This window comes from Magallana gigas, chromosome 1 (genome assembly GCF_963853765.1).
Source record: "Magallana gigas chromosome 1, xbMagGiga1.1, whole genome shotgun sequence".
In the NCBI taxonomy this organism is placed as follows: Eukaryota; Metazoa; Mollusca; class Bivalvia; order Ostreida; family Ostreidae; genus Magallana; species Magallana gigas.
In genome coordinates, this window is record NC_088853.1 from 17,675,523 (window position 1) to 17,747,611 (window position 72,089).

The following is a 72,089-nucleotide window of genomic DNA, read 5'->3' on the forward strand; positions in this document are numbered from 1 at the left end:
GCTTTAATGGATGTAAATATAACGTATACAATAAAACAATTGTATTACATTGCACGCAAAAAAAAATATATTTCTTTGAGGTATTGAGCTCTAAGCTGCAGTTCTGTTTTGATGTTAATTCAAAGTCACAATACAAAATTTTATAAAATTTTAGTCAAATACTAGTTTGACATCAATTCTTTCAGTGTGAAATTAAAACACTACAGTGCATTTTCATATTTACTTACTTTCACCTTTTTTTTTACAGATGATTGGTATGCTTGTTTCCAACCTAAACAGCGTGGCTACTGTAATGGCCATTATACAAGATATTACTACGACTACTATACAAAAACATGCAAAACATTTTCCTATTCTGGATGCGGTGGAAACAACAACAATTTCCTATATTGGTATCTTTGCTGGGTAAAATGCATCGCATAGTAAGTACTGTACTATAGACTATGCCATTTTTGTTGAGTTACATTCTTTGAAATGATAAAAATGACAATAACAAACTGTCAACCATCTCAAAAAATCGATAAAACGAAATACAAATTCAAAGCAGAGCAACACGGACCTCAAAAAAGATAGAGGTAGGATCAGGTACCTTGGAGGAGTGAGCATCATCTGCTGACTGGTCACTCTTTGTCGTAATTGGAAAAAAAACCGGAATTGTCCATAGACAATTAGGTGATTTATTATGGTCTAACAATAAGTATGAAAAACGTCAGTCAGCATGCGGTTTGTATTAATCAAAAGCTTGTATTAATTTAAAGTTTATAAAGTATTCAAGTTTTAAAGCAAAGTATTTTCATTTTCTCTTTATTACTTAACAACGTGATGATTAAAAATGGCACGAGAATTCATATATAAAATTTTAAGGTAGATCTGATTGGCGCAGCCTCCTTAAGGTCCCTCACTAGACCTACACGTATACTTTTTAAGACACTACAGTTTCTCGATAACATTTTTGTTCTGTTCTCATAAGCTTACAAATTATTTTACATACCTGTTGAGAAGTCATTGTCTGGTCAGCTCAGTTTTGCCAATATCACAATACTTAATTTACATGCACAAGAAAGCGTATATCTTTTTCCGTTTTTATACGTTTATTCGAAGTTGCTGAATAGCATGTTTCAGAAAAAAAAGGTAACAAGTAGAGGACCTTCTTCCTGTAGTCGATTAGATAAGGTACTGACAATTGACATGTCTCAGTGGTTAACTCCAACCCCCACCCCCGTACTCAAAGACGGTAAATGGAATTCACTAGTGTTAACAAATAATCATACCATCAACAAATTAGAAATTCAATTTCCAGAATTTGTGATTTATAAATATTTTATAAGTTGCATTAACTTAAGTTTTGTAATAATAAAAGATGTAGATGTAAATTTCTAACGTACGTTAAAAAAGATTAAATGCATGAACTTGGACCCAAATCTAACGCACTTTGATTTTTTTTTTGAAGATGTGTTGATTTGGTTCCAGATTTAATGCATTTAGTTTTTTTTTTCAAAGTGCCTATTTTTTTTCAAATTGAGTTTCCACTGTGACAGTGCATAAAAATCCAACTAATACTGTGCATACATATTAAAAGATAATAATGCAATGAATGAAAGAACCGATTTAAGCAAGCTTGGTAGTAAAAAAAGAAAAAGGTTAAGCTCTTGAGTAAATAAAGTAAAACAGTCTAAATAGACATGTTTTAAGTTTGATAGTCTTATTTTAATGTCTATAAAATTGCTATATATTTTAAGTATTATTTTTTAAGCATTAGTTTTAGAGTAAAATATTGGAATTTATAAAACTTTCCTTGATGTAGATCGAAGCTGTCTTAAATAGTAAATGCTAATTTGTTTTGACAAAACTTAATTCATGTTTTTTTTCTATTTCAGATTTCATAACAGTTTAAGACCGGCATCACGTTATAAAAAAAAATTCAAACGCAATTAAATCAAATGCAAAAATATCATTCTGTGTTGTTTTTACTTTCTGGGTTTTGTTTTCTCTAAAGTTTTTGAAGTTGTTAATAATAGCCTACGTTAGTTATTTAAATTCAATTTTACGCTCAAAGTCAAAAGAAACTTAAGGGAGAAATAGGGGCTCAACAAAAGTTTTATACATTTAATTTTAATGGTTCTATCATTTATATGTATGATAACATCGATACAAGTACTTCGATATTGAAGTGGCATATAATAAACTTCTTCAATGATATAGTGTGTCCATCATTTAAAGCAATATGAGCTGCAATTTTCATGCTAATTTTTTTTTTTACGAAAAATATTATTTTCTACTAAAATGACAAAAATATCATGGTTTTTAAAGTTCTGTTAGCCATATTTTTATTGGAAAAGCCGTAAAGAAGCCTTAAATGAAGCAACATTGAATTATTGTCATCCTGTACAAAAATTGATCTGCTATATATTCCTTACAGGAGAAATCTTTCTTCTGACAAAAATGAATGATTCTTTCAAAACATTTTTATCATAAGAGTTTAATTTACATGCAGACTTATCATACTAGCAGGTTTTTGCAGCAAAATAAGATTGTAGAAAATACAGCTCATATTGCTTTAAGCTACGTGTACATTCAAAAAGCAATCTTAGAGTACTCTCATGTAATTCAAATACCAAAACTATTACTTAAGGACGTTGGATCCTGCGATGAAAAGTCTTTAAGTTTCTTTTCTAAAGTATTTTTCAAAAATCTACACACATAGCTTTACCCAAATTCAAAACAAAATTTTGGGGTCTATATGCTTCATTTAGCGCATTGGTTTATTTATTACTACCTATCTGCACTGAAAGTGCAGATTGCACATTAATCGCTTTTCCCTCTATATTTTATTATCGGAATTAATTATGACATTAAATACAAATCTATACTATTTGATTTGATTTGAACATATTTTATTGTATACATATATAAAAGATACATATACAAATGGTTTGGACACAAGTTCTGACAACTTACTAGGTCTTTACCATTAAATAGAAAAATTATACCAAACTTACAACTGTTATTGCATGATATAGAATTATTATTTCGATAAATGAAAATAAGTGATGTATACGAAAATAAGAAACATGCATATAAACTATATTAAACAAATCTACCAGTTTCGCTGATGTACAATTGAACTAATGAGAATAACTGCTTGTTAATATCAATGGATAATGACTCATCGCCCCATAATAAAAGATGAGTATTAATTATATGAAAATGATCTAGTTGTAGCAGATTAAGAAAAAAATCATTTCTAGCGATTGTATAATTTTTGCATTTGAAGAAAAAAATGGTAAGCATCTTCTGGTGATCCACAACGACAATTACAGCTGTCTATAATATCTATTTTGTGTAAATCATAATTGAGTATGCAATTGTGTCTTAGCTTGGTATATATTATGTTTAGCTTGCGCTAACCATGTGTAAAAAAGAGGGAGCTTTAGCTATGTTTTTAGATTTATATAATGAATTCTTAAATCTTTGTATGGAAGTTTCATTTTTTACTCCTATACTTAAAGGGTACCTGTAGAGCCGGTCAATTTTTGATATAATGGCGATCTATGTGTAAAAACATCATCCTGAAAATTTTACAGCGATCGCATCAGTAGTTATCGAGATATTTGGGGAAAACCCGATTTCACACCTGAACGAGTTTTGAATCAAGCCGATTTGGCGCGAGATGAACTGTGGCGTCACGGGGTCAACGCCGCTGCATGAGAAACAGGAATATCGTATGAAAACTGTTCGTTTTCTTGCATTGTTTTATCGATATATGAACATTTTTTTCTGTTGTTTTATTTCTCTATCAACCCTGGATGACTAATTATACTGTTGTTTGAGTTTAACCCGTATTTTATCGAACAAAAATGCCGAATTCGGACAATTGTTTGCTTCATGAATTTCGTCAAATGTGTAACACATTTTACATTTAAATGCACACCATATGTAGCAAAATGACAATTAATCAAAGCATTATTGTTATAAGAAACATATTGTGTTAATATTGTCATTCTTTCGATTGATTTCTCAGTGACATTATTATCTGATTGATAATATTGATAATACACAATGATATTTCGTAAAAGGTAACTCGGGGTCTATTTCTCGTATAAGGCATAAAATTACTAATGATGTCGCCCAATTATTCTATAATATTGACATCGGATCAATAACAATCAAAATAGTATGCATTCTTTAACAAACAAACACGGGATTATAAACGGATCAAGGCGAAAGTCCAAGATGTCTGCATGATTAAGTCTGTCTCGTATTCTTTAAAAATACGATGATGGAATTTAATTTTACATTTATTTACATACTTTGTCAAAATGTTCCAGTTTATTTAGATTTCATAATGATTCGTTGTCAGTATTACAATTTAAGCTATACGGAGTTATAAAGCGTTTAATTGCTGACCATAGCGCTCGAAAGAAAGTTGCACTTTATTAAATAAGAAATTATAAATCCGAAATAATTACTTATTCACATAAAAAGGTTTCAATTGCTGAATTGTAAATTTGGTCATGATTTAAGTGATTAGATAAGTAAAAATAAAGGCATTTACTTCGAACATTAGTTTTACTATTTAATAGTTTCATGCATGATTCTTTAATCACTGATTGACGGACTATACACATGTTTTAGCTGACGAATGCTTGATTTTACACAGTCTAATTTATTTTTCTGTTTTATCTTTAAACAATTGAGTAGCTAATTATACACAAATCAATTTACCAGTCTAGAGGTGTGAAACACTCTCTTTGTTCACCAGACTCGTGTACCTTGTGTATACATACCCCAGATACACGTGTGTCTGGAGCAGTGGCTTCGCTAGTTTACCTGTTTACCTGTGTCATTATCTCGGATCACTCGTGTGTGAAAGGATATTATGTAATCAAAGAATGAATAATGAACATAAATTTGCCCATGTTAGCGTTTTAAGATATCGTATTCATCGGTAAAAAGGCGACGAGAATAACAAATTTTAAAATCCTTTAAAAAGAAATCTGATTGTAATAAAATAATAACGGATACAAATTTCTAGATCTACAATACTTAAAATAACAAGATACGTCAAAACATCAGACCTATATCAGTCATTTTGGCTGAAAAAACGAATTTAATTTGTATAGCTTTGTAAGGAAATTTCCCTCGCGTTGACCTCGTGACGTCACTTCCGCTGAAGCCTCGTTATCGCCTAATTCTGTTTTCTCTTGATTAGATTTCCCAAAGTAGGTAAAATTGCCACTTTGAAGAGGCGTAACTCCGTTATTTTTGCACCGATTTCGATGCGGTTTTTTGCATTAAATTTTGGTAAATAAACTCTTTAACATATGTTTCACATCGACTGGGCTGCAGGTACCCTTTAATGTATTCCACAATTGAATAGTGTCCGGTACAAATGATTTCTTAAATAATTCTGTTCTACACCTAGGTAAACTATAATTTTCAATGTTCCTAGTTCTATATGCAGAGTCGTTACTCCTGGTATTAGGGATGATCTGAGATAGATATTCAGGGACACACTTGTTGTGGATCTTGTACATAGTGGTAAGTTTAGACGTCATTCTTCTAGCAGAAAGAGATTCCCATCCCGTTTCAAAATATAAGGATGTTTTTGATGCAATAATTGGTAACCCTGTAACAATGCGGGCAGCATATAATTGAACTTTTTCTAACTTGTCAATGTCATATTGACTACAGCCATCCCAAACAACTGAGGCATATTAGAGAGTTGGCCTTACAAAGGTGATATACATTTTGGAAAGGCTGCTTTTTCCAAGACTAAATTTAATTTTTTTCAAGATACCTAATTTTTTTTAGTGCTTTGTTTACTATAATATTAATGTGCTCCGACCATTTAAGATCGCTTGATAGATGTAAACCTAAGTGTTTTTGTGTTGTGATATATTGTAACTTACAATGCTGAAAAAATATGTCGGGTAGTTCATAGCTAGATTTTGTAGTAAAAAAGACAGCCTTAGTTTTGTTTGGATTGAATTTAAGTAACCATCGACAAGACCACTGTTCCAAAATGTATAAATCATGATTGCTATTGTGTTCAATGCTAGATAAATCATGCGATGCATATTGGATACAATTGTCATCTGCGAAAAGTCGACAAAATGATAACATATTTTGTGAGACATCATTAACATATATCAAAAAAGCAAGGGTCCTAACACTGATCCTTGCGGTACACCCGATTTTATACAAGTATTAGATGATAAAACATCTTTGTACATTACTTTTTGACTTCTATTAAATAAATAACTTGTAAACCATTGTAAAACGTTGCCAGATATTCCGTAGGTTTCTAATTCAAAAAGTAGACCTTTGTGCCATACTCTATCAAACGCTTTTGATAAGTCACAAAAAACAATACAACATGATTTCCCGTCATCAATACTTTTTACAATATTGTGATATGTTTCAATAAACTGGCACACAGTTGAGTGGCCGGGCAGAAAACCAGCTTGATAATTATAAAACAAGTTGTTGCAGTGAAAAAAATTATACACATGTTTAAAAATTAAACGTTCCATTAATTTACTAACACATCTCAATAATGACACAGGTCTGTAATTAGAGGCTACAGAAGGATCATCCTTCTTAAACAATGGGATAACATGAGCCAGTTTCCAATTGTTTGGAAACTTATTTTCAGACAATGACCTATTAAATAAAAGACACAAGGGCTTGGAAATAGTAATTTTTGTGAGTTTAAGCATTTTGTGACTAATATTGTCAGGCCCAATAGCTTTGTTGGCTGGCAAAATTGAAATGATATCTATAATTTCTTCTTCATTAATAACAATATTTGACAATTTATTATTACAGAGTGAATACATTGACGGCAATACATGGCCTGTGTCATACACATTACAAACAGATGAGAAAAAATTGTTAAGAAGCTCCACTTTATCTAAATCTGAAAAAGCTACAAAGTGTTCTCCTTTGTCGGAGACATGTTGGAATATCTGAACTTGATTTGGTTTTAAATGTGTCTTTCATGAGTTTCCAATAGAGCTTTTTATTGTCTTTGAATGCCTCATCTAAATGGAATTCAATGTTGTCATAATATTTAGAAAGTGCATGTTTTTTTCATATTGTTAACCTGATTTCTAGTATTTCTGAATTTGATCCAGTCTGTTTTCCGATTATATTTTAGAGCCAAATTACGTAGACGATCACGCTTTCTAATTGTTCTCCTTAACAGCGAATCGAACCATGGCTTATCTTTCGGCCTAATTGTAACCGTCTTCTCTGGAATGCATTCGCGGATACGTGTCAATAATTTTGATGAAAAATTTAAAGTTGCAGAATCAATGTCTTCAGCGTCGCATATTACACTACTCCAATCAGTATTCATAATGAGCAAGTTTAATTTTTCGGTATCTGCATGTTTATATTGCCATATTTTTCGGGTATACGAGCGATTTAAATTATATTTCAGAGAAATAGAAATAAAAGTAGTCCTGTGGTCACTGACGGAAGTATCGACATCGAGAGTGCTCGCTTCAATAACTTCGATGTTGTTTGTTGTAAGAATTGGGTCAATCAGTGTTCGGGCAGTATTCGTGATTTAAAAAAGATAAAATTAAAATTATCATAAGGCAAATTGATATTTTTGCACTGATAAAACGCTGTTTTTATCCATTACCAATTCAACATGTAATGAAATTATTTAAAATCTCAAATTTTTCTCAAATTATGATAGACTTGTCAGAAATATCTTAAAATTTCAGAAAATAAAACAAAAAGTATGGGTCTATTATGTAAAATTTGAGATATGGCATAAAATAAAGCTGATTTTGGGCAAAACTTGGGATTTATTTTTAATTGACTTTTATGAAATATAAGTTAAATATGCCAATATGTGTCGATAGAAATACTTAAAAATTGTAAATTATTATGTTTTTCGTAACAAAATGAAGATATCCTAATGCACAAAATATCTGGAAGTTTTGTTTGAACTGAAAATAAGGAAGCAAAAGTGACGGTACTCTAAATCAACTGAGTTATGAAAAATGGTCATTTTCTTCTTAAAAACCGTCCGCCACAAAATATAGTCCCATACTAAACACTGTAAATTTGTAATTCTTCCTTTATATTTAAGATATTTTAATTGGCATTACAACATTTGAATTTATGAGTAGAATCAATACATAATGCATAATTTCCAGAATAGAGGTGACTCAAAATGGCTGCCCAAAAACAGAGGAAAGAACCTCTTTAATATTGCACATAATACTTGACAATGTGAACGTGAAAATGAGAAATAAACTTTAGAAATTTTTGTCATTTTTAAATATTTATTTCCTACTGACAAATAACTAAGATATAAAAATTACAATCATCGTCAAAAGTTTATATTTTGTTGGCATATATTTTGAATTTGCTACAAGTAAATTAAGTCAGAAAGTCGTAATCAACGAAAGACCCTGTATAATTTGTAGTCCTAAGTTTTACAGCTTGTTTCTATGTTGTAGACTAAACAGCAAAAATAAAAACTCACGTTCAGATACTCCTTAAATCAAAAATAGGGACTTTTTTAAAAACCAAACACAAATAGTTCTAATAATGAGGTACATAGAAACATCATGATATCTCAATTTTCAAGTATAATAATTACTTTATAGCCAAACTATGGTAAAAGCAACATCCTGGCTATATGTGTCAGCAAATTGTTACTATAAATAGCAGAACTGCAAAAGTAAACAAAATCCGAACAGACTCAATGTAAAAGGTTTCTTCTATACATAACAAAGTGTCTTACAGAGAAATTTGTAAAAGGATGATATCTCAAAACATATGAAAATAGAGAAACTTTTGGGGAGGTTAATTTTAGTCATCTCTCTTATGCAGTTAGTCTGGCAAAACGAAAGTGAAACAGTGTTTGGACTTTAGCACAAATAATCACCGCTGACAAGACAAAGAACTTGAAAATAATTGCTAAATGCGAAGTAATCTATTCAGAAGCATTAACTGCTTATTAAGGAAACTTATTTATAAATACCTTGAATGTAGCCAGATTTTAAATGGTGCGAACAATTAAGTTATATTTTTTATAGTCCTATTATTTTATACGCCAGAGTTCAATCTTCAAAGGTAGCGATCAAGGGGAGATTATTCAATCTATAGATAGAGCTAGTACTAGCGTTCATTTAATCTTTTATATATGTTCCCCTTTTCGGAGATTTCATGTCAAATACAATACAAATTACATAAAATTAATAAACGTATGAATAATTAAAGAATATAGGATATATAGGCTAGACTTTATTATTATTTGTTTGTTAAGAAATTGCTTGGATACAACTTTCCAGAAATAGTTTGATATAAACTGATACATAATGTATCGTATGGAGTTTGATGGTTTGTAATCTACCTTTAAATATCACACAACGTGCATGGTTTATATATAGGATTTTCCATCAACAGCTCGGAATTATTGTCGGAAAAGCCCGAGAAAACATGTAAAAAAAAAATTGCGAGTAATTATTTCAATACAGCTAAGATACTGCTTGTCGTGCGAAATTACATGTATATCGTTGATTTTTAAATAAATACACGTAATAATCAATAAAATGAACTCCCCTCAGTACATCAGTACATCAGTACTTTGGTTATTCAATGAATTTTCAAGCGTGATATATTTTTTTATCATTATTTTTCCTTAAAGTTTCTATGAAGTTGTGGCTTTCTGCTAAAATACTACCCATCTTTCACGAATTAACGTATCTTGTATTTGATTTGTATTTCTGATTGTAAATTGTAATGCTAAATCCCTTAAAAATCCATATAGTGAATTCAAAGGAAAGCTCAATGTATTAAACTCAAGTATTCGCTGAATAAAAATCGGGAAAAAAACCAAAAGTTCAAGAAGTACTAAAGTGCGGTTATCCAACACAGTTAGTCCGATATCACACACATTCTACTAACGTACGGGGCTCCAGCATAGCTATAGCCCAACATACATGTAACACACTAGATATGCTAATTTGCGGGGTTCCTGTACAATTAGCCTAACCGTACTCTTCGTGGTCTACAAATATTATCCTTTTGTATTGTTTTGTTTTTGTATTACTATTTTAGTTTTTTTTTTTTTTTTTTTTTTTTTTTTTTTTTTTTTAACAGGCATTGCTTTTTTTATTTATTACAAAGGAAGGATAATAATGATATGCCAGGAAAAAACTCCAAAAAACATTCACACTTAATTATATTAGTTAAGAGAAATTGACACTTCCAGCAATTATTCAATTTGCCAGGAGATTAAGTAAAAATATCAAGGACTAGTGTCATCGAGTTAAGCATTTTTGTCAAATGAAATCATCTCGATTTGTTTGTTTGTTTTTTCTTACAAACTTTATTGTTTAATTAATCTGAGAGAAAAACTTAACAAAGTGCGTTGCCACATAGTTCAGGTGTGAGGCTTGTGTATAGTAGATCATTAGTTCGCCTGGGGCTTTTGTTCACATTTACTGAATTAAATTTTTGAAAATATATTTTTTATCCAAAATTTCACATTTTTTGCCTATTTGAATTATAGCGAGCGCAGCGAGGCGGCGCGAAGCGCCGCTCGCGTAGCGAGCTCCATAGACAACGTGTACGAACGGAGGAAATTCGAGTTGAAATCTGCACATTGTTCAAAGAAAATTTTGTGGACCCGCGTGAAAACGTTCTACCATCCCAGTGATCCTTTGCGGAGCATAGCAACATGGTGGAACAGGAAGCGTTTCTAAGGAAAATTCTTACCTCTAAATCGCATACATCTTTTTTATTTAACAATACAAAATCCTTTAAAAACACGAAAGTAAACAACACATATGCTTTCGTTAAAAAAGGCTGTACCTATCTGAACTTTTGTTGACCAATGACGTCATTTCCTTTCCCGAATTTATCCGAACATTTACGAAAAGTACATGTAGGAAGTAGGCCTTCTCAGTATCAGTGACTGTGTTAATGGCGACTCTTTTTGCTGATTAGTTTTGTTTTGATTTTTGTTTTTGGTTATGAATACACATGCAAGTTCCACGCTCAATTTACTGTATATATGCATACGTAAGGTAACGTTAGGTGACAAAAATTTATCTAAAGAGAAAATTGTAATTATTATCAGATTACGTGCAGCCACGTCATTTTGTAATAAATGAATAAAACAAAAAGGAGAAAAAATAAATTGTTAGAATATCTAGAGGGTTTTTTGATAATTGCAAATGTCTACAACGCGGTATATATAGCATACAAAAAATAAAAAAAAATTAAAAACAAAATTTATGTTACAGAGGAAAATAATTAAAACACAAATAACAACAAGGAACAAAATGAGAAATAACACAAACGCGCAATTTATTGTATACTGATTTAATGATCATTAATAAAAAGCAAAGGAATGCTAAATTAAACATTATTGTATTTACATAAAAAAAACCTTAAACGGCTTTGTATTTTACACCAAAATATTTTAATAAGTCTGTTTAACATTTTATTAATGCTCAGTGATACATGTAGTTTGTGTGAGTGTATTAGATTAGGTGGGAATAAATGTTTGATAACTTCGGGTTTCTAGCTTGCGGTGGTAAAAGTTTTCGAGACAAAGCCAAAGTTTTTGGTTGGGCAAGTCCACACGTTGCATTGAACAATGATGAGAGATGTGTATATAGTCCCTTCTGCGCTCGCCCCAACGGTCACACCGTAAAACATATTAGAAGTATTATAGCGAGCGCAGCTCGCCGGCGCGCAGCGCCGGCTAGCGAAGCGAGCTCTAAGAACCAGTGTGCGCGGGAAAAAGAACGAGCTAAACTTGCAGTTCATCAAACAAAATTTTTTGTCTACGTCCCATAATGCTCTCTATAATGTTTTCACCCGTGGTGCTATGCCAAAAATGGCCAACTTTTAACTCGTAATTTACGGTGACTTAAAGTTTGAAGACACGTTTTGAGTACCGCATATGCTTTGGCGAGACTCAAAAGATTTGTTACATGCTTCCATACCTTCGTATTGAGTCGAGAAACGTAAACAAAGATGAACAAAGACATGGATGACGTCACAGTGCACTCGCGCTATATTTTCCGCGATAAATGTAGAGCTGGATCAAACATCTGTAATGAGTGTACTGGCTATTTCAGTATAGTCTGCGATACCTGCCTCATTGACATATGATTTGTTTTTAATATATATATATATATATATATATATATATATATATATATATATATATATATATATATATATATATATATATATATATATATATATATATATATATATATATATATACACACTAGCAAGAGCCATACTTTACTGTCATATCTATCCATTTTTTAAACTAATTGTGCATGCATGTACAGTAGGCAGGTAAGTATATGAGTAGGGAGGAAATAAACAATAGGACATTTTGAACTAAATAAAAAGGAATAAAATGAAAAAATAAACTGGTAAAAAAATTATTTAGATATTGCATATAGTCAGACCATTAAATTTAAAAATGGGGAATTACACACCTACAAACAGGTACCGGGCTCTCTCTCTCTCCTCTCTCTCTCTCTCTCTCTCTGGGTAGGGGGTTGCGCTGTATGCATGCGCGGATCCAGAAAATTTTTCCAGGGGGGTCCGAAGGATAATTGTGTTTGCCAGGGGGGGGTCCGAGGCATATTTTCGCGATAATTTTACTATGTAAATTTAATAAATTTTCATTTTCCAGGGGGGGTCGGGACCCCCCCCCCCGAACCCCCCTCTAGATCCGCGCATGGCTGTATGTATCATAACCATTAAAATTAGTACCTTTGGCATACTTATTGTAGAGCAATACTCTCTCAAACATTCTTTGACGTTCTTTGATACCTAAATAAAACTATATTAAGTTGACAATGATGCAAGGTACAGTATGTGTAATTCTTGCTGCGCTCGCCAGAACGGTAGCACCGTAAAACATATTATTAAGGTCTTCCGTTTCCAACGGAAGACCTTTCTATTATTGTGCGGGAAAAAAATTAAGATTATTCTTATTTTTCTTTTTAGGGTTTTCCGTTTTTCAACGGAAAACCCTTCTGTTATTCTACTGTTTCTTATTATTATTTTTTTTTTTTCCCGCAAATTTTGTGCACGAGATTTCTCGAACATTTTTTGTATGATTGCTATGAAACTTTCAGGGTATGTAGATGATATTAATATCTCTAGACGTTTTTTTCAAATTTTTAAAATTCACTTCCGGTTATGAGTTATTGCCCTTTAATTGAAAATTGGGGGGTCTTTTGTCCAGAGTTGATCTCGGGAACTACAGATGATAGATGCATGAAATTTGGCGAAATTGTCGGTAACATTTTATAGTTTTGCTGGCATGAAAATTTTGGTAATTTCTTTGTTAGTTTTTGAGCTATTTGTCGCCAAAGTTTAAGATTTTTTCGGGGCTGAAATTTTGTTGCTTTTTGTATTATAACCTTTAAACTAAAAATATTTTGTTAATACATATAGAACAAAAGTTGTTTAGAATAACGAGAGCTTTCATTTAAAATTAAGAAAAAAGGGCTGGCCCCTATAATTAGGGGTCAGCAGCTCATACACGTATTTTTCTGATAGCAAAAATCGTTATCATTTTATAAAAAAAAATTAATTCAGTTATTGTTAATATATTAAATAATGTCATTTGGTATCAAATTTAAAAAGTTCTGTGCCCTATTTTTTTCAAATTTCATAAAACAAATATGTGTGAATCGTAACGTTACATGAACGAGTTAATTTGTCTACATAGACACACAAGCGAACAAATGCCACTTTAAAGCCCAGGCATATACTGCATTACGTTGTGTTGCGTCTTAGATAAATAGTTGTGATTCAATTTCATTTTTTTCATCTATATCATTTATGAATTCAATGAACACACATTATTTTAACGTTCTATGTGCAACTATTTGTCGGGGCGCCCCTGTTTGTAACCCCCGCGATGTAAACAGTAACGAACGGCATTGTAGAAAAGAGAGAGCCGTAATGCAGAAGAGAAGTTGTGTATTCTTTCGACGTACAAATGCATTTTCAATTTACTGTGAAACATATGAACATGCACAGGGAACAATACTACATATTTGTTTAAGGAGGATATTTTTCTCGTGTGAATCGTTTACGAGGAAATTCTGACAGCCACACTTCTGTCGACGATCAGCCGTTGATAAGCTACGAGTAATAAAGGAGAAAAGATGGACATTAAAGTGTGTGATTTATGTGGATGTTACTGAAGAAGGTGAGGCTTTTACTCCTTTTAAAGTTTCTTGTTAAGTGGTTAAAATTTAGTATATAGTATAGATGTACATGTAAGTATGTGCACACTGTTAGATGTTTTTGTTATGATGTGGGTGTTTGTTTACTAACGTGTAATTTTTACATGTTTCATGGATGTTTAGACTCGCTCGAGGTTCATGGGGGACTGGAAAGGGTAACTGAATTTATCTATTTAAAAAAATAACAGATTGTGAATTTTCAACTCAAAATTCAAAGCAGGGTCTAATTAGAAACATATCATATATTCTTGTGCAGAAGACTCCAAATGTAGTCATGAATATCCTGTAGACATAACTTCAAGTAAATAAAATTGTATACTTCAGACTTCAGAGTTAAAACATGACTTTAATATCTTTATGATGCCAATCATTGTATCATTAGAAAGGTTTAGCAGACCAACGGGTACCCGGTACATGTACTTGTACATGTAGGTTACAAGTTAGAACTATGCGTACTATTCTACCAGTTCACATAATTTTTCTTGTTTAGCAGTTATGATGTGTACTTAAATTGTCCTTGTTAATGTTTTAAATGTAATTTTTTATTCTCTTTTTTTAATCTGACTACTGGCAGTACTGGCCTGCGAGCATTTCTCGTCGAGGACCATTTCTCGCTGGTGCACTGTAACATCATATTTTCGTATATAATTTTATGTGTTGATAAAATGACGTAACAATGCACTGGTGAGAAATGGTACTCGGCGAGAACTGATCGCACACCAATATTGATTAATTACAGACAAAAACTGAAGGTTGCGCGTGTTATTTTTTATTGAACAACATTGTTTAAAATAATTCTTTATATATGTGATGATCAGACTGGTTTGAATACCAGTGCAAGATAGCTCAGTTGGTAGAGCACCTGACTAGAGATTCAGGGGGCCCAGGTTCAAATCCCGGTTTGGTCCTTCATTATTTCTCCCATCCTGTTACAATATTGGTGTTGTGACCAACCCCTGGAACTAACAGGTTAACTCCTGCCAGGGGTGATCTTCGAGGGTGAAGATCATTTAAGGGGGAAGGAATGTGACGGTCAGACTGGTTTGAATACCGGTGCCAGATACATGTAGCTCAGTTGGTAGAGCACTTGACTAGAGATTCAGAGGGCCAGGTTCGAATCCCAGTTTGTTCCGTCGTTATTTCTCCCATCTTTTACATATACATGTATATCAGATATATGACAGATGATTAAGGGTCATCACATGTTTTGCAAGATGCAATAAGTGTTAAAAACCTTTACTTTACAACACAATACATATAAGTGAATATTTATGTTTCCTGTTATTATTTGGTGTGGTTTTCTTGACAGTGTCGCATAAACAATTTACCCGCTCCTAAAACACAAACTTTCTTTTTGTGGATTCAGCTTACCGCTGATTGGCTGCTGTTGCAGCAGACAAATAAGATATGCACGCACAAAACACAATGAACTTATCAGAGAATGAGTTGAGTTTATTTCAACTGTTGGAATTTGGGGTTGTTTTTTTTTAAATGTATACTTGTGACAAAACATATATGTGGTACATACAGCTGTAGCTTTGTGAAGAAAATTTTGGTTAGACCATATATACCTATCATGCAAGTAAATAATATTTAAAAAAAACTTGCAATTTATGGCGCATGAAATATACGCTAGTTTTATAAAGATTGACATACATGTAATGTACCACATTCTGTGAAAAATAATCTATTAAAAATTCTTCATTAAGTTTACTCATACATGTTTTATGCTTATTACACATAGTATTGTTTTTAAAACATGTAATTTATAAGAAAATAAGCAAAAACCCTTGCTTAATTTATTTGCAAAAAAAAAAACACAGTAGAATTGATAAAAAATGGTATACCAGAAGCTAATACCAGTACATGTACTTTGACGCTGTTCGGTGGGTAATATTCGTTTGTAATTTACGAATTGAAATATTGACTGTTGCACTACAAGTACGGTAATAAACTCTCTCTCTCTCTCAAACTCTCTCTCTCTCAATTTGATAAGTGTTTATACCTATGAAAATTTTTTAATATTATATTATGACTTGATATGCAAATTTTTGATCTTGTACAGCCTAAATGTTATGTCATGTATTGGGATATGTCATACCTATTACACTGCATGGTCAGTGTATTTTTTCCAGAAATACTATGCATATGTTAATGTAAACACAGCTATTACTAGTACATGTATGTAAACACAGCTAATTATTTTTTTTTTTTATTTCAGCTCAAAACAGACTCTTGTTACCACATGGCTTTTACCGGTACCTGTTGATTCTTGTGGGTCAGCTCCTGAGATTAACCTGTCACCTCTATCCACATGCATATTCCTTGTGTTCTACAGACTATTTACCGGTAATTCAAATTAAATCCGATAATGCATAAACAATAATGGAACTTGAAGAAAGCATCATGCCATGTTGTGGTTTGTGTTTGATAAGAAATTATGAAAACAAAATTAAGGCTGTTTATAAAGAAATTCATAATTGCTGTGAAAATTTGTTTTTCAATAAAAGTATGCAATTATGTTTCCTTTATTTTTTATTTCATAAAGATATTTAGATGTGTTTACATAATTGAAAAATCCCCCCCCCCCCCCTCTATTTAATTGTCTGCATTAAGATTACATGTAGGATATGTAAATGTACATTTGACTTTGAAATAACATCTGCTATGATAATTACTATTGAAATGAACAAGAAACAACCTATTTCTACCTTTCTAAGGTATATATGCATAAAAAAAAGTAGAAAAACATGTCAAATTTGAAAATTTTTCATTGAAATCAACTCGATCTGTCTCCAGCTACCTGGGTGTGTTTGAATTTAATTTTAATTTAAGGCAGATGTCTAACTTGTAGGTTGTAACTTACTGTTTTAGCATGGTTAGAAGGAGACTAGAAATCAGAATAGATTAGATATTCACTAAATATGATTGTTAGCTTACTTTTTTCATGAACACAAGAAATCACAAGCAGGACAGCTGTCTATTTGTTAATTAAAATGGTACAAATCATACAATAAACAAATAAAGATCAAATTTTAGAATCATTGATGATTGTTTTCATATGTGCGAGAAATTACTCAAGGAAATTGCCACACGTTTCATAAAATTAGATAAAACATTTCAAACCATGACTTTTTATGAAAATCAAAAGATTGGGGGGTGGGGGGTATACATGTAAGGGTATTTCTAAGTGATGTGAAGCTTTTATCATGATTATATATCATGTAGGGGTATGTTGTATTGAATAAGGTTTCTTTTTAAAGGTGGTTGAACAAAAGTTGACCTCTAAAAGGTCAGGTAAAGATGTTTTACTATGGAGAACCCTGTAAATCTGTGTTTACTAAAGGAAATTGGAAACGGTGGGTTCACTTAAATGGCCATATTTTTATTAAACCTCAATGGAATTGGCAATATGTGGTATTCTTTTTCTCAGAATTGCATTAGCTTTCTTAGTCTTTTCATAAAAATGTTAGTGTACTAACTTAAAGGTACAAGGAACAGTTTCGGATAAAGTACCGTCAATTGTAAAATTGAGAGTGACTGTACTTGAAGGTTTATCATTGTTGCGTAGATTCATGAAATGAATTTTAATGATTATCAATAGTTAGAGGGATGTCTCTTGATGGAATTGGTAAGCAATATTAAGGCCCCTGATTTTAAGTACATGAGAAGCAGAAATAAATTGTGAAACTTGCGGCTATGACAGATATGTTGACTTTACAGTGAAATTGAAGGTTACAAACGGGAGGTTATATAACATGAAATGTAGGTGGATGGGATATTATATGCTTATTTAGTATTTACTGGGTATGAGGACAATAGCAAGTTTATTGTCCCCAAAGACAGCAACTATTTAATGAGGCAAAGCCAAGGGAAATAGTTGCTGTGGAGTGGGACAATTTACTTGCTATTGTCCGAATAGTCAGTTAATTGGTATTTCATTATACAGAAGAAAACTTTATTTGTCAGCGATGCACAATTTCTTGATGATAAACAAATTAGAGTTAAATCAAACTTTGTATTTAATGATGCGATCTTATTAGGTCAGAGGTGTTCCGAGTTTAAGGTGATATGGGACACTTCCATGTTGTGACGTATTGTTTATCGAAATAAACAATAAAATAAAGTGTAATTATATAAGTACATGTAGTTTCTTTTCAAAAATGGTCACATAACTCCTTAGCACAGTGGGTTAGAGGGTTACTAGGAACCTGTAAGTCATGAGTTCGAATCCCGCTGGGGTTTTTACAATTTTTACCTTTTCAAATATTTTTAAAAGCTATTTTTTGGTTAAATATTGTAAATATTGATGACTATTCACCATGGGCAGATAGCATGGATACTATTTTAAATTAGATAAAAAGGCATGTTTATGCGGGCGCCTTCTAGTGATCAATTTGTCCGTCTGTCCATCCGAGATGGCTTGACAGGAGCATAGCTTCTCTCCCCTTGGCCCAATCTGGCTCATACCTCATCCACAGGGTTCCTTTGGTTGAAGGATGTGCAGTGACCTTGAACCATGTTTTTAGGTATAAGGTTAAGGTCATAGCAGAATTATATATATAAAATCCTTGTCTGGGGCATATCTTTTTTCCCTTTGGTCCAATCTGGCTAATACTCACAGAGTGTCTCTATGGTTAAACGATGTGCAGTGACCTTGCATGAAATTTCTAGGTAAAGGGTGAAGATCATATCGGATCATGCAAAAATCCTTTTTTGAGAGCATATATAATTTCTACTAACCCTTATTTGGCTCAGACTTCACATAAGCAGAGCGTTTGAGTAAAGGGTGAAAGGGTGTGTAGTGACCTTGAACCTATTTTCAGTGAAAAGAAACTGTGAAGGTCATAGCAGAATTATATTTTTGAAAATCCTTGTCCGGAGTATATCTTCTCTCCCTTTGCTCCATTCAGCCTCATACTTCACCCACATGATGCCTTTGATCAAAATATATGCAATGACCTCGAATGATATTTGTAGATGAAGAGTCAAGGTCATATCAGATCACACAAAAATCCATATTTTAAGAGCATAGATATACTCTCCTTTTAGCCCCAATTTGGCTAATATTTTACCTTTACAGAGTTTATTGGTTAATGGCGTGCAGTGACCTTGAACCAAGTCTGTCAATGTGAAGGCAGGGCTCGACATTAACGCTTGTCCGCTTGTCCGGTACCAGTTAAAAAAATATGCGGACAAGTGAATATTGCTGGCCACTTGTCCGACTGGACAAGTGCATTTTTTATAGTAAGAAGTCTCCAACATTTAAAAAAGAAAAGAAAGTTTTGTGATAAGTTTATCTGTAGTCTCGTTATAAGTTTATCGATTAGTTATTTTGAATTTCGATCCCGACATCAAATTGCAATGCAATTGAGTTACTCTTGATCGGGATTGAAGTTCACTAATTTCAAACAACTTTCAAGGTGTGGATCTTAGTTCTTACAAAGTACCAAACACATATGTTAAGAAAAAGAAAGGAAGAAAAGGTAGCAAAGATAAAGGATTATGGAAAGAAATGTAACTTATTTTAGGTTTCATTCATCATTGATAGACTATGATGGCATTCCATGTTTAGTTTAAAAAACAGCTGAGAAATCAATATAACAGTTACATGTATTTTTAAACCTGATGCTAAATTTAAGATGTCTTGTAATTTGCCATGACAAAGCTACAGCTGACAAATCATGTTTAATGTTATATAGAACAAATACATGTACATAATTATAGGAAAGACACTTTAAGTTTCCATTTAAAAAGTCAGGTTATTAATTATAGCTAGAGTATTAATCAATAAATGATTTTATTTTAGTAATAGAGTACTGTAGTTCTCAAGTTGACAATATTTGATCTTTAATATTGAAAATTTTTCGGACAAGTGAAGTTGAAGTTCGGACAAGTAAATGTTTTGGTCACTTGTCCGAATGGACAAGTAGGAAAAAAAGTTAATGTAGAGCCCTGGAAGGTCATAGCAGATCTTTTTAAAATTAGTTTTAGACAGTAGATTATTTTCCAAATATGCTTAATCTTGGTCAGATTGAACAAAAATGCATGTATGTTAGGAGGAATGAAATTGAATTAAAAGTTCTATGCCAGCTGGAAAAATTTCAAGTTATAGCTCAAGGTCAAAGCAGAATTCTCTGAAATTACATAAGCGGGGCCCTTTGAAATGTTCACCATTTCAATGTTGTCTGGTTCATAGTAATTTTACATAGAAAATATTCACAGAGGTACAGTAAAGTAAACTTAACATCGATAAGTTTCTGACAATTAATGACGCAACGAGCACACAGTACGAAAGGTCAACCCTTTAAAAAGCAGTGAAGAGAAAAAGTTGCTCAGAATTATGTTTTAAACAAAATTGATTTTTTACGTAAATTTTAATTTTGCATTCTGGGTTAAGAAAAAAGATGTTAGTTCAAGGTAAAGTAAACTTGTACCTAAAATGAAGTCAAATTTGTTAAGTCGTACTTAAACACATTGGTTTTTTTTGTTAAGTCGTTCTTGAAATGGTTAAGGGTTTTTGGTTAAGTCGTACTTAAAAACATTCGGATTATGTTAAGTTGTACCAAGAATCATTCGATTTTTTTTTTATCTTTTTGTACTTAGGTTTCTTTGTTACTAGATAAAGAACTCTGCTTCTTAGACGTACTTCTAGCGTTGCTTTCGACATTAGCGGAAAACCCACTCGTTGCTTTGCAACGAGCTTTGCTCTAGTTTTTTTTTTGTTTCCTAGACGCGAACTTTGAGGCTTCATATCTTGCTCATTTCTAAACGGTTTTTGCTCAAATTTTCAGGGCTAATGTACTTTACAAAACACTATCTTAAGCAATTCATAAAATGTAGAATTCCCTTTCCGTTAAAGAGTTATTCCCCTTTTAAATTTTTTTAGGGCCTTTTGTTTCCAGACAAAGGCTCCGAGACTATGATAGCAGGGAATGGGAATCCAACGAATTTGAATAACAGAGACATTGTAGTTGTGCACATCTGTTTATGTTTATAGATTACGTTTTTTATTTAGGAAAAGGTAGGGGGTCAAAAAACAGGATTCAAAAAAGTGCAAAAATTTAGACATGTTTTCCTTTATATCTTTTGAACGAAAATTTTTTGTAAAGACATGTAGAATAAAAGTTGTGCAAAATAACAAGGGCTTTCATTTGACACCAATAAAAAGGGGCTGGCCCCTTAAATGAAGGGCCAATGGCCCCTAAAAATTTTTGCTTAATAACTCAAAAACGGTTAGGATTTTGATATGGCTGTCGCTGGAAAAGCTGTTTGTTGGAATCTCATGAAGGTCGTTTCAATGTTATTTTGTAAGTGGTTTGTGTAGTATGAGTGTAAAAAGCTTTACATGTTAGCATGTACCTGTTTTTATTTGACAAGTTAACGAAAGACTTTGTGCGTACAACTGGCATGAAGTTACCGCAGAAAGTATGCTGGTTTATACAGGAGGCATTAATTCATAAGAATTTTTTTTTTTAGAATACATGCTTTTTTTTAGGAGTTTAAGTCGTTGTTAAGTTCTTATAGTGCACAATCCTTAAAAACGGGAATTGGAAAACAAAACATTCTTTTTCTTTTCTAGTAAAACACAAAATATGGAATGAAAAAATATATGCATTACCTTTTTAATATAAACATCATGCATTCAAAATCTACCTTGAATCAGAGCTGTGTGTGTACCATTACGTAAGCTCTCCCTCGCCCGCGGCCGAGAAAGTCGGTCACCGTGGTCGCGGCTGGACTACCTAGCGGTCAGTGGTTATCTAATACACGAGAGTTGCGTCTCTTATATATGAATTTATTTAGCCGCGAACTCAAGAATTGTTTTAGTTTTGATTACACAAGATCTTTTGTGGATTAAACGATTGGATGTCAAGTAAGAAATACATGTAGTTCATTTAATTAATAAAAGCAATGTCATTCTCTAAAGCAATAATAGACATAGATCAATTGTGGGTTTTTAGTTTAAAATAAAGAACTTCTATTTGATAGAGTAAGGTCATTATACTGCAAACTTTTCAAATCTTCCTTGGTTCTGAGCTGTGCGTTTCTGTGCGTTGTACCTTTACGTAATCTATCCTTCGCCCACGGCCGAGGAGATCAGCCACGGCTGCATTACCTAGCGGTAAGCGGTTATTTAATACACAAGATTCGCACACCGCGACTTACACTTGCATGCATATGAACGTGTTTGAGTTAATATAGCCGTATATACAAGAACTGTTTTAATTTTATGTTATAAAGGTTTGTCCTACTTGTATATATTTAATTAAATATTTGAGTGTAAATGAATATTAATGAACGATATTACTCCATATCGGAAAAATCGTTAGACATAAACTAATGGTTGGTTGGTTTATGTAAACTACTTTAAAAACTGTACAATTAATGTTTTAAATCAACACCCCCCACCCCACCCCCCTCAAATATATTAACCCTTTAAATAATGATCATCCCTCGCACATGGCTGAGGAGATCCGGCGCGAGTGGTTAAGTGATCCGCGGTCGGTTCGTGTTCTTCTACATGTACCTTATGACGCGTTTATGTTTCATATTTTGCACGGACACAACTTTATTTTATTATGTTTTCAACTATTATATTGGTTTAAGATAAAGTTATTTTACTTTTACCGTTGATTAAGCATTGATTTATACGATAGCGTACAAGGTAGTTTAAAAATCAAATCAAATTATAATCAAAGTTCCATGTTACATGTTTGCGGTAGGTGCTAGCACGATAAAGGAATGCCCTGAATTGAGGCATTCGATGATTATTTTAGAAAATATTCACATGAGTTTAAACAACTTTAGATTAGATTCTATCGGTCACATATTAATCACTTCTGTAGTTTCATTGTGGAAGCGAACTCATTGCTGCCCCCCCCCCCCCCCACTCCTCCCGCCCCGCTGACAGGTGCTCGCGCTGGATTTTTTTTTAATTGGAGAAAAGATATCAAGATCTGTCGAAAAACATTTTTGGTGGTTTCTTCTTATGTGTAACATTTTGTTTCACTTTCTCACCCCTTTGTTTATTCGGCCAGTCTGTGTTAATTCAATTGCCGCATGCGATCGAGAATCTTGTGCCGCTTCAGCGCACACAGCTCAGAACATTTATAGCCCCAGGTCATCAATTGTTATGTAATTGAGTAACAGTTGGAAGGGTGATTTTACTACATAAAATAATAAAATCATAATATAATCTATCTTAATTGAGTACCATGCGTATAGATTCCCATAATAATTAATTTTTTTATTTCCTTTCAATGTTTACATTTAATTTTGTTCAAATAATTAATAAATTTTCTATCATTTAAATTGTGTGCTTTATCAAATTCTGATTCCGATTACCTTGAATTCATTAATTTTCCATTGGCTTTTGACAAAAGAGAGACGCCTGACCATCCAATGAAAACAAATACACAGAGTTTGATTGACAGGTTCAGCCAGGTGCAGGTCTCGCCCGATGTCCGAGGTTATGTGTGCTGCTGTACACAGCCGAATGGTCTCAGTAAGAGTTATCGATGTAAATAGATAATAAAAATACATGCTTATCAAAACATGATCGTGCAAGTTAAAGTTGATTTAGGTTTGTTCTAATAGAAATCATGTTTCGCTAACTGTATTTAATATTTTTTTATGTATAGCGAATTTTAATATTGTTTCAGTACTGAAACATCGCATGAAAACGTTAAATATACATGTACTCTGTAACTAGTCGTCTTTTAATACATATACCTTTCTTTTGTTTGTTAAAAATTCGTTCAATTTTGTTAAAGTAATGTAAAACACGCGCGCCATTTTGAAACAATTAACTTGTCAGAGAGTTCCGAATGAAATCTGATGAACGTTTCAAACGGTTCTCGCACGCTTTGCTCGAAACGATTTACACGCTTTGCCCGAAACGCTAAACGGTTTACATGAAACTCTAAAAGGTTTACACGAAACGTTTCTCGCACGTTGGCCGCACGCTTTTTTGGTGTAGTAGTACGTTTTAGGGTCTGTAAATTTTGTCAGCACGCAATTCTAAACTTGCACATAGTCTTCTTAAATTTAGAAATATTTTAATATAGAAGTTATCTTTGAGAAAAGTTTACGTGTTTTGTAGGCGAGTTCAGTTTAAAAAAGAAATACAATTCCTGACATGAATCATGAGTACATACTGTTTAATGTTTATAACAATGCTTGCTACCCTTTGAAAATTTAACTCGCCATTAAACATGATCTCATTTTTTAAACAATGTTTGAAACGATTACATAAACTCTGCTCGACAAATAGTTTTCCTAAAATATTTTCTTCCTTTCTTTTTTCAAAACACGTTTTATATACAGACTTTCAATAACAACACATTTTTATAACAAAAGCAGAACTGAAAGTATAGTCATTATAATCGGAACATATATTTTCAACTCGCAGCAACAACGGAAGACCTACTCGGGGCTTTGCCACGAGCTCTGCTCTAGTTTTTGGTAATTTTTAGTGTTAATTCAATGTTAATGTTAATTTGAATTGAATTTCGCTGGGGTGGGGGGATGGGGTCAGGACCATAAGTCTAACCATTTCTGTCTTTCAGTCTGTTCTTAAAATGTTTAATTTTAAAAATTACCCATGCTACATATTTCACCCATTTTTCTTTGCAGAATGTTCACACGCACTATGTGGTAAAAATCCGAGGAATTGCGATTCATTGTGACGTCAACAATTTGTCACACGCGGAAATTGCCGAAGTGCGTGTATAAATCGAACAAATCCGGAAACTTCTCTCAAACAGAATTTCGTATTCGGGGTGTAAACACACACACCGCGAGAAAGTGATGTTGAGGGCCGCCGACGCCATAATTTTAGACGAAAACTTTGGCCCGAAAGCGAAAGAAGAAAAGGAGAAAATGCCTGCGTTACATAGTACAAACCTGTGAGTTCATATATTTATTCTTTTGTTTGATTGCGATCAAATCGACAAGAAAGTCGGCCATCTTTTTTTGTCAATAAAAGGAAGGTCATCAAACTTACTACGTAGATGTAGTTTTAATTTAGAATCACGTTGAGAGATTCTTTTAGATTAACCTTAACAGTAGATAGTCTAGTTTAAAGATTGTTGTTTTTTTCCCTCGATATTTCGAAGCATCGTGATCGGGTCAAGATATGTGACGTAAGAGTCAGCTGATGAACTTTGTTTTCCACAAAATATTTTATAAGAAGTCGTTGTATGATATTTATTAATCGAGAAAGACTCCAATGTCTTATATTTTATATACACACCTTGTCAAATTATTTTTATCCAGAATTCTTTTGATTCCTCAATCGAGAATCGCTTGTTTTTTAAATTGGGTCACTGTTCTGAAATTATTATTGAGTTAGGCCTAGATATTTTTATCACGGAAGTGTTTAATTTTTCTGATATAACAGATTATTCACCCCGATAAAAAAACACGTGAACTGTGACTGTCGAAGGTGTGGATTTCTTTCCTTTTTTTCAGTAAATGAACATGATGAATTAGGGATTGTCATAGATATTATTTTTTTTTTTCTAGAACATAAACAAATCATCTCAAATTTTTTCATCAGTTTGTCAAGTTTAATATCACCAGACTCTCCTCTCCTGAGATTTTACTGCGTAAGATTAATTTAGCAAAGTCCATCAGTGATTGCCATGATTACCATGTTAGTCCACCAGAAAAACAGTTATTTTAGGTAAATTCCATTGTAATGCGTTTGGTTTTTTCCATCCGCCGGCATGGACTTTGTTGTAATACCATAAATGTTGATGACAGAACAGACTTTTACTTGAATTTTCTCAAATTCTCTTTCATCGTGTTCATTGCAATCAATATACCTGAAATAAGCACTGGATGGAAATTCTCCTGCTTTTTATAAGAACAGTTTTGATACTTTACATGGATCCCAAATGCATTATCATGGCTTGAAGAAGAATTAACTTAATGGTATATATAGCAATGATAATTGACAGGAAAAATCATCAAATATAAGTGTTTGTGTAACATGAATAGTTAAATACTCTTAGTACTATTGTTACTGTATGTAGTAAATGATCAAAAACCACTTATTTATGAAATAATGGTGTTCATTCAATTACCTCCCCCCCCCCCTTTCCCTACCCCCAAAAACTTCATATTTATTGGACCTGACTCGACTTATTTAAAAGGCAATGATTTTCTTATACCAGCATCTGATTGTACTTTCACTTTCTCCTTTCAGTTTGCCCAGCAAGCGGTACTCCATATCGCTTGGTGCAGGGCCTCGGTCGTGTTCCTGATGCTCCCCACGCCGTCAACGTGTCATTCGTGACAGAGGGCAACGGCGTGGGGGTTTCAACAGAGCCCCCTGTCAGTGCTAAAAGCTTGTTTATTAAGGAAAACAGCCGTCAGGCACAGGTTAGTCTATTTTTATATACAATCGTCGCATAATTTTTAAGTATCTTTCTCTGTGGTGACATAACCCATATATTTTGTGACTTATAGTGTGATACAGTTCACCGTTTATGCAAATGACGTACTTTGGGGCACAAGCTCATCATTAAACGAAATGAAAATAATGAAAAAATGTTAGTAAATTAATATTCAATTGAACAATTTCGGTGAAAATTTTATATAAGTACAAGTAATAATCATTCATTGAACATTATGAGGTGATCAAATCTACATGTACCTTTAAGCACTGTGGGTTTTATGGGATTTGATCCCTCCTGATCGTATTTGATACATGACATTTTTAAAAGAAGAAAAAGAGGAAAAAGGAAGGAAAACTTCCCACATAAATGTACACTTAAAGTAACTTTTTATAATGTACGTGTTTCTTTGTATATATATAGTATAGTATAGCAGTAAACTATTTTTGTTTACCTACGGGAAACGTATTATAGTATGCCATAACACTTCCATCTCGATACGAATCCGGCCTCTGTCAATACCTACTTCACCTCTCAAATGCACTGACACAGTGAAATTAAGTTGTGACGAGGTACATTTAGTCTTACATGCTCCGTACATTTAGTGTAACTTTATACATGTATATATTCAGTGTATGTACATATGTTGTTATATTCTCGTTGAACCAGCTGGACAACAACCGACCTGTAGAGGTGGAGACTAGAGCGACGGCCAACCTGAGCTTTACTGTTTACCTCTCAGGACAACACAAGGTCACCTGGGAAACCATTGTGAAGAATCGCAACTTGTACGTGGAAGTCCCCAACGGAATTCTTCCGGAGGGCTCGAAGGAAAGGTCAGTGCAGGAATCCGTCGTCATCCGCAAGAAATATTGGATTGTTTTATCCGCATCCGCTCATGAACAAATTAAACATGTCAAAGTTCTTTCAAACATTTACTCCATAAGGTCCTTACATGAATCACATTCTCATTCATGTCTGTCCATCAACAATGCTTCTTTGTAGTGAAGTAAGTCTTGTGCAAATCCGCCCCCCCCAAAATAAAAAAAAAATAAAAAATTGAATAAAAGAAGTTTTATATTGGGGGAGAGACACCTATAAAAGTTGGTGGTTTTTACCTATCTTTGTCTTTATGTATTTTAGTTATGGCCAGGAAATTTTTGTTTTTCTATTTAATGTACCTCAGCCTTACAATATACCAGAAGTGTGTTTTAATTTAAACATATTCTTTCTATTATAGCTTGATCACTCTTCTTGAGTACGCAGAGGAGAAGCTTTGCTGTGAGCACGTCATCCTCTGCTTTTGCAAGAGCAGAAATGACCGAGGTAATATTATTAATAGCAATAACATCCCCACACCCCCCCCCCCCCACCCCTCCAATTCAGTTTCATTCTTAAACATGATTATTGCAATTTTCTGAAAATTGGAAAATTTGTTATACACAACCTTTTTTTTTTACCGTCATATATAATGTATAACCAAATATACAATTTTCAATATTTTAGTAAAAAAAAAATGCACAGCAAATGTTGCAAATGAAGGGTAAAAAAAATGTTTGTTTGAAGCTGATTTGATCTGTTCTATTTTTAGCCTCCCTGATCCGGACTTTCATGTTCATGGGATTCGCAGTGGCTTGCCCTGGTGACCCCATCGTTCCCATGGTACCAGAGGTCATGTACATGGTGTACAGGATTGACCCTGACGATTTGGACGATGACTAAATAACGTTTTCCTTAATCAATAGAGCTTTTAGTATTATGGGCCACTTTTTGAACCTTTTCTCTTTGATTTTGTTGATTTTGATTTCAAATCACTTTTTTTTTCTCATAGTTGGTAGTATTTTTGTTCACTCAAATTTTTTTTCAGGTTTATTTTCAAAAAGAAGAAACACTGTTAATTTTCGTGAAGCACAAAAAGTGTTGGTAACAAATCTAAAATATTGAATTTCTTTTATATAAACTGTGAACAAATATTTTGTATCAAACTTGTTGCCATTATTTACATCGTTTGGAAATATTCTTTTTGTGTGGGTTTTTTTCTGACCTAGTGCTTGGTTTTGGGTTATCTGAACAAAAACAATTTCATCGCCTTACGATCAAATGACATCAGATGTTGGTCTTGTTTTGCAATAACTTGTACAACATTTCATATTTTGTGTGGATTTTTTTTTATTAATTCAAATTTTTTTTAGCACTTCTTAAATGTCCTCTGTCATGAAATAGACATGTATTACAAAAAAATAAGAAAATGCAAAAAAAAAAAGAAAAAATATCTTTAAAAAGTTAAAAAAAATAAATATATGTATTGTACTATGTAACGCAGGTTCATTCGTTAATATTTTTACATTTTAAAAACTTTTTTTTTCATTGTACGTATTGTTTTGTGTAGAAACATTTTTGCTTAGTGATACACATGTAATTATACATGTACTTTGGACCATTTATTGTTAGTCGCAATTTCAGCGTATTGCACATATTTTCACTATCTTGCATGTTAATGACCTCCATGTAGCTAACAATTTCAAAATTCCCACTAAAGGAGTGTTTTTACTTGGTATTTGTCATTTTAAACACTGAGTCTTTGTATTACTGAGTCTATGTAGATAATGGTTTGACTATTGGTTGTTTTTCTCCCCGTTTTTGTGCAGAAATGTTTCTATATAAATCTATTATAAAATAAAGAACAGTGAAAAAAAAAATGTTGAAAGTTTATTTTCTTTTTTCCCTTTCACGATCGGGACATTTCAATCATTTTCAGATAAAAATGGTTTTAAAAAATCGCTCCAATTATGAATTGTTGAAAACCTAAATTATTTAAAAACAATGATGCCAATAAACTTCTTTGTAACATGTTTTGATCATTTATAAATACATTAGACAAAAAATTTGTCAACTATGAATGATGCCTTATGACAGAATACAGCATATCCGGGTTTTTTTCGCGTGTCACAAAATTTGCGAAAATAGGGAAAACCTGTAGCATTTTTAATTTGCGCAAGTCATTCTTTTGCGATTTTGAAAATTTCTTTTCGAAAATAATATGTGATATAATCTGTTCATATTCAATCTTTTTCAAATTGAAAGAGATCGCAAAATTAGCGAAATTAGATCATCACGAAATTTATCGGATATACGGTTATATGAAAAAGTTGCTTTCCTGGTCATATTTTACCAAATCGGAAGCATATGGGTTAAACCAAGTAGAAAATACCTGGTTGTAAGTCGTGATCAATTCATGTGAAGAAAACATACAAGAAACATATGTCTAAAGTAATTCTCCCCTTGGAACCTAACTTCATTATCAGTAAATTATTTATATATCCGCAACATTAACCAGGTTATACAAACAGTTATTATCATTTATGATTCAGGACACCTGTCTCGTAAACCAGAGCAACTTGGTCTTATCCATTGTGTTTTTTTTGGTGGATTAATAATTTGTCGCGTGTTTATGCAAAAAAAATATTTTTATATTTAAATTTATCATAAAGCCCTCTGGGCTTTATTGGAGTTGACCTTGCCCCAACGAAAATTATCACCTCATAATACTCAGAGTTATTCCTTATTTCTTAAGTACGGTAAAACGAGTGGACATATATTGCTCATTAATACAGGTGTCGTAAGAGTAGACCTTACTCCAAACAGTAAACAAGAATTAAATATATCGTAGTTAATTCAGTGATAATGTAGGCACATGTATAATCACAGGTAAATCAGAAATTTAATCTTTAAAGAGATTAGACTGGGATTATTTATAGGTGAAGTAAACATGTAGATTGACAGGAAGGGTAATATCCTGTTTGTCGTTGACGTTTTATAAATTGCTCTCTTTTGTGATTTATACATGTATGAAGGCAGCGGACATTGCATGCAGAAACAAGAGGCCAATTGGCCTTAACGGTCACCTGAGTAGCATATATCCCATACACAAACTTGTCATGGAGTCTCATATATGCATCTAATTAATTAGGTTTCATTTTTCATAGAAAAATTATAAATTTGTAATGACGACCACGTTTCAAAAAGAACTGTGAAACCTATTATTTTGGTGAAAAACTAAAAGATCTGGTCAACAAAATCATGAATTCCGTTTTCCTTTCAGGTGTGTGGGAGTAAAGAAAATAATTTTTTAACGTTATATGCATTAACATCTATACATCCATTTTGGCCCTGCCCTAGAGTCAAAACCCATCCTTGAGGGGACATGAAAATTAAAATTTCAGTAGAGGACTTCCTGGTAAACATAATTATTAGTCAGTTTTTTTATACAGATGTGTGAGAATAGAATAGAAGAAAATGTTTAAACACCTGACTCAGGGGCCATGAATTTCACAATTTAGGTCAAGGAGATTGTGGATATCATAACCATGTATTCATTTTTTTGCCCACATGTGTAGGAGTAGAGAAGATTTTTTAAGATTTAAAACATTTTTACTACATGGCCATATTGGCCCAACCCTAGAGCCTGAACACCTATATTAAACAAAGGGGTCATGAATTTCACAATTTTAGTAGAGGCCCTCATGGACATCATAACCATGTATTCAGTTTTTTGCTCACATGTGTGGGAGTAGAGAAGAAGATTTTTTAAGATTTAAATTTTTTTTACTATATGGCCATATTGGCCCCACCCTACAGCCTGAACCCCTGACCCAGGGGTCATGAATTTCATAATTTTGGTAGAGGACCTCATGGACATCATAACAATGCATTTAATTTTTAACAAATATATATGGGAGTAGAGAAGAAGATTTTCTAAGATTTAATACATTTTTACTATTTGGCCATATTGGCCTCACCCTAGAGCCTGAACCCCTGACCCAGGGGTCATGAATTTCACAATTTTGGTAGAGGGCTTCATGGACATCATAATCATGCATTTAGTTTTTTAAAAATATATATGGGGGTAGAGAAGAAGATTTTCTAAGATTTAATACATTTTTACTATTTGGCCATATTGGCCCAACCCTAGAGCCTGAACCCCTGACCAAGGGGTCATGAACTTCACAATTTAGGTTGAGGGCTTCATGGACATCATAATCATGCATTTAGTTGTTGACAAATATATATGATAATAGAGAAGAAGATTTTCTAAGATTTAATACATTTTTACTATATGGCCATATTGGCCCAACCCTAGAGCCTGAACCCCTGACCCAGGGGTCATGAATTTCACAATTTAGGTTGAGGGCTTCATGGACATCATAATCATGCATTTAGTTTTTGACAAATGTATATGGTAGTAGAGAAGAAGATTTTCTAAGATTAAATACATTTTTACTATATGGCCACATTGGCCCCACCCTAGAGCCAGAACCCCGGACCCAGGGGCCATAAATTTCACAATTTCGGTAGAGGGCTTCATGGACAACATAACCATGCATTTAGTTTTTTCCTCACATGCGTGGGAGTAGAGAAAAAGATTTTTGAAAATTTGGCTTTTTTTGCATATTTGGCCCCGCCCGTGGCACCTCAGGGGTGGTAGAGCCATGAATTTCACAATTTAGATTCTTCTTACCATAGAGATGCTTTACACCAAAAACGGTAACGATTGGCCTGGTAGTTTTCAAGAAGAAGTCAAAAATGTAAAATTGTTAACGCACGACGCACAGACGCACAACGCACGACGACAGACGAAGGCCAATTGCAATAGGTCACCTGAGTGACTCAGGTGACCTAAAAATGCCTAAGCCATATGTGAGGTCATGATTTAGATTGTGTATATCTCTGTCTTGTCATCCATGTACATGTGCGAATTACAATTTCTGAGGGAAATAAACGTAAACCTACTGTAGAATCAGATATATTGTTGAGGATTACATTTTGTTATTTTTGTTGGCAATATTAATCTACGAAATTGAGTCCACAATAAATTAATAACTCAAGTACTCAAAAATACAAAGCTGATACAATGTAAATCTTAGAGATTATGTATGACAAAATTAAATCCCAACAACATTTTATATGGTTTAAAAACAACAAAATTTTAACCCAACAAAAATATATGCTTCTACAGAAGTTATTAGTTAATGGATGTACTAAATACATTTTAAAATTTAATTGAATACTTCACTGAAGCAGTGTGAAAACAGTATAATAGTGCTTTGACACAAAATATTTATAATATGGCAGAAACACAATGAAGCCAAGAACCATAGATGAGCAAATTTTGATTCATTATACATGAAATAATTTTAACTTGTATATAGTTACATGTACATGATAAGTTTAAGATTAATTAGGGGAATAGAACTTTATTGCTGATTAAAGCTGATTAAAGATTGAATTTGTCATAGCCATGTCATAATGAAGTATTAAATAGGGAAAGATAAAAAAAATTGAGATTGCTGATATACTTTTAATTCATTTTTGATAAACTCTCATTAATAAATATCATTAACATATAAGATAGAACAACAGTCAAGTTTTACAATCACTAGGAACAGCTAAGGCTTACACTCCTCAGATAAACCCACATTATTTCCATTATTCATGTAATAATAATGTGAAACTCAATACAGTGATAGTACATTGCACAACAAAATCCTTTTCATATCTGCATCAAAGATATTACATATTACATAATACATACAGAGCATACTGTTCTGTAAAACAAAATACTTTTTATGTGCTGCTTTCTATTTGAAAAGGAAATCCAACACTGGTTGCCGTCATAAAATCTAGATCTATATATAGTTTTTAAAAAAAAGCGTTAACATGCACAAGTGCATGACTGTACCATGTATGAACAATGAAAAGAAGTTTTACTTCCTCAATTTACTATACACATGTACATGTACAAGTAAACATGGTGGCATTTTAATTATAAAGCACTCCTTTAGGTCAGGAAGGAATGAAATAATTAGCACTTCTCATCATTGACTTTGGTATTATCACATATTAAAAACACAGGCTTTTTAATCTTCATTTTAAATTAACATACATGCTATAAATAAGATCTCTCTCTCTCTCTCCACATTACTTTAGTGTGCACAAAATACCACTTAAATCTTCTACAATACAGTATCGTCATAAATACAATCAAAGTTTAAAATCCAGGTTCTTTTAAAAAAACAAAACATATTTGACCCACATAAAACATAACAGGACATGTACTTTTTTTAATTCTAAAAATAGTTACAAATAAAAGGAGGGGTCAAGGCCATACAGATTTAAAAGTCCTGCAGCAAAATATAAAATTCAACCTGTAGATTACATTTTATGAGCTAAACTGTAATTCAAAAAATTGGGTAAGAGCCATTTTGGAAGGTTTATGATTGCAATAAAAAGAAACTTCAAATATCACTCTAAAACTTAAACACTATAAATTTCATAACTTGAGAGACAGGCTATGTCCAACAAAAGATTGAGCACTAGTTGTATAGCCTAAATAAAATTGGAATTCAATAACTGCAAGCACAATAACAATCTACAAATTACATTATGTTGAATACATGCATGTTGAATTTCAATATCAATCCAAGCATAAAATAAGTAGTTTGTGAAAAGTCTTTTCAGACAACATACATGATTGATTTTTTGGACCAGATAAGTAGTTTACCATATTCAGTCCATTTCATGAACATTAAATTGTCAGATTTGTTTGATACCCCGGTTCCATAGATGTTTGAACTCTTGCATAGAAATCTGGGGACATAACTTGTAGACCTAACATATAAATTAAAAACTAAATTTCATATACCGGTAACTTCTGAAATGATTGGAAATCTTTAATGATTTGTTTTTTGCCATGTGTATTGTTCTAAAACAACCTCGAAGGTCTAAACACTTATCAATGGGATAACTATCTAGAAGTCCATGATTACAGAGATTTCCATTCGGCTTCCTCCTAGCTACTAGCTGTTTCAATTTTGTGCTGTTCCTGAATGTATAAGAAAATCACTTTTCTTCATAGCTTACAGCTAAATTTTGTTTTCAGTTTAACCTGATCTCTTCAAATTCAATACACTGACTTGCTCAGAATCATACATTTAATGTTGACTCATTGGTGTTCCTACAAGGGAGATAATTATACATGCACTTCCGATTTCATAATTTAGTGAGTCACAAGTTGCAAGAGCGACACAGAGCCATAGAGGTTAGTATGTAGGAGACCTCAGGGGAAGTAACTTTGCCCTGGACTGGTGAGGTGCTAAAATCACATTAAGCAGGATATAGCTAGGTTTCAGATTTCAAGGTCCAGTGAGTTATAAGTTGCCCGAAATCACACCAAGCTATAAGGTGGATATTTTTAGTACCTCAAGGGGACTCGGAGGTAACTTTGCCCTGGACTGGTGAGGTGCTAAAATCACATCAAGCAGGATATAGCTAGGTCTCCGATTTTCAAGGTCCAGTGAGTTTGAAGTTTCTCAAAATCACACCAAGCTATAAGGTGGATATAGCTAGGTCTCCGATTTCATGTTCCAGTGAGCTATGAATGGCATAAATCACACATAACTATAAACTGGAGATAGAAATAAGGTTGAGGTAGCTTGGTCTTCGATTTAAAGGTCAAGTAAGCAATGAGTCGCCGAAATCACACTGAGCTGTAGGCGCCGTTTGTTCGGGACCTCAGGCTGTACAGGGGAGGTAACTGGGGCGAGTTTTTCTGTTTGAGACTTTGAGGACTTTCACAGGTATTCTTTTCTCTATAAAATCATAAAGGACAAGTTTATTAAGAATACACAATTTTGAATGAATTTTTAAGCAATCTGATTATTCCCCTCATTTTCACTGCATTCATTGTTAGGAATCAATTTTCAATGGAAGACAAATTACTTACTTTTTTTCATTTTTTTTTTAATCTTTATGTAAAAATTTCATTGATGAGAGAGAGAGAGAGAGAGAGAGAGAGAATTTTGCTGTTGGGTAGCCATTTGCACTTTGAATTTTAATTTTAACTAAGACTAAGTAGTAAACTAGTATTTACTGGTAATTCAAATTAATAAAGATTTTAGGAAAAAAAAAGCCTATGAGAACTTACATTTCTGTAAAAGCTTTCCTTTTTCGAATGCTGGAGTTAAAATAAGGAGACCTGCTTTTCATGGAACTAATACTGTCTGTATTCTCTGACATACATGTTGCTGGGCTGCTCTAAAACAGAGAAGAGCAAAATAAAACTGTATTATGTCACCATGATTAAATACAGCACTGCATGTACAATGTACATGTATATTATAACAAGAAGGAAATCCAGGCCTGATGTTGAAGAAAACTTACCGGTAATACAAAATACGGTAACTTTAATACAAATCATGAATCTTTAGACTCTAAAAATCCGAATTTAATTACCTTTAATGCACAAAACCTTATGTTAAGTGAAATACAGAAACTCTATACTGTAAAGCAACTATCATTTGCATGAGAAACATTGGGAGGTTTGCAAGAGCCTTGCTGTCACAAATATTTCTCGCTGGAACTAGTCCTCATTGACAAATGCCTCTGAATGATATTACAGTATACAGGGTTATTTTTGCCCCGTGTAATTTCCACTCTTCTACAATTGCAGACAGTTTCACCCTGTCTTGAGTTCGCCCAGACACTGTTCAGTTTAAAGAGTAATAATTTGAATCTTTGGGATTTGCCCAATCTTAAATTAGCTCGCTGACATTAAGGGCAAAAGGGGCAAAAATAAAATGGGGGCAAATATTTCCCTAATCCTATATACAGTATATCATTATCCAGAAAATCTACACATCTTGAGTGAAATACAGTTGCTATTTAAAACTAAGGCTTTGAAAAAAATTAACATCAAGAAATACAGTCATAAGTTGCTATCAAAACAATTATGGTCCTTCCTGCTGATGTGCTAATTAAAACCTACTGCGACCGTCGGCAAAACAGGATGTTGTGTTTACTAAAGATCTCTGTTTCAAGTCAAGTTATTAAGGATGTGCTAAATGAATCAAATATCAACCACATGACGTAAATATTGGCTTTGCAATATTCATATTTTTGTTTAAAATACCTGAATACAGATCAAAATATTTGAAAGTCCTTTATGAACAGTTTCCATGGTTACTGTTACAATAAAATACATGATCTTATAGTTAACAATGTTAGAAAAAAAATGTGGGGAAAATTTCAGTTTCAAATTTTAAAAGCGTGAATCTTCTCTACATTATAAGAGCACTGAAGCTCATATTAAATATTATATCATACAACAGTTCATTGTTTCAATTTTCCGTCGTTAATACCAGTTATTCCTCTGTAGTTTGATGTCCCTATAAATTAAAGCAATATTAGCTGTATTTTCTAGAATTTTATTTTGGTTCAAAAACCTGTTAAAATGATAAGTCTGAATGTAACTTTTATAATAAATAAGATTTGAAAAAATCATTATCATTTTTTCAGAAGAAAGATATCTCTTCGAAGGAATATATAAATATAGCAAATCAATTTTTGTACAGGATGACATTAATTCAATTTTGCACCAATTAAGGCTTCTTAACGGCATTTCCCACAAAAACATTTTAAAGCTAACAGAAATTGAAAAGCCATGATATTTTTTGTCATTTTAGCAGAAAATAACATTTTTGTAAAAAAAAAAAAAAAAAATTAACATGAAAATTGCAGCTCATATTGCTTTAAGCATATAAAAGTCTCATTTTCAATAGAAATTATTTGATTTGATTTATTTTTGGCTTCATGGTTTGTGTTGTAAGTACATGTAGGTGAACGTGGTGAAAGGGCAGATAACTCTTAATGAGATACTCACCCTTAATACTCTAAAAGGTTTTATTTTTTTGCTTCTAAACTCTTTCCCACCTGAAATATAAATTACAAAAGATTTATCATCATGGTTATACAATATCTTAACCATGTTAAGCCACTTTACATTTTATTAGGTATTCTTCATGAATATTTATTGAAAAAAAATCTACTAGGTAATCAGAAAAAATAAGATATTTAGAAATTTATCCCCCCAAATTATTAATACAATCTTTTCAACTAGTGATCCTTCTCCAAAAAAAGAATGCATGTACTGTATCTTTTTCTCTCTAAAAACTTGTTCCAATCTCTTTTTTTTCATGCTGATTATCATAATACACAAATATAATAGTTAGGTTAATGTCATTCAGTTTACATTAAATCCATTTTATATGCATGAGGTGAAGTTCAAAATAAAACAAAAAATTATACGATTTTTTCGATTATTTTTTTCTTTCTTTCAAATTTTAATTTTCTAATTCTGGAAAATTTGGGTCGGTTGGTTTTAAAAAACATCTGATAAAAAAAATGTCCTTATCGATGCAATCATTTCCAGTGGGTAAAACAATTGCTTTTCAACATTTTCAACAATGGGAATGATGTCTATGTCATTCCCCCCATACAGAGACAAATAAGAAGACCCTCTCTTCTCTTACCTAGTTCCTTTAGACACTTTTTGTACTCTTTTTCACAAATCTCCACTTTTAATCTCACTTTGGTAACACAAAACTTCTCTAACAAATCTGTCGTCACAAATGTCTCCTGAAACATACTTTGTAAAGTCCCAGAGGTGTACATTTTCCAGATCTCGTGCACGCAGGCTAAGGACTTGCAACGTATACAGAAAATAACACTTCCGTACGATATATCCAAGTCTCCGTGCTTACACAGTATCTTTAACGTGTGCATGATTTCCATGCTCTCTTTAACAATCTCGTTTGTCTGCGAGAGTTCTTTCTTGAATTGTTCAAAAGACGCTGGTGTGTTGTCTCGCCTTCGTATGGCTTTATACGCCGTCTTTGCCATTATAAGAATCTGTTCTTCTACTTCTCCGCAGGAACAGGTTGGCTTTTTACTTGCTGGCAACGAAGAAACTTCCTCGCAATTGACAGAAATGTTTAAATCCCCTACAAAATAAACAATTAGCATAAAGTATATTAATGTCACAAGTTATGCATTTTTTCTGCAATTCTATCTACCTTAACGCTAACTTAGATGAAATAACTAAGAAAGCATTTTATTGTTTAAAATAATTTACATTTGATGGATGCAAGAGTTATTGCTCTTGTCATTAGAAACATACATTAAAACCACTAGAACTGTTTTTGGAATGTTCATGAGATTTGAAAGCTACATACAATTTCATTTCATAATATAAACATTCCTATAAAATTTGGTAGCTAAAAGTACAGTTAAACACATCTTAAATGAAGCACTATGAGTGATTTCTTTATCAATAGAAACATTTTTTTAAAAAATCCAATCAGTTTATGGGAATAAATCAAATTTGCTGAAAGCATTGGTTCCTTGTAGAATTGCTCTTTACAAACATGTTTTTTTGTACATGCAAGTACTGTGGAATATAATTTATTAAGGGTTCATTAATCTACACTCTGGGCTGTGACACTAACCCGTCCTTCGTTTCCTCTTGGGTGTACGTCGTTGTTGTGGAGAATCCTCCAGTAGATCTGCCAAATGACCTTGCAGGGTTCTACGCAGGGATTTGACAAATTCATAGAAAGCTCGATCAGGCCGCCTTATTAAGATGTTCAGAAGCTCTTCATTTTGTGACTCTAAAGGGGATTTTTCCTGAAAAGTAAAAAAAAATTCTCACTTACCATCACTTCTCTGCCTTAGGTCACATTAAAATATTTGTTAGTTTTTACGGCATTGCCGATTTAATCAATTAAGGTCCAATTATTTGTTTTATGTTTAAGTTTATTTTGGGGGCTTAACAGCCCTTACATAAGAGCCAATTCCAAAAACATAATTAAAAAAAAAACCCAGCCTGCTGTATCATATCTTTAAATGTTTAGTCAAGGAGACTAGAGTTTTATTTTCTAGGCTTTATAGGCTTACAGCCCTTACATAGTCTTTGACCTTTGACCCTCCTTTGTTTTTCTTTCAACCTTGACCTACCTTTATCCTGCGAACTTCTGCCGTGGCGATGACCTGGCTTGCGATGAGGATGTTGAAGATTTCCTCGGGAGTCATGTTCTCCACAAGTTCGCCTCGGTTCTGTTGTAGCTTGTTTTTATGTTCCTGGGACATCACTTTGTCCACTTTTAAAAAAAATCAAAAAGACAGTCAGACAAGACACAGTAATTTTCAAAGGACTATGTGCGGTTTTATGCATTTTTTGCCCCCAAAATCAAAGTTTTTGAAAGAGCTGTAAAAATAAGGTGAAAGATAGTTAAAATCATATTGAAAATAAAGGTGTAAAAGGTTATCACCACAGTGACGTCATAATGTAGAAATGACGTCATGAAAATTGCATTATTTTGATAAATTGATGTTTTGTAGCAAAATATGGGTGTTTTCCGATGGTTTTTCGACTGGGAAACATCGAGCGCAGGCTTGCTCAAGTACAATTTTTTAGAATAATGTGTATAACTATCTGAAGAGAAAGATATGTTAAAATCGCACTTGAGCAGACCTGCGCTCTATACTTCCAAATGCAAATTATAGAGCAAATATGGGAATATTTTCATTTGTTTGCAAATTTGCGGGAATTATGTCATTTAGGTGACGTCATAGATAAACAGCGAATGAGCAATGATGACGAAAATCAAGATAAAAGTGATAGGCATCCTCTATACAATGATTTGTGAAGATTTGATTTTTATACGATACTATTTAAAAATTGGTTGAAATCGGGGGCAGATATTTGACCATACCGCACATAGTCCTTTAATTAAACTCAATTTAGATTCTGTTAATATATCTCAGTAGATTTTTTCTATGTAAATTGAAATGGACAAGCATTTTATTCCAGCGTGCGAAATTAACAAAAGGACTGTCCCACTTAGATTTGGGATAAACCTTGGAAAAATGGATTAACAAATTTTGTCAAACAATTATTTTCTGCAGTTAAATATTTCAACATAAGGGATGTACACAAACAGTAAGATTTGTGTAAACATAGTTACACAGTACAAAAGATGTTCAAAATTCTCTTAAATGTTGAAATTAATAACAATACTGAACAAAGTTAGTCTAGAAAACATAACTGTGAAATTATTAATTCTAATTTTATTTTTATTTCAATTCAATAATAAAAAAAAAAATGAAACGTTATTTTGTAAAACCTCTTTTACACACAGCTGCCAAAAATTGGGATAGACAACTCGGTCGCTTTCGATTCCGATAGGCGTAGCCCAATGCGATACGAGATAGATTCGGACTATTGGACAGGGGTTAATTTTCACACACTGATATTCTATCTTGACTAGGCATAAAAATAATGAATAAGTGTTTCATATTATCTGCTAAACTTAAGGTGAATACAAGTTGTATGGTGTAGGCATTTATTTGTCATGTTGGTATACAGATGTAAACTGCAAGACTTGATCATGTGACCAACCACTTATTACATTTTTATAAAAGTCAAAGAATGACTTCCTATTTTTCATTCTAGGATACTCACAATTTTGTCTTTCCTCCGAGTCAGAATCTGATTGGTCAATGTCCCTGCTCCGTAGTTGATGCTCCGCACTCAGTCTTTCTCCAGATCGCCTCTGGAGATCGCGAAGTCTGTCCCTCTGTTCCGAAAGAAGATTTCCAAAGTCACCGTCTACTGGTTCACGAATTCCTTCAGAAAAAGGCCACTTCAAATTAGAAGGGATGGTAATTGATTGCAGATTTACGAATTATCGGTTAATTTGGTTCCGACCATTTAACTTATTCCTAGTATCAAAATACACAAAATTGTGCATATCTTTAAATTATGACTTGCAAGCAAATGGCTCAATATACTACCGGTATATATTAAAAAAAAATGCATGAACTTCTGGGAGAGCAAAATTGACATTTCCATACAAGCCTTAATTTAATGATTTAATTTTTACCAATATTTCTCGATGAAATATCTCAAATTTTCCCATTCTTAACAGCCCTGGCTCCTTGCCCACCACTAAGCCTTAATTTTCAAAAGAAAGGGCACCAAATTCCTACCTCTGCTGGGATAATTCTTATCAATTGACGGACTTAGGCTGGATGGGTGGGGCTCAGGTTCCGATTGTTTACGCAGCTGCCCAATGGAGCGTGTCAGTTCTGCATGTTTCTTTTTCATATTTTTGCGTTCCAACAGCTCTTTCTCTCTTTCCAACTTCTTGATTTTCTCGGACAAGTCCTCTACGTCTAATTCGTCCTCCGATTTGTCACCCATTTCTAACACACAACTAAATTATTATAAATTCATCTCAGTTTCAATTTCATCCTGGTAACTCCATAGTGAATGTAAAGTCTTGGGTATTTGTCATTACTTCCCCATGGTCTCGACGTATTTGTTGAAATTGATGATTAGCCTGTAAAATTATCAAACGTGTTAAATATGCACAGTAAATATTTGTGTACCACAATCAAGATTTCACAATCAGTGAATAATTTAATACTAACAGTTTAGAAATTGAAAAAAAAGCATACATGTATATAAAAACCTTTTACGAACAAACATAAACAAGACTGTCAGACTATTGTTGTCATTGAAAACTGTCACTCTTTGCAGCGAGGCAATGATATTATTGCCTTGCTATCTACATTCCCCACACCTCTTTTTAAGCCTAGATAATAATTAATTTACTATGAAACAAATTCTACTAGTTCTACGTTTTCTTTTATTCATTTCCACATTCTTGGACGTCCCTCCTATTTTATAGACCCACAGCTGATACTTTATAGGGCCTAAAAAAAAAAAATGTGTGTTTCGGGTAACCCGACCTAACCTACAAAAATGGCCCGATCCTACCATTTTTAGATGCCTGATTTTATCCGACTGAATTTTATCTTATTTCCAATAAAAAATACGTTTTTAAATATGAAACAAACAAACATTCTTAGGATTCAGGCAAAAAAAAATAGATAAAATAAAAAAAAATCCCCACCTACCTTACCTAATTTTTTCATCAGTGTTACCCTAAACACACTATTTTTTTTTTAGGCCTATATAGTCTAATGCCAGTTGATCATTCAGAGGGCATGGGGTGTTTGGAGCTAATCCATGCAATAGTATACATATGTTAACAAGACAACATGCAACAACAGCGTTGCATGTACTTTTATCCATTACTTACCATAATTTTACGACCTATTATCATCAGGGGTTAAAGTTAAAGTGTGTCAAATCATAGTACACAAGTTGACATCCTTGAGCAGAGTCGCCAATTTTAACAGTTAGTTTTGAAATAAAAAAATGAGAAACGGGGCAAATCCTATTAGTGAGCTTCGCAAGCTCGCAAGGTTCGCGAAGCCCAACTGTTTTCTTGTTTATTTAGAACTAACTGATACAATTGTCGACCCTGTTTGACAACAGAGGAAATTCAAGATGCACATTCTATGTTTTACATTACACATTCTCATGAGACCCGTCTTAAATCTCACCTTCAAACCGATGCTATCTATGCAATGCTAAAAATATTTTTGTTGATACATCTCCGCTTGATGAAGTATAAATATATATTTTTCGTAATTTAAAATTGGCGCAAAGGCCGAAACAATCGCAACTTCTCGGGCCTTTCCCGCAAGCCGAAAAAACCCGACAAGTTGCATTCGTTGCGATGAGACCGAAAAGGCTTTGTCACTAAAAAGAGCGAGGTAATCCGAACGTTCTTTACTTGCGCTTTTCTAAATACCGAACCCGATTATAATTAAAAGTAATAGAGCAATCAAGCATTATTTGTTATTTTTATATCCATTTTTTTTTTTTGCAATAGTTTTTTGTATGTTTGGTGTGTTCCATATATAGTAAAGAACGATAGCCTTGTCTAGCCGCCAAAATATAAAATTCTTTTTTTGGACTAATTTTTTTTTCGGGGGGGGGGGGGGTAATTTATACATTAATGTATAATTTCATTAAATATGAATGATTTACTCAAACGAAGAGGGAAAACTTTGTATTTTGGGTTGAAACAGCTCACTTCATAAGAGAAACTAACGGAAAACGGATTAAAAAAAAAACAACAACATAAAACCAAACATTTTCCCCGTCGTGAAACAAAACTTCCTTTTGAGGGTTTTATATAGGGAATAAGGAATGATTTACTCAAACAAAGAGGGAAAACTTTGTATTTTGGGTTGAAACAGCTCACTTCATAAGAGAAACTAACGGAAAACGGATTAAAAAACAACAACAACATAAAACCAAACATTTTCCCCGTCGTGAAACAAAACTTCCTTATAAGGAATAAGGAATCATTCTTTGAGTATTATGAGGTGATAATTTTGGTCGGGGCGTGATCAAATCCAGCAAAGCCCGAAGGGCTTTATGATAGATTTGATCACACCCGAACCGAAATTATCACCTCATAATATTCAAAGAATGATTCCTTATTACTTATATTTATATAATTTTAAGCCATCGTATGATTAAATATTTAAAAATAAATAAGCAAACCCCGCTGGCGCCTCAATTTTGCGTCACTTGTATTATGGGTTATATAGTACAAAATCGATATGTAGGGTTATCACAGGCAAAGACACTGGGAAATGTAAATATATATTGTTATTTAGCATATTCATACCAAAGGGTTTGTTGTTTTACGGGGGGGGGGGGGGGGTATGTCTACAGACAAACATACATTCCACAAAAAGCATTATGCTTTGTAACGTTTCAATAAATAATTAACAAATATAAATTAACATGGAAATTTCTTTAATATCTAACGTAAACATGTAAATACTAAGTTTCATATGGACATATCGGCCGCTAAATAATATCACTCATAGAGACCAATTTCAATGAAGAAATGTTTAGACTCCGTAAGCAAAGTTTCGTTTAAAATATCATCATTTTGACTACAAATTTCATTTTAAGGTATTCGATGTATAACGACCACAATTTGTACCTTATGAATGAATGGTCCGATATTCTTAATCATGATATCATTTTGAAGGTGTTATCAAATAAAAATACTCCACCAAAGGAATTTTCAAAATTGTGATTATGGTCCAACTAATTACACCTTGAATTTTGCATTGAAGTCTATGGGCAACGTATGTTTAATTAAGATATTGTAAAAAGTAACTTGAAATTCGTTAAACTCTCTTGAATAATACATATATAAACTTTCTTTTTATTGAAATATGAAATAAAATGAGTCATTTACCGCAGATATTTTGACAAAATTAAAATTTTCTTTTTTTTTCATCAAGGGGAGATAACTCTTTAAAAAAAATTTAAAATGCGAAATGACCAGCTCCTTTTATGTTGTATGTCATGTGAATTTGGTTCATTTCACTTTCATAGTTATCTAGCAATACATATTTAACTAGTTTAAAATGATTCAAAATTGTTCAATATCCCTTCATTATACATTGAATGCCTAAAATGTGAGCTGGAAACGGGCAAGGATCTTCAAAGTTCATGCCAGTTTTATTCTGACAGGGTTTTTAAAAGCATTGGTTTCTCCATCGAAGTACACAATGTCAAGTACACATGTATTTCTTTATTAAGAAAGCTGAAAGTATAAAACGAAGATTTAAAAAAAAAATACATTGAGAACCTTTTACAGTGAGAATTACATGTATAAATGGTTTTAAAGGCGATCATAATTGTATTTGTCCTTTCATCTTTAATATCTATCACATTTTTTCCCGGAGACACGAACAACATAAAGTTTACCTCCTTTACCCAGTCCTTCGATAATTAAGTATCATCCATTCTTTCTTCTTCATTTTGTCAAAACTCTTATCTTGTGTCGGTATATCACACGTAATACTTTTCTTATCACATACTTAGTATATCTCTACCTGACTTAGAACATTGTGTTAATGTATACAGCGTTCATAATGGCGGGAATCAAAAAAATATCAGTTGACAAAAGCAGTGTAAAATGGACACTGGGTCAGAGGTCTGGTGAGATTCATATCTCTCTCTCTCTCTCTCTCTCTCTCTCTCTCTCTCTCTCTCTCTCTCTCTCTCTCTGTGCAAGTCAGCGGCAACAAACTGACAACAAAGTATTTTCTTTTTTCAGTGTTCGCTTTGGTCTTATTAAACAACGTATTGATAGGAGGTGAGTGCTTGACTATTAATTATTATTCTTAACGACATATGAATTGTCACAAACTACAACACAGAAAAAAAACTTTAAAAAACACAATATTTGCAAAGTGAGAGAGCACACTCGGTAATAATTAGGTTTTATCAAAAAATTAAGTTTGTCGTCCTTCAGTGGATTTCGTCTTTAAAAATTCAGTATTTATTTTTGCACACAAGAAGAGACTCTTTGGAATGATCAATAATTATCTAATTTACCGTGAAATATGCATGTTGAATTATCATTTCACATTTGTTGTTGTTTTTTTTTATATCTTCTTTATATCATCAAAACAGCAATGGCTACACAGCAGTGTGTTGAATGTTCCGATGTCTCCTCATTAGACCTGTGTACACAGACAGTTGAATGTGCCCATGATGAGGTAGAAGTTCTATACCGAGAAGTATAGAACACAATTATACCCCCCCCCCCCCTCGAAACACCATAACAAATCAATGAAATTTCCAATTTTAACACACTAAATTTATAGTTTTTTTTATGAAGATCGTTTATCCTTCTCGGTAGAATATTTGAAGTAATTAATGTATATATCATATATTTCTAATTCTAAATCACTTCTCTTATAAATCTGTGCATTGCGTTCCGGCTCAGTTATTAAGTGTATATAATGGATTATTTTTTAGAAAATAATTATGTCGGGTAAAGTTCTAAAATGTTAGAATTCGTGGCTTTTTTACATTAAGTTTTACAGTCCAATCAAATTATATATAGAAAAAAACCCAACAACAACTTTTCTTCGTCATGTACTTACTTGTTTAAAAAAATCACTATGATCGTTTAATTTAAGTTTAATGCATAACTGTTGAAGGTTTGTTTCACCCATAGAAGAGAAGTATCTGAGGGAACATACCTCTATAGCGCAGGATGTACCACAAAACAGGTGATTCAATAAAAAACCATTGACTACATTGAACAGCCTATATAAAATAAAATCTCTGTTCAGTGGTCATTTTCATCGTTTTAGAGCAAGCGTTCATTCAGCAATGGTTCTCATAGAGGTATGAATCATATTTCTATACTTTCCATGTATATCGTCTAGTCTTGTGAAGCTGGTCATCCAGTGGTGCACACGACGGAAGACCCAGTAGAACAGGGTCTGGGTCACATCATCGGGAGGAAGCGGCGACAGGAGACGGGCACCTGCTACAAGTGCTGCTCCAGTACAGGGGCGACCAAAGAACCTTGCAACAACCAACTTTGCAAAGTACCAAGTAAAAGAATATGCTTCTTAATGGATGTCTTTCTTTTGGTTTTTCATTGCGAATTGAAGAGTACCTACCGCGAAGGGAGATTTTGTTTGCAAGAAACTGTTAAAGTAGCATTGTTTTTCGGTGTTTTGCACCTTTACAAAAAACCTAAGATTAATTCTCTAATTCTCTAATTTGAAACTCTACTGTTGTGACGTTGGTTTTGTTTGCAAGGGAAGTTCTCAAGTTTTAAAACTGCATTGGTATTACGTTGGTTTTCCATCTTGGAGAAGGCTAAATGACCGTCCCCTAATGAAATCAGTCATCACAACAGAACATTTTTCGTCTATAATGTGTGAATGTTTAATAAGAGGGCACATTTTTTTCGTTTTTATACAGTTCAACCGCTAATGTGTCATCAATGTGGTGACATTGGTGGCGTTATTCCGTGCCTTACAAGTGAGGTGATTTCGGATCATTTGGCGCCGTGTCCAGCAGGATACTTTTGTATGACCGACCTTTACCACTACTTTGATGGCTCTATCAACATCTATAAAAGGTATATTGCTTCATTACATGCTAACGCAGGTCGTTTTAATTTTTCATCAATAATCGCTACCTTCATATTTCGCATGAAGTTCATCATTAAAAAACCTCATGTTATTGTTTATTTATTTTAAAATGATAAAAAATGATTTGGTCATAAAGAGTAAATAAAGGTAACTAAACTAGTGCATTGTACATTAACACGTTCGTTAGATTAAAGAAATAGCCAAGTCTTCTTATATAGGAGTTTGAGTCTGATATCATCATGCTTATTTCGTGCAATCCGTGATTTATTTTAGGTTGCTGAAAATTTCGACCGATTGATAAACTGGTTAGAACTACTAGGTCGTGTAGATTTCGGTCAAGTTAGTTTCTATAGAGCTATGAATCACCATAGATTTTCATAAAAACAGTAAAGAACAGGTGTAAATGTATGCAAACTTTTGTATTGATGACAAGAATGTTTAACTTCTTCGCCACTATTCAGATGTGTGAACGAGGCGATTTGTCAGAACATGTGGTTGAAGTCTACCTCAGACAACACTAACTGCATGAACTTTGTCCACCATCTCCGTCCCCAGGCCCAGTACACGAACTACGACTGTCACTACTGTTGTACACAAGACGGGTGTAACTCCAAGATAGCTCCCGCCAATAACACTCTGTATATAAGTCACTGACAATACATGTATTCTTTCTAGTTTTTCTGTGTTTTGTTTTCATTTTTTTTTTGGCTTGCTTTTGTTTTAAAATTTTTGTTTTGTTTTGTTTGAATTGGTTTTTTGTTTGTATTTTTTCCAATGAAAGTACATTTATTCTATTAAGTTCTTCTGTGTTTTGTTTTGTTTGCTTGTTTGTTTGTTTGTTTTTTGTTACGGTATTTGTTTTGAAAAAAAGAATCGAATTGACATTTTAGCTGTGAAGAATGCAGTGTTGGATGCATTTTGGATTTGTGTTATATTTCGATTCTTGTTTTAATTTAAATATTAAAATGCCCGGAATTGGCATCGTAACATCAGAAACATTACACACATCTAACATTTGATAGTGGTTGAAGGTGTGTTAAAGGAATTAAAAAAATGAACACTTAAGACTATAAGCTTGTTGATAGTCATTATAAAATCAAAAGATTAAGCGTGTAATTATATCTCTTAAGGATGCTTCTAATAAGAAAAATAGAATGATATTGACCACAAAGTTTAAATTTTGTGTTTATTTATAATGTAAACTAAAATGCAGGGTTCTTATGGTAACCCACATTATTTTAATCGTATGGGTTTTGTTTAGCTTGTCGTCCAACTTTGAATAGAAAAAATGATAGAAAACTTCTACATTTCTAAATTTTTAAGAAATTATCTTTCGACAAAATTATTACAAATACATACATCAATACATATAAAATTTTATACATATAAAAATGACGTTAAACCTTTATGTTAAATAAGATATCTTTCCAAAAAATAACCCAGTATAAAACAAAGAGCGTATTTATGAACGGTTTATAGACAATCGAGCATGTAAACCTCGGGCATGCGTCAATTTCATTAAAAAAGTTTAACTGAATCATCACTTCCGCGATTGTTGGAAGTAACATGTACAAACAAACTAAGTAAGTCTGGGAAAGGATAACATTTTTTTAAAAATAGGACATTTTATACATTGTAAGTGTTTTGTTGTTTGTATTTTTTTTCTCATAAGTACCATATTTTGAATATTTGATAAGTAAGCTAGCGATTTGTATACTAAGAAATTGATTTTTATGTGTTTGTATTTATTTTGTAATGTTGTATGCGCAAAATTTTATTTTTTAAGGTAGGGTTACTATTTAAGGTATGATTTAGTATTTTACAGATTGTCTGAAAAATACCTTAAGTTACTTAAAAGCCTGTGTTAAAATTGTTGAAATGTATACATTGCAGTAGAGAAAAGTAGACAGAAGTAATAAACTTGTAATTTACCACTTTCTCATAGAAAATAAGTCTACAACAGACTTTTCATATCTGGATTTTAATTGAAACTTTGCTGATATCCATACACGAGTTTATATCTTTACACCTCTTCAGATCAAACAGGAATTTTGTAGCCCTCAAGGGTACCATTGCCAAACGAAATTCACACAAGTTACATATACAAAAGTGTTTGTCGATCAAAATGAAGGTCGAATTATGAGAGAAATTAATCCACACGTGAGCCATGTGATTGCAAAAGTAGGACAAAAGCTGTATATTGCTAAATGTAAGTGCATTCATGTGCTGATGAGTAAATCTCAGTTTAAAATTGAAAAGTAGAATGTATTTGGTATAATATGTAATAGGGACAATATTACGAAATAATTTTTTTTCTGTCAAAACTAATATTGGTAAAGAGGAAATTTTCGTAAATTGAATCAAAACTCTTGTTTTGTTCGCGACTGTTAACCTAGCTATGTAATAGGGACAATATTACGAAATAATTTTTTTTCTGTCAAAACTAATATTGATAAAGAGGAAATTTTCGTAAATTGAATCAAAAATCTTGATTTGTTCGCGACTGTTAACCTATCTAGCGCATCATGATAGTATGCTCTAAATGACAATCGTTTTTAGATAATTAACCATAGATCAGAATGGTACTTTTTAATAACACTTGTCCTCTGCTTATCCTCTTAAATCGAACATGACTTCAATCCGCGAATTACTCGAATCCAATAATATTTTTAGAAACATACATTACGTTTTTATCACACTATTAGAAATTAAAATAACAGAAACAAGTACATGGACTTTATATAGCCATTTGCTAAAGTGTGGAACATCCAATTTGATATTAGTCCATACTATTAATACAGTATCACATTAATTACCTATATTGACTATACTTTATTATTTTTAATCAAGCCTGTTTGATAATTTAGTTTAAAATACTGTAAGAACAAAAGCAAAAACCAATCTAAAAAATCTTTTCCCATGAAGGTTTGTTTCAACTATAATAACATTATAACCTGCATTTAGTTTCCCTTTTGCAAGTCAATAGAAATTATTTCATATATCCTACTATCAAATTTCATTGCATAGTATCGGTACAATTGTTAACGATATCACAAATGTTTGTGTATTTTGATTGATTCCTGCACAGTGCAATCATGTCACTTTGGATAATTTGTTCACCTTTATAGAAATTATTTTTAAGATCGGATAGCTAGTAAACTCTGATTTATATAGCAATTAAACTGTTTTTGTACTCTTAGCTGGTCAACCAAGCCTTAAGGTACATCACTCTTATGCGTCTTTATAATGCACGCTACATTTTCCTTGTAATAAGGAAGGCGCTATAAACATGTAAATTAACTTCCTGTGTCATTTAAGTGTTTAACAAATATCCACCCAAACATGAAACACATAAAAACACCTTTTTTTAATTCCAGATAAATATTGCTGTACATTTGTAGTACTTCTTTAACCGTAAACCAAAACGAAACCTACAAATAAAACAACATGGCAAGTACAGACACGGACAATCTACTGACAGAACAACACTCTAAGCAACTTCTCCCAAACACAGTGCTAGACCTTATTGCAGGGGCATTTGGTGTATTCGGCAACGGCATTGTCCTTTTGATGTACACCAAGTTCATAACCGATAAAAGCGGCACAAGGTACTTCATCCCGATCCTGGCTCTGGTGGACCTCATAGGGTGTGTATCAAGTGTTAGCAGTTTTCACTTAGACAACACGATGAGATACGTCTATCCGAGCGCCAACCTCTGCAAAACCCTATTTTTCCTGATTATCATGTCCGGCGGGTTTTCCGCTCATCTGATTTTTGCTATCGCGTTGCAGCGATATCTGATAATTTGCCGCCCTTTTGGTCAGCAGATGACTCAAAGGTACCGCCGAATTGCAGTATTGGCTATTTTTCTTTCCTCGCTTGGATATGCAGCCCCATTGCTGAAGTTTGCAGGGTTGAAAGAGACTGGAAAACGCTATACAGAAGGGAATGATACACGGAAAGTCTCGGTATCTTTCTGTTATTTCGACGGCGGTTCATACGGATCTCGAGTGATGCTTCCGTACTTTGGAACGCTTCTGCTGCTTTCGTTCATTAATATCATAGTGACTTCTGGATTATACATTCCCGTGACCAAAACCATATACAAAACATTATCGCCATTTAATGGGGCAGCCTATAGGGCAAACAATTCACAAGATGAAGAAACCCGCGTTACCTCCACAGATGATCATAGTTCAAGTTTTGAACAAGTCAAAATGATGGAAATTCCTCGACAGGATTTGACTAAAACGGCAAATTGCTCTGAACCACAATCAACTACTTGCCGAGAATCGAACCATAAACAGCAGACTCGCAGAAAACTAAGCATTATGTTTCTGCTAATCATTATTGTCTACGTAGTTTCGTATCTGACGTCATTGATTACACAAATCCATACATTTGTGACCGGAATACGTTTAACGGGATACCAACTAAATATCAATTTCTTCTTTCTGCGTTTTAATCTTCTAAATCATATCGCAAACCCGTACATCTATTGGTTTTACGATGTCAAGTTTAGGGGAGAACTTAAGAAACTATGTTGTAGGAGACTACACAAAAACTCTTTCGACCTTTAAAGAAAACATACTTTTGAAAAGAAAAAAAATGAAAGTCAGCGTTTCAAAATGACTATCCATTTGTAATTCGATGACATTGACATTTTGATGTAACCGACTGACAGCGAAATTGCCTTAGTCTTCTTCCTCTGAAGATATAATGATACGTTATATATATAACCCCGTTGGATATTTTGACATAACTTTGATGATGGGGAACAATATTATTTTAAGAAGTTCGTTTCGAATTTCATTACTCTGTATGATTCATTATCTAATTTAAAGCTTAGGTTTGTCGCACTGTAAATCGAATTCATTTTTTTTTTATAATTATCAATGGGTGATTTGTAATTGTCTGGTTTATAGATTTAAAAAAATGATACGCGCTGTTTAATTATCTGAAAAATGTGTTTATATCGTATAAAGAATGTTGCCTAAGTCACAGTAAGACTGACGTCAAAAGCGTATCAATAAGCTTGCTTCATGTTTGAATTTAACTATTTGATGTTTTTTTGAGATGAAATGACTAATTCTTGTCTTTAATTAATAGCAGGAAATTGAATTGTATAAGAAATAAATTTGCCACCCAATTCATACTCATATAAACTTGGTTGGAACAGTATAGGCCTTTTTATAAACTGCTGTGCAGTATATAAAACGTGAACTGTCCTAACCCATTGCATCCTTGTTTATAAATTGGTTAGCTACTAAATTCATTTTGTAAAGAAAAAAATCCATTAGAATTAGTGGGTTAAATCTGAATGAAGTTGTTGTTACATAAGTGCAGTTAAAGTGTTTGCCTCCTAATATACTTAGATGTACACTGTAATATGAAACGAGCTGTCGGAAATAGATTATGTGTCACGTTTGTATTTTTCTGCCACACGTTGGGAGCCAAATGTAACTGGTGCTGAAAATTCCTGCATCAATCGGGACTCGAACCCAGGGCCTCTTGCGTACCGTGCCAGTGCTCTAACCACGGATCTATTGAGACCAGATATATTGACCGACTTTCACACTTGTTAACACTTGTTCTGTTGTTGATAAAATTATTTATGAACACACTGAATTCGTTTATCTTGTTTGTCACGATTCATTTTTCAAAGATATTGTAATTTCTGTACTTTACATCATTTTTAAACAAATATGAGACTCAAGCTTCGTTTGTTTTATAGTGAAGTTTTACATCTGAATCTCGCTTTTTACTTGATTTCTAGCATCCAAATTTTGGTCAATAATCCACAATGCACAAGTAAACCATTTTATACTTACTAGTATAATACAAAAATAAGATTTCAATCTGAAATCTGTCTAAGTCCCTTTAAATTCCAAAAGAATTTGAACATTTGAACAAAACTCCCTTAAAATGTTAAATTCCAATAGGAAATATTTATTTATAGGAAAACTACATGCCTTAGTTGAATTCAAAACAAAATTCGTATATTTTATTTTCATGTACACTGATCAACATGTGAAGGTTATTACTTCATTGAACCAAGGTTGAATATTGCTTTGTCTTTGCATTCATCAGGTTTGGAAAAATTCCCCTATATTGAGACAGTTTTGCATAAACAAAATCATCCCTCTTTACAGTCATAAAAACATTTCCGTAAGTGCGAAAAGAACTATATATGATAAGAGTTAAATTTGGCCCCCATAATTCGCCATTTTTTAAGTGTTTCGGGTACAATAAAATGTTAACTAATTTTTTAGAAGAGTTGATATAAAATATATTTTTCATCTATTTATTTGATTTATATGCACTCACTGGCAGTATATGACGTCAGAAGGGACGCCATTTCTATAATTCAATCAAAATCGGCCAAAAATTGACATTTTTCTTATATATAAACGAATGGGAAACATAGAGCGCATGCTTGAACAAGGAAAATTTTTTTGTCACTTATTAGTCTTGGCTAGATACATCTCTGATTAAAATATTTTATTTGTTCAAGAATGCGCTCTATGTTTTCGGAAGGAAAAACTGCTTGAAAACAAGCTGTTTTACGCTAAAAATGCAAAAATGGCGGGAAAAGGTTGTCTTTACGATGTCATATTTCTAATTTGTGGGCACTTGAACCAAAATGAATATTATGTAAACACATCACATACATATCTGTATTAAGGAAACAAAGAATGATAGTAAAATGATGATGCTCATTTTAGGGGGCCATTTTAGGCCCTTATCATATATAGTCCTTTCATGATGTATTTCAAATATATGAGAAATCCCAATTAAAATAAATACGGTAGGAAAAGCAATGTGAAGCAATTTTACTTTCCAAGACTGATCTTTGTGGCCTTAAATACCAAGGCTCCTTTGCTGCAAACAAAAAGTGATTTTTTAAATCGTTAAAATCTTTATTATTCTTGCATTAAACGCGAATTTTCTAATTGAGAGTATGTTTTTATTTCTTCTTAGTGTTTCTTATAAAACGAAGATTATCAGAGTTCATTTTGATGACACTCTTTGACCTTGCAAAAGAAATTAAATACCATGCATTAGTTATTGTTTGCTTTTATATTTTGATATTGGCGCGAACATGAATACTACGGACGGTTGTACCAGCAATATGATTATTTATACTTTTGGTAAACAGATATTTTTTTCTTCAGAAAACTAAATAGAATTTTGCTTTGAAAGAAAAAAATTCAAATCAAAATGGGTGAAGTATTTAATGCATCTCAGCTTGATTATATAGTGAAATGTATTTAATAGTGAGAATTAATTAATACTCTAACTGATCCATGTGTACTATAATACATGTAAAATATAGGGCAAAATCTTGTAAGTTTTGATTTTGCGATTATGTTAACTCATTATATTATGATCTGAATAATCAACGCATTTAGAGAACTTATCAAAAAGTGAATGGTACTAAACACTTGTCCACTGCTGTTCCTATTTACTCAATATGATTGCAATTCACGAATTCCTGGAATCTCATGCATTTTTGAGATGTATACATTACGTTTTAATCACGTTTCATGCATTGGGAAATATTTATAGCAAAAACAAGTGCCTGAACTTTAGAGAATCATTTGTATAAAAGTTGAACAGCCAATTTGATATTATACGATACTATTGATATTATATTAGATATCTAATAAATTGACTTTCCTTTAATAATTTCTAATTATGCCTGTTAAATCTATTTTTGAAAATTAAACAATAAAAATTTGAAAAACAATTTCCAATCTAGAAAAAAAAATCCCTATGCCTTGCTCTCAGTTATCATTGCATTGTATCAGTACTATTGTTAATTTAAATATAGTGCAAATGTTTGTGTACATTATTTGATCCTTACAGAATGTGTTCATGGCACTTTGGATAATTTTTTTCACCTTTTCAATCATTTGTTAAATCGAATTGATTTCCATCCGATTTTCGCTTTTACATTGCAGCGATACCTGATAATATGCCACTTTTTTGGTCAGCAGATGACTCAAAGGTACCGTAGAATTGCAATTTTAGCTATTTTCTTTTCTTTTGAATACACAGTTCGAATGTTAAAGTTTGCGGGATTAAAAGAGACTGGAAAACAATATACAGAGGGGAGTGTCACACAGATAATCTTGGTATCGTTTTATTATTTCGACGGCTCATACGGATCTCGAATATTGGTTCCGTACTTCGGAACGCTTCTGCTGCTTTCCTTCATTGATATCATAGTGACTTCTGGATCATACATTCCTATGACCAAAACTATATTTAAAACATTATCGGGATCTAATGGATCTTCCCACAGGACAAACAATTTGAAGAACGCAGAAACCGAAGTGACCGCCATAGATGATCAACGTTTTAGTTTTGTAAAGGTCACTTTTTCGAAAATTCCTCGACATGGTTCAAATGGGATATAATACTGCCCCGAGTCTCAAACAATTTCAAGTTAAAGTGTTGAAAAGGTACAACGTTAATACATCATCAACAAGGTTTGACTAAGACGACAAAGTTCTCTGAATTTCAAACAATTGCAACTATTTGCCGAGAATCGAACCGTAAACAACAGACTCGCAGAAAACTTAGCATTCTGTTTCTGCTAATCATTATTGTCTAAGTAGTTTCGTATCTGACGTCATGGGTTACTCAAATCCACTAGACAAATGCGACTAGAATACGTTTAACAGAATACCAATTGAATATCAATACTTTTTCTTAAGTTTAAATATTTTAAACCACATTGCAAATCCCGTACATTGGTTTTACGATGTCAAGTTTAGGGGCAGTATTTAAGAAACTATGTTGTAAGAGACTACGAAAGAAGTCTTTCGGCACTTTATAATAAGATGACGTTTGTCGTATTTTTTAATTAATAACAGCAATAAAGTGTTGGTTTTATCATCTGAATATATCATATTGACACCACAACATTCACATTTAATTCCCCATTCATTTTACGAAAATGTGTAATTGGACCATCAGAAATATTTTTTTAGGCACCATTAAAATATTTTGGTTCTAATTATAATAGGACCCAAATCAAAATATTTTAATTGTGCTTGTAACGCTCTATTAAAGAGAGTTATCTACGTCACAGTAAGACTAACGTCAAAAACCTGTCAGCCGGCCGACGTTATTCGAGCTCTGTAAAATTTAAATATCATTAATGATCCACTTTTATACATAACAGCCGAAAATTAAAGCAAAAGGAATGATTTCAACAGCTACCGAATTTATACTCATATTGACTTTTACGCTTTTTGCAGACTTTTTATAAAGCGTAAATTGTCTCAACCGTTTCAAACTCATATTCATTTGTAAGGTATTGAATCCACAAAAATATATGCATTACCATTCGTTAGACATCCTCATAATATCGGGGATCCAGAGGCCAGTTATGGCCGTGGGAGTTAGAATCCCTGACGCTGTGAGGATGTAAGTGAGGAAAATCCTCTTTTTTATGAATGAAGTTGTTGTTACGTAAGTGCAGTTTAAGTGTTTCCCTATTGATATACTTAATAGTGCACTTTAAAATGAAAAAAAAGCTCTTAGTGAGCAAAAATAAACCTTATGTTTCACGTTCAAAGTTTTACTGATGACGGTGACAATTCACACTATAAATAAAATGTTCGTATAAATGCTGAAGTATATTAATCTCCTAAAGAGAAACGTAACTTCATTCCACCATCTTTGTTTATAATCTATAGAAATAAAGTAAAACCACGCAATTCAATCATTTTGATATGATCATTACATTACATTTTTTATGAATATTTAATCTTTCGAAAAATCGATTAAATTGTCTTATCATTCTAGAGTGATTTTTTTTCTATTTTCTGTATACACCGCACAAAAGTGACACCATATTTTTCTATGTTTTCCGAGCTGAACGGAAAGGTCTAAAAGGTTGTGGTTGCCCCCCCCCCCCAAACACACACACACTTACTTCCCATGTATGAAAAAAGACCAAATTTTATTGAGGATATGAGCCCCAACCTCTGACTTAGTCCCTCCAAAGATAATAGCCTTCCTGTTGATAACAAAATTCCTAATTATTAGTTCTTTGAAAATACTGAATTTAAAATAATGAGATGGGGGGAGGGGGTTGTTATATCAATCGTTATTCTATCATAATAATATCAATATGCAGTGCATTTGGCTTTAAACAATTGTCTATAAAAAGCATAGTGAACTACCTGAATCGTTAAGGAGTCAGGGGTGAGTTAGTCATGTCTGAGAAATCTTCTAGAAAAAAAAACAAGTTACGGAATCTAATAAAGATTAAACTGTTTTGGCGATCTCGAATGCGAAGTTATTGATATACTTTTATTAATTAGGAGACAAACAGAGTTAGTTTACACAAAAAAGTACCAATAGTTAAATATGCAATATTAAACTTCAGAAGTTAATCTGCTATTAGATAGTCAAGTTTTTCAAGACATAAAGATAGATAAATAGAAAGATGGACAGAAGGAGAGAGAGACAATGACATTCCCTATTGTTGAACTTTTAAAGAACTCTTACTCCATATCGGCTTCTGAGCATGTTTTACAACTATTTATTAATCAACAACATCGTCATTATTTGATAAAACTTGAGATGTGAAATATGTTTGATAATTTCCGCACGTCATAGCAATATATTGATCTGAACGGGCTATGAAAGATTGCCAACCATACAGATGGAAATAATGTTTTCTCGATATATATTAATTAGGGCTGTCACGGGTCACCGAAATAACTGAAAAATGCGAAACAATTTGTTCGGTTCGGTTTCGGTTCCGTTTTTCCACATTTCGGTTCGGTTTTGATTTGTGTAATAGAATCCGTATATTATGAAAAATGAGGTCAAAACTGAAAGGCTTGTTGTTTTTAATTAACATTCAATTCAATTCAATTTATTATCCTTGAGCTTTACAACTCATCGGAATACAAATTATAATACATATAAAATTATGTACAAATGTGCAATGTGCAGTAAGTGAGTTGACATATTAAGACAATATAATCATGTACATATCTAAGATATGAATGAACATAAATGTATAAGTAGCTTAAACTGTAGTATTATTACAATGCTGCGCTCTCATTTTGGAAGCGCTAGATAAATATTTTCCTAAATTATTGAGTTCCTTTGTATTGTTAACACTTAAAAGTTTAGTTAGCTTAAAAAACACTTGGTTTTTTGTAATAAAAACTCTTTATATATTTCTTTCGTAATTCAGCGTAAAAAGGACATATGAGTATAAAGTGGAACTCATCTTCTAAATCTTTTTTATTACAATGATTGCAAAATCTTTCATTTCTTGGCACCTTGTTGTGTCGACCTTTTTCAATATTTAAAGAGTGTGATGAACATTGACATGTATACAACTGGTTATGTATGCCGATGATTGTTCACTCACCCTAAATAAAAGTATCACCCGATATACGTGTGTATAAAGGAGACATACTAGTTCAACAAGAAATTATATTGTCGCAAGCGTCAAATCGGTCCCCAATAATATAATTGTTGTGTGAATCATCGGTGGTTGTTTACATTAAAACACCACAAAGAAGAAAAAAAAACGACTTGGTTGTACTAGTTGTGCTTGTAAATTTTAATAAATTTTCATCAATTCGTTTTGAAGTTTAACATGTTACTATTATTATATAGAATCCAGTTCGTTACTGGAAACATTTCTAACGGTTATTGTATGATCATTGCCATTGTATAAAGTAATAGAAAACACATTGATTTTTTACATAATCCTAATACAAAGTTCAACTCATCATTATTTTCTTGGAGATTAAGTAATTCCAACCATTTTGATTTTTTTTTGCATTGTATTGAATTAAAACTTATTGCATTAGTTTATATGATTTCAAGGAAACACATAGCAAAATAGAAATGGATTATTTTAACGTCGCATGTAAGATCATGCTCATCCGGTAGAATCTGCACAATTTTTTAGGTGAAATATGGGCTGGATAATTTTGTTTCCTACATGGAATTATAAATCGTATCTACACTTCAGTTTGCGAAGATAATCATGTTTATTTAATTATATGAGGTTTTCAAATTATTAAGAATAATTCAGATTAGCTCAAATATTAAGGTCAATTCAAATTTTAAGTTCTTTCATATTTTTGCGTAAATAATTGATATGGATGTATTCTGATATATTAACATGTTTTCTACTGATCCAGTAACACAGTTCTACATATGTAAGTTAACATTTGTAAATATAATTCAAAGATATTATTTACTGAAATCTAAAGCAATGCTTCTTTTTCATTACTTTCTATTTTCCTTCACAAAACAGAATAGATTGTTTAGAAAAAAAGCACACAAACGACGCGTTTTGATATGCACTTTATTACATTATCGAGTTATATAATCTAAAATCGTTTCAATCAAGGGCAGGCAAACACGTTATAGAATGTCACCTGTTTAAATTAAAAAAAATAATAAACTTCAATTTGCAGTGAAGATACATGTACGTATGCTTGCAAACGTATGTTCGCAAATGAAACCGAAACCAATCATAGGGATATAATTGTTTTTGTCTTTTCACCGAATATTTTCTGATCAAATTAATGATTTAAAACAGAACTCTTCTTATCTGGATTATAAAAATAGCACACAAAAACGTACATTATCATCTAAACTATGCGTGGTAGCATGTTGTTTATTCTGAGACAATATAAAGTGAAACTGTATTGATGTCAATATTGATTATCTGGTTAATATAGCTTACAACGGTTTCAATATTCATAAATGAACTAAAACTAAGTGCCAAATGCTAATCGGGGATTATATTTTTTTTATTTTCCAAGTTTGCACCGATGAATAAATTTAAAAAAAGAAGAAGAGATTAATAGGAAGGAAACAGTTATCATATTATAGGGAGAACAATTAATGTTTTTAACTTTTATCAGATATTACTTATAATTAAGATTCATTAAAAATGATTTCGACATTTAAAAGATATCACTGTTCCAATTTAAGGATTTCACTCATTGTAAATATATATTTTCCTTTAACGCAGATTGCACATGTTATACCACTATGTTGCTTAACTCTCAAGAAGCATCAACATATAAGATAAAGAAAATTCATGTGAAAGAGAAGAAAAGAAAAAGACACCCCCTCTTAAAAAAAAAACAAACAACCATATAGACTCGATATACACTTCATTCACTTTTTTCAACACTGCATACCTTGCACTGGGGATCATCTTGCAATATGTAATGTGCATATACCCTTTTTTGTCGAGTACATCTTTAATTTCCAATTTCAAAACTTAAAATGACTTTGTAAGTAAGTTATTTTCAATGGATAAGCAAAAACTTAGTAAAACTGCAAAGCTTTAAAAGAGATGCATTGCTCTTAATTCTCGATGCTGAAAAGAAAATATATTACTTAAAATAAATGAAAAAAAAATCAAAAAAAAAAAAAATCAAAAAATCAAATATTCACAATAACAATTGCGAACAGATTATATATCAAGTTCTCTGAGAGAAGATCAAAACAGTATTACAATTCTTTATTAATCTGCATGTCAAATGTAACATCTGAAACTTAAAGCATTTACACTACCTGTGCATAGACCCGTGATAAGTTAATCTTTTTAAGGAAAAGCAAGTCCACAAACCCTGTCAAAAGGATGGTATTAAAGTTTTCCAAACTGAAAGAAAAAAAATAACGCAATTCACTTTGTGCATTTAGGCATTCAAAAACTATAAACCTTGTACAATATAATCACCTTAGTGTGCTTCGCTGCTATACATATACCTACTTAAGAGTAATCAACGATGAAATACCATGGATTTAGACTATATATTAAAAAAACCTTCGAAAATCAATCTGTATTTATAGACGCGCAGCATTTGAGCCTGCTCTTATTTGTGAAAAAATGAATGTCTTTAATATAATATTAGTATTTTTATCATCGTTTTCTTTTTCAAGTCAACAAGATATGCTGAAGGGAAAATTCAAAAATTTGAAAACCTTTGATAAATTGTTACCTGAACATATTGGCGCTTACTTGGTACCTATTTTCAAATCAACCCTGTTTGGATGCACCAGTAAATGCTTGATTCATGCACTCTGCGATGGGTTTTTGTTTAATTCCATTTCAAACGACTGCGGCCTTCTACGATGCTCATTGCTTGGATTGCAAACAACAGCATCGGAGTCTACATGGAGATATTTCAGCGGCATTAATAGCAAGTAAATTTACTATTATTGTAGTTGAACATTGAACATATTTTTGCTGCATTTTTAAAATAAGAAACAAAGAAATAAGAGTAATTTTTAATGACAGTTTTGAAATTAAGGTACCAATATAAAAACTTGGAACACATGAGTTAATTTTTTATCTGCTTAAAATTTAACATATTTTAATGTTTCGTTATGCAGTTTGTGGTTTTGGATGGTCTCTTTATAACAATCATTGCTATCTGTATAATGAATCCATGAAAAGTTGGATGGATGCAGAGGTACACGTATTTTGAAATATTTATGTAAACATGCATCGTTAAGTCTTGATGAGAATAACACATATAAATGAGAACAGAAATGTACAAAACTATTGAAGTATTGAAAATTGAATATTTTTATTGAAAAAGGGCTAAATGCTTCATTATTATGCTTCGGCACAAAACTTGGAGGTAGCTATAGGATTGAATACAATATAACTACATGTAGTTCGTGAGTTTGATCTTAAGCGCAATTTTACGCTTTATGTATTTTCTGACTTTCCTGCGACATAATATTCAAAATGTAATACAAATTCTTTAGTAAATACAAAATCAACGCAGGAATCGGCGTTAAGTTCAACAATATGGCACTAATCGTGCTATAACAATTTAGTTTACTATGTACCGGAACATTACACTGTAGAATCATTAGAATTCGTGGTGGCTCAGTTTTCGTGGTATTCGTGGGTAGCCCTCCCCCACGAATTTACATCCTCAAAGAAAACAATTTTATAAAGAGTTATCTTTCTTACTGAAATAGTAACCGACGCATCAACGGAATTAAATCCTCTCGAATGAACAAAGAATTCACAATCCCCGAAAAATGGCCCACACGAATTTAAATGATACCACAGTATAAGGATGGCACTTTTGCACCAGTCTTTTTCAAGCCTATCTTTATCACGCAGTTGAACCTGGTGATTTCTTTACTATGTGATTCCTTTAGTTAAAAATCAAATTAACCAACAGAGCTACCTTAAATCTTAGACAAGATTTGTTTAAGCTACACACTATTATATTGTAAAGAAAAGTCAATACAATTAAGCTTTACAATTTTAAGCAGTTTCCTACATTTTTGTGTATTTCTCTTCTTCGTAAAGGGATTAAGTAAACATAGTCATAAAATTACCGCGACCAACGAGCCCTTTTGCTTAAATCCCGTTTTTCTTTCTTTAAGTTTCTTATTAGCGTAGGTTAGAAATGAAAATGTATATATAGATAATATCTATACATGTATTGTGTGATTTTATATTTACATTATCCAACTCGTTGAAATAGTGTATATATTCGCGATGCTTGCAGAGCAAATATAACCATTTTAAGGAGTTGGATAAAGCAAATATAAAATCAAACAGTTATTGACCGATGTTCTATTTATCGCATATAATTTGATTTATATTATGAAGCTTTTGAGACAGCCCTTTATATGACCTGATTTGATTTTTTATAGAGTAAACGATGATGCAACGTTGTGTTATGCGGTTATTGTGACCCTGAGCAATACAATTTAGTGCGTCATTTCGGAGATAAATCTTACAGTTTTAATGTAAAGTTTCACTGAAATAAGCCTTAAAATACTTTTTTTTTTTATCTCTAAATAATTTTTCTTAGAGCTAAATCACTTAATTAAATGGAAATACTGATAAGAAGACTTGAATAATAAAGTTTGTTGACAAATACAAATGCTCGATAGTTTGAATTAACCCGGACGAGGAACAGTTGTAGATATTTTATAATACACTAGCCTATTGACTTGCTGTTGAAAATGTTGAATAAGGATGCTTACTGGACAATGGTGGTGAAATAAAAGCCCTGGAATACATTATGTATAAAAACACAACCAAAGGGACCTTTTTTCTTCGCATCGTCAGGATGAGATCTTTGGTAGCTAATGAAATTTGCAGTTTTACAAAGAACTCAGTGATGTTTTCCTTTATATTTGTTATTGAAATCTTTGACATAGTCCATTTTAAATCAATTTTTGGTAGTAGACATATATATGTTGAAAATAGAAAATCTTCGAAAATATGTCACTGAAGCGTAAAAGCGAGGGACTATGTCAAAAGTAGTTCGGATCAGCAGTATTTGATAAAGCATCACCCGTTTGATAAAGCAAAGGTTTATCACACGAGTAATATACACCACACGTATGAGATAAATTGGTAAATTTATTTGTAAATTGTGCAAATTTATCCAAGGTCCTATAAATTGTGTTTATGTTTTTCCGGAATTTTCCTGGTTGAATTTACCCGCTTTAAAATTAGGGGTCGATATACACTTCCTTAAAACTAGGAAACAATGTTTAAATTTTCTGCAAAAAAATTTATACTCTTTTAGATAAATTTGATTTAAATAGTCTCTTTAAATATTAAATAATTACACGTGGAGAATATCTTTAACATCAAAATCGAAGACGTAGATGGATTACACCTTTAGAGGTAAATTTCCTGTCAAATATGCGTTAGCACATGGGCACATTTGTTTTTGATTAACTTTTCGATTTTTGATAGACATTTGTAATTATTAAAAACATATACTATGAAATATCACTTTATTATCAACTAAAGAATTCTGAAATGTAATGGTAATTTGAAATGATTTGAAAAGTACTCTTAGGAATAAAAAACCCGGTGAAATCTGAAATAATGAAATACTATTAATTTCAAAATATTTTGGTTAAATGAATATCTCATTTTTAAATTATTCTTTAAATTAAAATAAAATCTGTGATTTTGAATTTTGTTATCTAGGTGTTTTGTGAGTCTCTAGGGGCATATTTACTAGAGATACAAAGCAAAGAAGAAAATGAATGGATAACACAAAAAATGTTGAAAGCTGGTAATGTTATGACACGTTAATAATTTAATTAAGCTATGATAATTGAATTATTGAATCATTTTAAGTACACTGTAAATTGTTTGATTATTTGAAAAATATATCTACAACTTCTGGCCGGAAGTGCTGTAATAATTAACTCTTTATGATTTTTCTCCCTCCAAATGGTTTGGTTGTTTGTTAACATTTAATTTTTTTTTTTAAATATTAACATATAAAACTCGATGGTTTGAGTCTCGTTTAATGTGATGACTCCAGCCTTGTAACGCGACGGTATCGAACCCTTTGGCTCAAGTTACTATAATAATGAATATGCAAATGAACATATCGTTTCAGACGTTTGCTCTGTCAATTATGAGTGTTCCACATGGTGTGGCGGAAAAAAGCGGACGGTTACACAATATTCCTGGTCACACTCAAGCAAAGACCTATCTTATACTAACTGGGCTCCCAATCAGCCTAGTCGCTGTGACCCTTGTATCAACATTCGTCATTCTGGTAAATGGAATGACGCTCAGTGTGGCAGTTCATTCAAATTCATATGTGAGAAGCCATTGCAAATATCGCAGGCAGCACCTTTGGTAGACAAGAAATGACTTATTGAGTATTGAATATTTTTGAAATGTACTAAATTTACCTTCATGGGAGATTTATTCAAATCGTGTGATTAAAAATACATGTATATGCGTAACGTGTTCATGTTTCTTATGCGACTCGATTCATCAAGAAAATAAAATGGAAATGATAAATATCTTAATATCACAATGAACATCATTATCAATCACATATCACCAAAGGACTATATCTGATATGGGCCTAAAATGCCCCCCTTAAATGAACATCATCATTTTACTGTTATATTTTGTTTTCTTTGTACAAATATGTATGTGATGTTTTTAAGTAATGTTCATTTTGATTCAACTGCCCACAATTTAAAAATATGACATCGTAAAGACAACATTTTTGCGTCATTTTTGCATGTTTAGCATAAAACAGCTTTTTTTTTAGCAGTTTTTCTTTCAGAAAACAAAGAGTGCATGCTTGAACAAACAAAATATTTTAATCGGAGATGTGTTAAGCCAAGGCTAATAACTTTTCCGTGTTCAAGCATGCGCTCTATATTTCCCATTCATAAAAAGATAAGAAAAATGTCAATTTTTGACTGATTTTGATTGAATTATAGAAATAGCGTAACTTCTGACGTTATATACTGCCAGTGAGTGTAAATAAATCAAATCAATAGGTGAAAAATATATATTATATCCATTCTTCTTAAATATAACATAACATTTTATTGTACCCGAAACACTTCAAAAAATGGTGAATTATGGTAGCCAAATATATAGTTCTTTGACATAAATCAATACTTTTCCATTTTAATATAATATGCCGAATTACGTTCTGACTTTTCGTGATACATATTGCATAAGCCGATTCCTTTATAGCAGTTCCAGTCAGCATTTTTTACATTATCACCTTTTAAACATTCTCTTTTTAACAGAAGTACAAAGAAAACTGAAGCATTTTTATCTTAATCCTGGGTTTGATGTCGGAATTACTGGTTCGTGTAAAAAATGTTTATCACGTCAATGTAGTAAGAAATATTCTAGGCATTAAAACAGATAAATGCCATTATGGTCGACTGCATTAATTACAGAGCGGGTTTCACTGCATACATTTTTAATTAATAAACAATATAAGATGCACCACGTGTTTGTTGCCATATGAAGCCACTACAAATTTTAATGATTCAACAGCATGTCATTTGTACATATTACATGTATATGTATCATACATTTTTTTTTTCAAATTTAACATATCAATTTCCGGAATACATGTATTTATATACCACTGACGTCAGCAGTATGGTATAGTTCTATCCATAACACCCATACTATTAGTACACACACCATTCACACGTTTAAGTACTTGGATTTTGCAAACAGGTGTTATAATCTAGTACTGTCAGACAAACAAAAGCAAGTGAGCAGATTAAAATGAGAGAATTATCGTGCAAGAATTGTTAATGCTGTTAAAATCTTCGAGAAGCTTATTTTATTTTTTAACCCTTAAAGTGTAGGGATCAGCATTGCAGCACTTCACAGTGTTTATATGTAATGAACATGCATGCATTTCAATCTGCAGATGATCATGCAACACTGCTTAATGTATATATTTTTTATTAATGTCCCCTCCTTCTTAATTCAGCCAACTGCTGTATGTTTTTGCTTAAAAGAAATTTTCCATAAGAGAAAAAGTCTTTCGTAAAATATACACTGTCAATTTGGAGCAATTTATTCTTTTAAACGGGGTCACTTGACAATGTCATCATCTTTTTGTTTTGTTTTATTCAAAAGTCAATTAGGAAAGGTATACCCCAAAAATGACGTGATGCAATCTTCCACTGGGTCGCATGCTAACTGACTTTTTTCATACTAATTGTTAGACCATAAATAATCATCTAATTGTATACTGACTTTTCTTTCTTTTTTCCGACTACAACATAGAGCACACGGCGGGTGTGACCGGTCAGCAGAGGATGCTCACTCCTCATAGGCACCTGATCATACCTCTATCTATTTGAAGGTCCGTGTTGCTCTGCTTTGATTTTGTACTTAGTTTTATGGATTTTTGAAATGGTTGACGGTTTGTTATTGTCCATAGGCGTCGGAAGCATATTGAAAGTGGGGGGGGGGGGGGGGGGCTAGACATATTAAGAAATATTTCCTCAGAAATATGAAGGAAAAACAAACTAATTTCCAAAATCATGGAAACCCTAATCCGTGGGGGGGGGGGGGGGGGGGGGCTAGTATGCCTTTGACTCCAACTTCTCAATCTTTCAAGGTAAATTTAGGAACACTTATTTTGACTGCGCGAAAAAGTGGGGGGGGGGGGGGGCTGAACCCTCTATGATGCTATGTCCATAATGGTTAGGTCTAACTTTGCAAAAAAAAAAAGTGGGGGGGGGGGGGTTAAGCCCCCCTAGCCCCCCCCCCCCCCCCCCCGGTTCCGACGCCTATGTTGTCATTTTTCTTCATTTACTTTTGCCCTTCTTTTCTAGTTTTATTGATTTGTAAACTGTAGACTAAATTCAAAGTATGATTCTTAATAAAGGGAACGTTTTTTTCGTAATTCATGTAGATGTTGCAAGAGTTTACACAAAAAGGAGTAAGTGGCAAACATGTTTATTTTTACCTGTCAATTTTACACGAATTGCTGTCAGAAAATCGTGGCACATGAACCGGTCTAAAAAATCAAAATGGCTAACCTTACGAACCAAGCTTGTTACTTTTTTTAATCTATGGAATAATGCTATAGTTATATAGAAATACTTCTAACGTTCTGGTGTCTTTGTTTGCTATCGATATACCCGTCTGATTTGTGTCCGATAATTCAGCAGTTTGAGAGGTTTCTGAGTTTTTATAAAACCTCGTATAATGGATATCGACCTGTGTTTTCCCCTCGGATTACAATATTAAATCAATGTCATACACTAATTAATCTACCTAGATAGACAAAGTTGTTTTGATTTTCCCGCTAAGTTGTACTTTTTTTCCCCTTAAGGGTCTTATTTTACATAAAATATCATTGTGACAATCTTTTAGAATTATACAGGAATGTCCCTCATTGAATTCAGTAAAGATTTTAAATTAAATAATAGGCAAAAAGCCAAATCTTACCACACATTAAAGCACCTAATTCAAACTCATAATTTATTTTGAATAATTGAAGAAAACGTGGCCAATTACAACGTCAAACTTTCAAAACTTAGCCTCAGTCAGTATAACAATACCGGAAAATGATGATACTTTAAGCAAATTTTACCCATAAGATGCAATGATATTGTACACTTTTAGAACTTTTTATCAGCAGAACGGTTTGTAGCCTTCCAAGTAATTTCGATTGGTGTTGGAATTTCCTTGAAAATTTAGCATATGAAACAATATGCTTTCATAAAACTGATTGTGCCAGAAGAGGACATGTACTTCTCACTGCGTAGTCTCATAATGCACGTTTGATCATACACGAGGCCTTCAACGATTTCTAAGTTGATAATGTGTTATTAAATGGTGTTTTGTATTTATAGTAAATATGAATATCAATCTGCCTTATTAGAAGTTCAGTTTATTCATTGTGATGTTACCGATCCTAACTGTTTTATATACAACATTGGAAGCCATTTTATCTGTTTTTAATTTTCACACCCTTCAGTGTTACCTTCTTTGTTAAATGGTTTGTGTTTAAGAATAATCAGTGTTCAAAACGAGTATACTATATGACGAACAATAGTAAGAACATACAGCTTTTGATGAATTTACTAACGGAGTTTGCGAAGGATGGATATAACTCTGACAGAGCATTGAAGGTTCACCATATATATTTGGACACGGGGAATAACGTACTCCTTTCAAGTTGGGATATACCTATGGCCACCACCATTTCTGTTCACAACACTAATGTATGTCATCTTCAAACGAAAGAAACTTATAGTAATCAACCAGAAATTTATTTTGTCGATAATGATGCTGAATATGTGCTATTTGTTGTCTTTGGCTGTATGAGATACAGTTTAAAACTATCTGAAATGAATTACGGGTTCCTTGACAATCAAATATATTTTCATATAGTTTTCATATCATATGATACTTAAATTCAACGTCCTTGTGTATGAAAACTTTCATGTCATTGCATCATATGTTGCTTGTCCGTCCCCTTTTAAATTTTAATGTTTCTTCACTTTGAGATTTGTATGTTTTTATACTTTCAACTATTCCTAGATTAGAACCGGTAACCTTGATCCAGGATTTCCAGCAGGGAAAACCTTTGATAAAGAGCAATAGTTGTGTAGGCCACGCCTCAGCAATGTTTATTTTTGAGGAATCAAATGCTAGTATAGATCAGTATACTGTTATTCTGTACAACCAGGCGTTTCCTATCCCTTGTTGTTCTCCTGGCTCAAAACATTCGGCCTCTCTCCAATGTAACCAATTAAATCTCATCACTACTGGCTCTAAATTCTCCTTTCCGTATGAAAATCCCCTGTCTTCTCCCGTGTTTTCACTGACGTCCCCTGTACACCCCCCTCCTGTCAGGCCCAGTACAGAGCCCCTGTATACCATGTCATTCACTGTGCTCCCCTGTACACATCCCCTGTGTGCGACTGGAAGCCTTTGTCACCCCTGTACGCCTCTGTCATCCCCTGTAAGCCACCGTACATCCATATGTATGCCCCTGTCACCCCTGTACGCCTCTGTCATCCCCTGTAAACCACTGTACATCCATATGTATGCCCCTGTCACCCCTGTATGCATCTGTCATCCCCTGTAAGCCACTGAACATCCTTATGTATGCCCCAGTCACCCATGTATATACGCCTCTGTCATCCCCTGTAAGCCACTGTTCATCCTTAGGTATGCCCCTGTCACCCCTGTACGCCTCTGTCATCCCCTGTAAGCCACTGTACATCCCCTGTACGGCTTTTGACTGTTTTTCAATATTATTTTCTTAATTCAACCATTTCGTTTAAGATGTTTTAGACCGGCTTATTGGACTCTTGAATTGAATTTAAACTGATGATTTATTCTCATTATCAATTTCATTTATTTCGAAAATCTTATATTCATATCCCTTTTTACTGCAGAGTGGAACAATTTAAAAATAATTTAATTAATTGCCAGAGAACAGAAATCTGCTGCAAAAGTCAAAACAGGTAAATTGTTTTCTATACATGTAGGAGGTTATTTAGATATTGAATTTAAAAAAAAAGATTAATCATGAGAGAGAGAAAGAGAGAGAGAGAACGGGAGAGAACGAGAGAGAAAGAGAGAGAAAGAGAGGTTGCATTGATTGTGAATTAAATTTACTAATTATATTAATAGTTTACCCGGGATTTACTTTCCTTATAAGTAAACATACAATCCTAATATCATTACTAATTTAGTATTATTCCGCGACCCTGGTCAGAACTTACACAACACACATGTGCATGTCAATGTAAGGAGTTTATATTTAGAGAGAGAGAGAGAGAGAGAGAGAGATAGAGAGAGAGAGAGAGAGAGAGAGAGAGAGAGAGAGAACTACTAGCCAGGAATTAATTTCCAAATTTTCAAAACCAATTCTCTATAATTATTTAGATTAACTTAGAGCTGTCAAATTGATTATTAATTCATCAATGTTTTATTATTCACCAGATCAATTGATCCAGAAACAACATATGGTTAAAGAGGAAATGTTCTTAACTTGAAGCAAAACAATTGTTTCTCCAATCAGGCTAACATAGCGTGACATGATAGTATGCTCTAAATAATTATTGTAGAACACAATGATATTGAACATGTGTCCACTGTTTTCCTGACCTATATCGGTATGATTATAATCCATGAATAAATTATTTTGAATGTTATTTTGAGAAACATGTACTACGACCTTATCAAAATATTAGGAAATTTTAATAACAGAAGAAAATGACTTTATATGGTCATTAGTCTAAAAGTTGATTTCATATTAGAAGACACTATGAATATTATATTGATTGCTAATATTCAATATACTTTTACAGTTTCAAATTAAGCCCATTTGATAATTTTATGAAACTCCGTCAATATTACTTTAATTATTTAATTATTTCTGAATTCAAAAATTAAAACAACAACAAATCATAAAAAGATGAAAAAAAAAAATCAAAAATAGATTAAAAAAACCCCAGAAACAAAACATCTCCATACCCCCCCCCCCCCCCCCCCCTCCAAAAAAAAAAAAGGAAAATAAGAAAAAAAAAACCAACAAACAAAAACAAACCTAATAAAAAAAAAAAAAGAAAAGAAAAAAAAACAAACAAAATATTTGAATTTCCAAACTGGCCATATTACTGTTATAATGTGAATTCATCTTCATTTGATATTCCTTAATGCAAGTCATTAAAACTTAATTCATTTTCAAATTTCATTGCATAGTAATCAGTATTACTGATAAAGACGTCGCAAATATTTGTGTATATTGATTGACCCTCGCACAATGCAATCATGTTACGTTGGATATTTTTTCTCCCCTTTAAGATAATATCATTGATATAATTGCTAAAAAAACCAATTATTTTTAAGCCATTTAGTAAAATGTTGTTGCACTCTTTATCTTGACAATTTAGCCTAAAGATACTTTGTTCTCATTTCATCTTAGTTATATACAACACAGTTTCCTTGTAATAAGGAAGACATGTAAAGTAATCTTTCTGTGTTATTTAATTGTTTCTCACTATCCACCCAAACATGAAACAAGAAAATTACTATTTTCTCTGAGATAAATACTGTCCCGTCGTTTTTTTTAACCATTAACCCAAAAAGAAGACGACACGTTATCAACATGGCCAGTACAGACGCGGATATTCTACTGTCAGATCAACATTCGAAGCAACTTCTCCCCAACACAGTGTTAGAACTGATTTTTGGGGCATTTGGTGTATCTGGTAACAGCATTGTCCTTCTGATGTACACCAGGTTTATCACCGACAAGAGTGGCACAAGGTACTTCATCCCGATCCTTGCTTTGGTGGACCTTACAGGATGTGTATCGAGTGTGACTAGCTTCTATCTAGACA

At 32.7% G+C, this 72,089-nt stretch overlaps 4 protein-coding genes and 1 long non-coding RNA gene across 6 annotated transcripts; 4 read left to right on the forward strand and 1 right to left on the reverse strand.

Moving 5' to 3' along the window:
- Positions 1–13,606: 13,606 nt before the first annotated feature.
- On the forward strand, positions 13,607–16,791 carry LOC136275427 (uncharacterized). The gene is made up of 2 exons (XR_010713986.1): positions 13,607–14,230; positions 16,489–16,791. It is a non-coding gene; the product is annotated as an uncharacterized lncRNA (long non-coding RNA).
- Positions 16,792–25,000: 8,209 nt separating this feature from the next.
- LOC105320023 (ornithine decarboxylase antizyme 1-like) lies at positions 25,001–28,989 on the forward strand. The gene is given in 6 exon segments (XM_011417776.4): positions 25,001–25,177; positions 26,482–26,536; positions 26,538–26,657; positions 27,341–27,507; positions 27,912–27,997; positions 28,263–28,989. Coding segments are annotated over 6 exon segments (657 nt in total). The 5' UTR covers positions 25,001–25,079; the 3' UTR covers positions 28,394–28,989.
- Positions 28,990–33,015: 4,026 nt separating this feature from the next.
- Positions 33,016–43,169, reverse strand: LOC105320022 (uncharacterized). The gene is made up of 9 exons (XM_011417775.4): positions 42,980–43,169; positions 41,555–41,907; positions 41,028–41,192; positions 39,521–39,663; positions 39,013–39,190; positions 38,038–38,508; positions 37,389–37,438; positions 35,655–35,764; positions 33,016–35,319 (listed from the first exon to the last, which is right to left on the reverse strand). Exons 2-9 carry the CDS (start codon positions 41,766–41,768, stop codon positions 35,208–35,210), a joined length of 1,443 nt encoding a protein of 480 aa, XP_011416077.3. The 5' UTR covers positions 41,769–41,907; positions 42,980–43,169; the 3' UTR covers positions 33,016–35,207.
- A 2,388-nt stretch (positions 43,170–45,557) lies between these two features.
- On the forward strand, positions 45,558–48,090 carry LOC105320021 (uncharacterized). The gene is made up of 6 exons (XM_020063966.3): positions 45,558–45,609; positions 45,930–46,015; positions 46,463–46,534; positions 46,694–46,865; positions 47,241–47,400; positions 47,875–48,090. Exons 2-6 carry the CDS (start codon positions 45,932–45,934, stop codon positions 48,065–48,067), a joined length of 681 nt encoding a protein of 226 aa, XP_019919525.3. The 5' UTR covers positions 45,558–45,609; positions 45,930–45,931; the 3' UTR covers positions 48,068–48,090.
- Positions 48,091–48,533: 443 nt separating this feature from the next.
- LOC136269467 (orexin/Hypocretin receptor type 1-like) lies at positions 48,534–53,038 on the forward strand. Of its 2 annotated transcripts, XM_034465330.2 has the most exons (3): positions 48,534–49,048; positions 49,451–49,622; positions 50,791–53,038. In XM_034465330.2, the coding sequence occupies exon 3, from the start codon at positions 50,861–50,863 to the stop codon at positions 51,992–51,994; it is 1,134 nt and encodes a 377-aa protein (XP_034321221.2). In that variant the 5' UTR covers positions 48,534–49,048; positions 49,451–49,622; positions 50,791–50,860; the 3' UTR covers positions 51,995–53,038. The 2 variants fall into 2 exon arrangements, with proteins under 2 accessions (XP_034321221.2, XP_011416075.3); XM_011417773.4 differs by lacking the exon at positions 49,451–49,622 and having other exon boundaries at positions 48,535–49,048.
- Positions 53,039–72,089: the final 19,051 nt, after the last annotated feature.

What these genes read in the sequence shown, in the direction of transcription:
- LOC105320022 (XM_011417775.4), bottom strand. Translation starts at nt 41,768, where the DNA reads ATGGGTGACAAATCGGAGGACGAATTAGACGTAGAGGACTTGTCCGAG. An exon ending in CAGAAGTTCGCAGGATAAAG is followed by an intron (nt 39,191 to 39,520) that starts GTAGGTCAAGGT and finishes TTTACTTTTCAG; the next exon opens with GAAAAATCCCCTTTAGAGTC. An exon ending in AACCTTTTAGAGTATTAAGG is followed by an intron (nt 35,765 to 37,388) that starts GTGAGTATCTCA and finishes TCTCTGTTTTAG; the next exon opens with AGCAGCCCAGCAACATGTAT.
- LOC105320021 (XM_020063966.3), top strand. Translation starts at nt 45,932, where the DNA reads ATGGCTACACAGCAGTGTGTTGAATGTTCCGATGTCTCCTCATTAGAC. An exon ending in CAGGATGTACCACAAAACAG is followed by an intron (nt 46,535 to 46,693) that starts GTGATTCAATAA and finishes TATATCGTCTAG; the next exon opens with TCTTGTGAAGCTGGTCATCC. An exon ending in TCTATCAACATCTATAAAAG is followed by an intron (nt 47,401 to 47,874) that starts GTATATTGCTTC and finishes GCCACTATTCAG; the next exon opens with ATGTGTGAACGAGGCGATTT.
- LOC136269467 (XM_034465330.2), top strand. Translation starts at nt 50,861, where the DNA reads ATGGCAAGTACAGACACGGACAATCTACTGACAGAACAACACTCTAAG.